The 62,315-nt window shown below is 43.0% G+C and overlaps 3 protein-coding genes across 8 annotated transcripts; 1 reads left to right on the forward strand and 2 right to left on the reverse strand.

Moving 5' to 3' along the window:
• The first annotated feature begins 9,594 nt into the window (after positions 1 to 9,594).
• Positions 9,595 to 20,393, forward strand: CCDC90B (coiled-coil domain containing 90B). The gene is made up of 9 exons (XM_048294485.1): positions 9,595 to 9,724; positions 11,586 to 11,705; positions 14,356 to 14,459; positions 15,797 to 15,898; positions 16,546 to 16,587; positions 16,667 to 16,738; positions 16,821 to 16,874; positions 17,807 to 17,921; positions 19,001 to 20,393. Exons 1-9 carry the CDS (start codon positions 9,631 to 9,633, stop codon positions 19,054 to 19,056), a joined length of 759 nt encoding a protein of 252 aa, XP_048150442.1. The 5' UTR covers positions 9,595 to 9,630; the 3' UTR covers positions 19,057 to 20,393.
• Positions 17,746 to 37,688, reverse strand: ANKRD42 (ankyrin repeat domain 42). 6 transcript variants are annotated; one of them, XM_048294479.1, is made up of 15 exons: positions 37,563 to 37,688; positions 37,021 to 37,129; positions 36,062 to 36,215; positions 35,498 to 35,661; positions 33,854 to 33,961; positions 33,427 to 33,546; positions 32,274 to 32,409; positions 28,830 to 29,030; positions 28,373 to 28,498; positions 26,574 to 26,679; positions 25,795 to 25,970; positions 25,260 to 25,386; positions 22,518 to 22,662; positions 21,209 to 21,341; positions 17,746 to 18,934 (listed from the first exon to the last, which is right to left on the reverse strand). In XM_048294479.1, the coding sequence occupies exons 3-14, from the start codon at positions 36,078 to 36,080 to the stop codon at positions 21,246 to 21,248; spliced, it is 1,524 nt and encodes a 507-aa protein (XP_048150436.1). In that variant the 5' UTR covers positions 36,081 to 36,215; positions 37,021 to 37,129; positions 37,563 to 37,688; the 3' UTR covers positions 17,746 to 18,934; positions 21,209 to 21,245. The 6 variants fall into 6 exon arrangements, with proteins under 6 accessions (XP_048150436.1, XP_048150438.1, XP_048150439.1 ...); XM_048294481.1 differs by lacking the exon at positions 37,021 to 37,129; XM_048294482.1 differs by lacking the exon at positions 33,427 to 33,546.
• A 1,302-nt stretch (positions 37,689 to 38,990) lies between these two features.
• On the reverse strand, positions 38,991 to 60,694 carry PCF11 (PCF11 cleavage and polyadenylation factor subunit). Its single transcript, XM_048294488.1, has 16 exons — positions 60,229 to 60,694; positions 55,371 to 55,496; positions 52,913 to 53,101; positions 52,337 to 52,528; positions 50,427 to 51,535; positions 49,977 to 50,166; positions 49,251 to 49,884; positions 47,692 to 49,169; positions 46,281 to 46,368; positions 45,433 to 45,552; positions 44,798 to 44,906; positions 43,466 to 43,649; positions 42,909 to 43,064; positions 41,285 to 41,377; positions 40,700 to 40,735; positions 38,991 to 40,101 (listed from the first exon to the last, which is right to left on the reverse strand). Exons 1-16 carry the CDS (start codon positions 60,415 to 60,417, stop codon positions 39,892 to 39,894), a joined length of 5,103 nt encoding a protein of 1,700 aa, XP_048150445.1. The 5' UTR covers positions 60,418 to 60,694; the 3' UTR covers positions 38,991 to 39,891.
• Positions 60,695 to 62,315: the final 1,621 nt, after the last annotated feature.

A 62,315-nucleotide genomic window follows, 5' to 3' on the forward strand; every position in this document is an offset into this window, starting at 1 on the left:
AGCTCCAAACAACAAGATCACATGGTATTTTCCTAAAGACCTGTGATGATTCAGTGCTTAAGTCTGTATCTCTGTGTTTCACAGAAGTGTGGGTTAACCCCTCCACTTGCAGAACTGTAATGAACTTGTAGATTCTTCTAAATTCCTCATCATAAAATATAGAGATAAAGGAGAAAGCAAAGGGTTTGACCCAAGTAAAAGCCCTGCCAAAATTTCTATGTTGTTTCAAGATGTGGGAGTACCAGAGCTGCCTGCTCAGAGAGATATGAACTGTTCTGCCTTAAGTTTTCAAATTCAGCCGTGAACAGATTTTCCAACTTGGAATATTTCAGCCCAGATGATTAAACTGTAGTAAAGAAAAAGATATTATACCATGAAGTGACTAGACTCTGGCATGGGACCCAGAAGGCCTCTGCGTACTCTCGCCTTTGCAGAGCAACTACAGACCTCTGAGAAGTGTTGTGCCCTTGTTTCCTCAGTTGTTCTCTCTGTGAATGGTACAAGCAGGCAGCATTTCCATTCTATTCCTGACAAAAGACCTCATCTATTTTATAGAGCCATGCCCAAAGTTCTGATTTTATGCAAGGGAGTCTGAATTTCACCTCAAGCCTGCCCCAAATCAGTTTTCTCTTAGCACCCCCTTTTATGATTTTTCTCACTTTTGATCTTGAGCATCACATTCCCTCTCATAGACTAGAACTGATGATCTACCAAACATTTATTCAGAAGTAATTCTCTTGCCACATGAAACCTGGGAGGTTTACCATTGAATCATAAAATGATCAGTAGAAAGAGACCTTTAAGGATCACCTAATCCAACTCCCCTGCCATGGGCAGGGACACCTTTCATTAGACCAGGTTGCTCAAAGCCCCATCCAGCCTCAACTCCATTATTTCCAATGATGAACACCTTCAACATCTTACGTAAGTCTTAATTAGCATTGTCTATTGGGGTAGGAGAGAGTTCAGTTTTGTGTATTACCTGTAGATACTGAGAATCATTTCACTTCTGAGAAAGGGAAAAGAGGTATCTTAAGGGAGTCTGAAACTCTGATGCAGCTCTGACCTTGAACTGGTGGCTGAGAGGCCGTTTCTTCATGGTTGGATGTGTTCCTCGTGTCCTTGGCCATACATAGGTGGTGTTGATAGGACTTTGTTGTGCACCTCTCTCAGATTAACTTCTTCATGTATCCTGTAAATTGAGACAGCAGTTACTAGGTGCTTCCTAGCTTCAAGCTCTTCCACAACTCCAAAACCTGTATTTTTTTTCATTTTAGAGAGAGTTGAGATTGCAAACCAGAAAGGGCAGATGACTGTACATTTGAATTTCTAGTACCCAAACTCCTATTTGGCCTGGAAGCTGAAAGGACTTCTATTCGGATAGGGAAGGTGAAATATCCAAAACTTGTCCAAAGACTTATAACTTGCTCCTATAAATCTCATCCTTTTTGGGACAACCCTTTTGCCCTTAGTGTGAGAAACAGCGTAACAACCTCACCAGGGAAATTAATTCCATATTCTGCATATCTGTTACCTAAAGTCAGTAAAACTACTGAGAAGGAGCATTATAGCCTTAAATTGGATTGATTACTGAGGAATCAGCATAACATTGGAGTAAGGAATTTCTGCTTCTTTAGTAGAATAAAACCTAAATCTGTAGCATTGGTTTATTCATCCCCATTTACAATCCCTGCAGCAAACCAAGCCGGAGGTCACCAATGCAGAAAGCCTTTGTTCACCTGGTTTCTGAGCTTGTGGCCAGGAACAAAAGAACTTTTATTCATGTGTGCTGGTTTGGACAAACTGGGAAATATATCCTCTGAGAGAAGGCAGGTTACAACCACCCCTCCCCCCACCAGGTTCGGGAAAAAAAGAAATTTTTCCTTGGAGAAAAGTGAAAGAGATAAAAACTATTTATTTAACAAACACACAGGAAAAGGCTAATAATGCTAAATAATAAAACCTCTTGCTGTGGAGAGAAAACCTGGGAAAAAGTTAGAGGCCTTCCGTAGGTCTCCTCTCCCCTCCTCCTCGGAGCTGGGACAGGGTGGGCCCTCCTCCGGGGTCTTGATGGAAAAAAAATCTTCCTGATGTGTTCTGATGTTGAAACAGTCCAGAAAAAGAAGAAGAGAAAAAACCAAAGTTCCAGGAAAACAAAGTTCAACTCTCCATCTCCCTCCAGAGAAAAAGGAGCTGGAAAAAACTGGCTGGGAAAAAAAAAAGGTGCTTCTCCACTCTTGCTGCTTGCTGCTGCAGAAGCAGAGGAGTCTGTATATCTCTGTGTCCTTGAAACAAAACTGCTTTGAAAAGTTTTGCTCAGTTTTTTTCTTCCCCCTCTCAAGCTCAGATTAAAGGCACAGAAAGGCACAAATTAATTTCTGGGCATAGAGCGGTGATAGGGGATACACATCATAAAGTCACCCCAAGACATTATGCATAGTACCAACAGAGGGGACAAATTTCTTGCTGGGGAAAACAATCAGAACTTGAATGACATCACCAGAGATTTGGTTTCAGCTGAATTTCAACTAGCATAAAGCACTTTGAAGGTTGCTGCCAAATGAATCTGATTTTTGCAGTAAACCCTCTCCTAATTTATAGCCACGCTAATGGGAACTGAATTTACCTAAATGTGTGCGTGTTTGTATCATGAACTCAGAAACCCCATAACTCAGCTATCGGGGCAAAAGTGGCCCCTGGGGGACTGAAGGTCAGGCGTGGGCTCTCTTACTTTGGTGGTTTACACACTTCCTGTTTAATTAAGTTTTGTGTAAGATGACAGAACTCCTCAGTGTAAACTGTGGTACCTGGAACCGGGGAGAAAAGTGACCTCATCTAACTCCATTATGCAATGGCCCATATGACTCTCTGCAGTCATTTCTGATGGTCTGTGGCATTTAGCAGTTGGCTGTGACGTGTCTAACCACTACAGAATTGCTGAGAAGACAAATGTCCTTACAGGAAAATGTAGTTAACAGCATGATGGGTTGCAGGGCAGATGGATGAAATGAACATCTAGAAATGAGCAGCTGCTACAGTGACATGTCTCCCTTGACACAACCTTGCCAAGCCAGGATGACTGTACCCTCTGCGTGTGAGGGAGCTCTAAGTGGAGATGTTGCCATGTCTCCACTTGTCTTGAAGCAAGCAGTGTACCTTTCTGAAACTCATCCGTTAAATTTTTTAAGATCCCAGCTGGATTTACATTAACTTGCAAAGAAATATATTTGCTCTGTTTGCTGGCTCATAAACACTTGACCGCTTTGCGAAAAGCCCTTAATTCTTGTATAACCTATTCAAGCAAGAAGATTTGTGAAAACAGTGGTCTGAGAGCTGTTCCCATGACACAGAGCACTGGGGTTGAGCGGGTGCTGTTCATGCCTATGTGGCAATGCATCAGTGTCTGTGCGGTCTCAAAACACAGACATTGTGTAATCTAAGGCAAAGTATTTTGGACTCCACCAGAATTTCTGAGCAACTTCAGTAGACATGAAAAACTGTCTCCCTGGGAGCTGTCAGCCATTTCCATAATAACTTGTAAGTAAGATCACAGTGACTTTTATGAACTTGTTTATGAAGTTGTGCCAGCTTCTCCAGTATATCTGTGTCCTTCAGGATCTTTGCTAGACAAGCGTACTGGGCCTGGCTGGGATGGAGTTACCTTTTCTCCTAACAGCCTGTGTGGAACTATGCTTAGAAGCTGTGGCTGAAATGGTGTTGGTAACACAACATTTTGGCTATTGGTGCACAGAGCTTACATAGCATCTGCAGTTTTCTCTCTTTCCTCCTCTGCCCACCTCACCCAGCAAGTTGGCTGGGGGTTGGCAAAAGGTTGAAAGGGGCCCCACCCAGGACAGTTGATTCTAGCTGACTATAGGGATATTCCATACCATATGACATCGTGCTTAGCAGTAAAACCTCAGAGGAAGGAAGAAGAACGGGGCATGTTAAGAAGAAATTCTTCACTGTGAGGGTGGTAAAGGCACTGGAACAGGTTGTCTCATCCCTGGAAGTGTTCAAGGACAGGCTGGATGGGGCTCTGAGCAACCTGCTCTAGTGGAAGGCGTCCCTGCCCATGGCAGGGGGTTGGAATTTAATGGTCTTTAAGGTCCCTGCCAACCCAAGCCAGCCTCTGGTTCTGTGATTCTGTGATGCTATGTTTGTGGTTATGGCATTTGTCTTCTCAACTAAAGATGAGGTCCTCCTTGCCAAGCAGTAGCAAAACATTTTCCTGCCAGTGGGAAGTACTAATAAATTCCATTTTTTTTTTCCCTGCTTTGCCTGTGCATGCAGCTTTTGCTCTCCCCATTAAACTATCACTAGCTCAAACCACAGATCTCCTCACCCTCTTTCTGTTTTCTCCCCATCCCACAAGGGAGGGGAGTGAGCAAGCAACTGGGTAGGTGTCTGTTAGTCAGGGTCAACCTGTTCCAAGTGCAGCATGGGGCCCGAGATAACGGGTTCGATTTGAGCTTCTATCAGCAGTCAGAGTTGTTAACTGGCAGGTGCCGTGCTGGTCATGCAGCTTGTGTTCTTTACTGTATATTACAGTCCGAGGCTGCTTCTGCTGTTTGCTGTGGTGCTTATTGCTTTACTTCACTGTGCCTGGACACCTTTTGATAAAGGCAATGGCCCTGTGCCAGGGCTGGCATATGGCCCTGGCATTGATGCTCTTCTTGCACGGTGTGAGCTCCCTTGTGGGAAGTGTTAGGGATTATACCTCCCTCTGCTCCTCTGGGATGGATGTGTCCAGCTCTTCTGCATGGGCTTCCAAGTTCGCCATACATCATCATGCATGCTGTTTGGTCATGTTCTCTAGCATTGATGTTGGGTGTGCAGAACCTGGCTTGGTCCTGGCACAAGAATAAACTTGTCTGTGAGGTGACAAAGAAATGTGCACCAAGGTGGCCAGTCACTGCTGGTAGGGTTTGTGGGAGGATTTGAGAAAGTGCCTAGAGCAGTTATCATCTTCGATAGCCCAAGATTTTACACTCGAACAGGCACATAAACCTGTTGAACTGGCACACCACTTGAAGGAAGCTGCCCTTCCTAACCCAGTGAGCCCCAATGAGTTCTGGCAATGTTGTTGGGCTTGGCCTGTGCCTACTGAGCCTCAGCCCACCACCATCAGAGGAGGCAGGATGAGGGAGTGACGAAGTCACTCAGGAGGGGGTGATAGCTCAGGCCATCAACCCCAAGTTTTAAAGGAGCTGCAAGATCTGTGGAAAAATTACAGCCACAAGCCAGATGAGTGGACTGCTACCTGGTGGCTCCAATGTCAGGATATTAGGGTCTGCTGCCAGGAGTTAGCTAGCAAGCCAGGCAGCTGGGATCCCTAAGTAGCGACACCGGGACTGACAAAGGCAAGCTTTGGACACGGTTCCTGGTGAAAATGAAAGCCAGTTACCCCCTCAAGGATGCCTTGGTACGATGCCTGGGCAAGTGAACCACCACTGTAAAAGGCATCCAATGCTTGAGGGAAGTAGAGGTGGGGGGGGCTGCACCCAGTCCATGTGCAGAAGGTGTACGTAACTCACCAGTGTTGTATGCCAACACTGTGGGGCTGATGCACCGGACAGACCCTGAACCACTAACTGCAGAGTGACTGTTCCAATGGCTCCCAGGGTTCAAAGAGAACTTCCCCTCCTCCCCCTGAACAAACATCTAGGTCTTGGCTGCCAGAGATGCCCCACAGAGTCATCTCTTTCCTGCCAGAGGGAAAGGGGGATCCAGGGCATGCCATGCCAGCCTGTGGTTCCTCCTGCACAATCAGGAAGATGAAGAAGTGGAACAATGTTCTCACGCCAAATCTAGAAGCCCACATACATGGACTGCAAGGAAGACCACTGCTACAAAACACCTATCCAAGAAGGCTGATTTGATGGCCTGGCATGTGATCCACAGATGTTGGGGTCCCTCCCCTGCCATGGAGCCCTGGGAAATGAGACTGACCAGGGGCAGGGAGACCCCATGTCTCCCCCCCAGGGCTCATCTCCCAGGGCTCCATGGCAGGGGAGGGACCCCAACATACAGATGTAGAAGGCTTTGTTGGACACTGCTGCACAGCGTACCCTAACATCATCAGATTACAAGGGAGCAGAATCCATCTGGATTTCTGGAGTGACCTAGACTGGGAATGGCAGGGTCAGTTATCTGTAGCTTAGTGAGCCCATGAAAGATCAGGACATCTAGGGAAAGATGCAATATGCAGGTGGGCTCATGACTGAGGCATGCACCTGACCACTGAAGCATCACACAGGTCGTAGATGACAGTTCTGTGAAGGGCAGAGAGACGGTAATTCAGAAAGATGGGCAAGAGGAGCATCGGGCACCACAGCAACGAAGTCTTTTTTCCGTAACTATTTTCCACACTAGAATTGTATTGCCTTTGTTTGCATAAAGAATCTATATACTGAGACTTCACAAGGGTGACATGCTGATGCAAGGTTTGGGCTTCTCCATATTACAAGATTAAAAAGAACAAGCAGTAGCTTCTGATGATACAAATCAGCATGGTTCAATCTACTGCAGCCTCCTCACTAACTTAGACAAGACTTAATCAAATACATCTGTGATCACTCTCCTATTATTCCTTCCCACTGGGGTCTCAGTGTTATTCAAGACACCGACAAGGATGAAAAGCAACATCATGTCAACCACAGCTTCAAAGTCTGTCTGTCCACAGCCCATACTCCATCTAAATTTAATTTGGTAAGATTTATCTGAGTTTGATGTAAGTAAATTAATCATGCAGAGCACTGACCTATCCTACCCCAGGCTCCTGTGCCCCACCCTGCATGTTTATTTGGAAGGTAATCTAATTTGCTGCAAATGTGCTTATCTAGCTGGAAAGCAAACTGTGACAGGTACCTCAGGAGGAAGAAAGCTTTCCAGAATACATGGCTCAGTGAATTCTTTTGTATGAGAAATACAGAATCTATTGTACTGTTGTTGTTGATCTGCACTGGAATTATTCACTTGCTCCCTCTCTTTGTCTCCATATATCTGTGAAGCACAGTCAAGCTCCTAAGCTTTAGTCAGTTCAAAACTGGGTAGAATGCACCAGCCCTTTTCTCTGGGTTTCCCATAAAGAGCTTAAGCAACTCTGGAGAGCTGCTGGGTTACAACCTCCTGCCTGCAAGGTACCTTTGGCAAACAAGAGTGAAATCCTGAGAGATGTTTGCTAGCATGATGCTGAAGCACAAGAGCCCACTGAGTAGCCAGCAGTGCCATAGCCCGGCTTTGTAATGCAGAAGAGTCAGAGCACAATACATTGACCTGAGTAGCAATGGTAAAAGAGACACTGTGGAGGTCTGATGTTCCTAAATATATACAATCCCAGCCAGTGCTGAAACAATTAGAGGACAAAACTATGATTAATTGCAACTATCTTCTGGACACGAGCTGTCTTCTGTCCCTCTCCAGGCTGTTGGACCTCACTACCTTTGCCTCCCAAGCTGTATCTTGCACTTTGGCTCTGTGTCACCAGTGTGGTAAGAGAGGGATCAGAGCCAGTTCTGCTTCCCAGCACTACTCCCCTCTTACCCCATGAGGTGAAGAAGAACAGAGCTGGGAGGGAGGTGCACTGGTGGATACTGGGGCAGGGATGATAGATGGATGGTCCCAACACCAGGCAGAGAATGTGTCCTGTTATTTTCCCTCTTTCCAGCCATCTCATTGGTTTCAACACTTTTCTCTTGGGGGTCCACATCCACTTGCCCTCCCTATTTTCATCTGTTTCAGAGGAGAGCCTTCTACCCTACAGCACCTTGCAGAGTATGGCACCATGAAGTAATCCCTGCTGCAGACCCTCACCCAGGCACATGGACTGACAATATAGAGATGTGTGACTTGTGTGCGTGCAAAAGCTGTGGAATAGCCAGCTGAGAGCACAGGGATAGCCGTCGCCCACTGAATGTGTACAAATGAGAACACAACAGAGCGGAAGGGTGAGATGATCAGAATAGACAGTCCCGTCGCCAGCCCATCCGGCTGTAGGCTGCTGCCCTCCTCTGGCAAACTGGGACAGCAGTCCTGGTCCCCAGAGCAGCCCTCTGTGTTGCTGAAACGTATCGAGTTCAGCTGCTGGTTCCGGCTGATGGAAATCACAGCTTCCAAACACCCAGTTTGCCATCGCGCTGTTTGTCTGAAGTAGAAAATCAGCACCCTGGGGCACGCAGCCTCTCTGCCCCGCCAGGGAAGCCTTTGTGGATGAAAAAGGCTGTGTGCTGCTCAAGGACCATTTGCCGTCCTGAGCCTGCGTGCGGCACTGTTAGCGTTGAACAAAAACATCCCTGCAGAGAGGGCGCGGATCTGCTGTTCTTCTCCCTTAGTGACAGCTCTTTGTTGCTATTGTTGGGGTTTGTTTCTAATGTCTGTATCTCGGCAACACAGGAACTGTTGACTCGTGGGCCCACGAGAACCTCATGAAGTTCAACAAGTGGAAGGGGCTGCATCTGGTGGGGGCAATCCCATATATGAGCACAGGCTGGGAGAGGAACTTACTGAGAGCAGCTGTGAGGAGAAGGACTTGGGGGCTCTCATGTATGAAAAGCTGAACGCAACCTGGCAGTGTGTGCTCACAGCCCAGAGCCCCAGCTTTGTCCTAAGCTACAGCAAAAGCAGTGTGGGCAGCAGGGCGAGGGAAGGGATTCTGCCCCTCTGCTCTGCCCTTGTGAGACTCCACCTGGAGTGCTGTGTCCAGCTGTGGGGACCTCAACAGAAGAAGGATGTGGACCTGTTGGAGCAAGTCCAGGGGAGGCCACAAAGATGCTCAAAGGGCTGGAGCACCTCTCCTACAAAGGCAGGCTGAGAGAGCTGGGCGCATTCAGCCTGGAGGAGGCTTCAAGGGAACCCCCGCTGTGGCCTTCCAGCACCTTGGGGGCTTATGAAAGAGACTTTTTGAACGAGGCAATAGTGACAGGACATGGGGCAATGGTTTTAAACTGAAAGAGGACGTGTTTAGATTAGATAGTAGGAAGAAATTCTTTACCGTGAGGGGGGTGAGACATTGGCACAGGTTGCCCAGAGAAGGTATACCTAATCTCTGTGGTATTAGATGCAATCATCGTATGCCTTTACTGTCCAGTTACATTCCTGGTGAACCAATAAATTAATTCGTCTTGAAAATCAGACTTACATATATTTCTAAAAAAAAAAAAAAAAAAAAAAAATTGCAGCTTTATATTCACACAAGCCACTGGAAGTGAGCGATTTGGATTACATATAAGGAAGAAATTCTTTACTGTGAGGGTGGTGAGGCACTGGCGCAGGTTGCCCGGAGAAGCTGTGGATGCCCCATCGCTAGACGTGTTCAAGGCCAGTTTGGATGGGGCCCTGAGCAACCTGCTCTAGTGGAAGGTGCCCCTGCCCATGTCAGGGGTTTGGAACTAGCTGATCTTTAAGGTCGTTTCCCTGCGCATCACAGAGCGGAGCAGCTTCCCCAGTGCGGCGCCGCCTGAGGGCGAACATGGCGGCCGGAGCACTGCGCTCCTCCCATCCACACGGGGACGCTGCGCCGCCGTCTCCGGCCGAGCCCTGCGCTGCGGCCGCGGACTACAGTACCCAGCATGGCCCGCGGGGCCGGCCGGAAGCGGCAGTGAGCGGGCGGAAGCGCTGGGCTGGGGCGCCATGAGGGGCGCCGGGAGCAGCGCAGCCATCCGCGCTTTGGCCGGCCCCCTCCTTCTCCCGCTCCCGGCCCGGCTGCCCCCGGCTCCTCGCAGAGGTGAGAGGCGCCGCAGCGCCGTGCTCGATCCCCAGGCCCGCTGGCAGCTCCCGCGCCCGGGCGGGCAGGCGGCCGCTCGGGGTGGGCGGCTGCCGGGGTCGGTTGACCCGGGGCGGGGTCTGTGAGCGGCGCCGGAGCTGCACAGGGCGCTGGTCGGACTCGGTGTGTGGGAGCGGCCGCCGGGGCCGTCCCTGAGGCGCCGTGTGAGGGAGCGCTGAGCGCCTTCCCCCGGGGCCGTAACAAGGGGTGAGTTCCACGGGCGGGAGCAGCCGGGTGAGCGGCGTATGGGGCTGTCAGGGGCGGTTCGGGACGGGAGGAGTGGTGGGAATTACCGTGGGGCTGCAGAAGGGCGTCTCCGAAAGGTGTCTCAGGGAGGGTTTTGTGGAGTGATTTTCTCAGCCCCGGGCTGCGAGAGGAGCATCCAGTCGAGACTGCAGGAGTGGAGCGAGGGGACAAGAGCAGCATGGCGAGACAACCAGAACTGTAATACCAGCTTTCCTGAGACAGTGTCTCTGCAGTGTAGCTTTCAAATCAAGGAAAAATTCTTAGAAGACAAGAGTTGTGCGTTTAAAAGCTGGTACAGCTTCATGAAAACGATGTTTTGAGTTGGTTTTCATTATTTGTGTGTGGTATTTGATGCATCTTCACTCTAATGCAGTCATTAATTTGGGTGCTGTGGCTAGTTTAGTTATAGCAAGATCTTTATAGTACTTGTAGCATGTAACTTGATTTATCTAGTAGTGGCACAATATAAATTCCCTGTTGTTTAAATTATACAAAGCTTTTGCGTAAACGCATAGGATAAGACACAGAACAATTTGGTTAAGGCAGAGAGCCAGCAGTGCATAAAGTTTCGAATAAGCATGGATTAAGAAGTAACAGGAGTGCTTAGATAACAAAGAATTAATCAGAACAGAATCTGTAATATGCAAAGCCACACAAACATAAGGTAAAGAGAAACATGCTTCAAATAAAAGTAGGAGAAGCAGTGAAACCTGCTTGTGGGAAGGGATGTCATAAATAGAGTGGATCTTTAACTAATACCTGAGGTTAACTAATACCTATTTAGAGATTAGATATCCCTAATCTCTGAGGTATTAGATGCAAACATCGTATCCCTTTACTGCCTAGTTACTTTCTTGGTGAACCAATAAATTAATTCAGCATGAAAATTAGACTTGCATATATTTCTAAAAAAAAAAAAAGTTGTAGCTTTATGTTCACACAAGCCCTGAAAGTGAGAGGCTTGCATTAGATATAAGGAAGAAATTCCTAATGGTGAGGCACTGGAACAGATTGTACAGAAAAGTTTTGGATGCCCCATCCCTGGAAGTGTTCAGGGCCAGTTTGGATGAGGTTCTGAGCAACCTGGTTTAGTGGGAGGTGTCCCTGCCCATGGCAGGGGGGGTTGGAACAAGATGATCTTTAAGGTCCCTTCCAACCCAAACCATTCCGTGATTCTGTGACAAAATAAAAAGCTGTTGGAATTAAGGTTCAGCAGTTTAAATAAAATAGCAGTGCATGTTTAATTGCATGAAGTCGTTTAATATTTTACAAGTAAGAAAATTATTTAAGTGATGTTTCCCAAATACTATAAGACAATTGGCTGTGGGAGTTTATTTGTGTTGTATCAGGATGCTGGTCTGTTGCACAGGTACATGAATATACTTAAGATAGATCTGTGGGTCCTAGTTGGTGTAAATTTCCTGTGGAAAAGGGATGGATGGTTTCTGGTGTGTGCTGTAACCCAGCTTTTTGTTGCAACATCCATGCAGCTTTTCTGTGATGAAAGAAATTAAAATTAGTATATTGCATAATAAGCTAATCAAGTTAAGGTTAAGGCATGTTTTGTTATTTCCAGGTTTTGCTGCCACGTTCATTAGGAAGTCATATGATGTCAGAAGGGTTGATATCACTCCCCTGGAGCAGAGGAAGGTGACTTTTGATACCCATGCTTTAGTGCAGGAGCTGGAAACCCATGGTAAGTGATATCAGATAATAAAGGAAAACTTTTAATATTAAGTAGTGTAACTTTGAGTACTATCAGTTTCCCCACAGTACCAGTCCCTGGTGGTATAAAATGTTTTGGCAGCCTCTTGAGGAGGCTGGTGAAGGAGAGGCATCTGATGCTGTGCTATACAAATAACTACTACATTAGAGTGACCTCACTGGTAGGCAGGTTTATGTATTGTCTTCCAGCTGAGAAACATAACACAGGTAACAAATGTAAAGTAAGTAACAGTTAAAGATTTTTATAGCAAAAATGAAGTTCCTAAGGAAATTCCTTCTACTAGCCTGCTAATAATAACGAAGGGGTTTTTTCCTAATTAGAAATATTTTCAGCAGCATGGTGCTGTGATACATTCTTAATGCCTGCACTTTTGTTGTGAGTGAGACTGGCTGAGGGTTCTGCCCCCTGCAGCAGCTGTGAGTCAGAGCCTGCAGAGGAGTATTATAACAGAGCAGATGTATGTCATACATCCCTTGTACTTGCCAGGTTTCCAGTTTCTGTCACCCTGGAGGTATTTTAAATCAGGTGTGAGTGGAAATCTTTTCACAAGTTTATTCTGTCCCTGAGCCACTATAAACTGATTACTATCCAAAACATCCTTTCTCATGGAACTTCAGACATCCACATCTTTTGTTTATGCAGAATCTGGTATCTGTGAGGTGAATTTGATGCCCAGTCAGCTCTTTTGTGGGAAGAAGGAGTGAACATTTAATCTCTCATGTCACTCACCATTATGCAAACTTCTGTCATTTTGCCCCATCATTGTTTTCCAAACAGAAGAATCCTAGCTTGTTGCATTTTTCCTGAAGCAGTAGATTTTCCATGTTTTTGATTATTCATTATTCCCTTCTGTTAGTATTTTCTGCTTCTGTCACATTCCAGTCCATTTCACGTTTTCAGGGAACAGTGCTGGAATTACTTGACAACTGAATGTCCTATGGATTTGAATAGTAAAGTAATGTTGTTGTCTGTTGTGTTCCCTGTTCCTTTTCCTAGTAGTTCCAAAGGGTTTGGTTTGGCTTATTGATCCCTACTAAGCATTGAGCTGATGTCTTCATTAGACTAGCAACTATCTTTTAAAATTCCAAGTGACAATAGGAACTTTGTACAGTCGGAGGTTAGGATTGTTTCCACTATTTGGGTCTCATAATATTAATATGTGTTGGTAGTTAAAAGACTTACAATAGTCTGCTAACAATGTTTATTTTTTTCATGCCTGTCAGACTTGACAGCCTGTACTTCCCTACATGTGGGAACCTAGAATGCAGAGATATATTCTCTGCATTCTAGGTTCCCACACCTACATCTCTCTAGAACTGTGTTTTAAACCTGGCATTGTTATTTTCCAGTCCATGGCTAACCACAGTAAGCTGTGAAACGTTACTTGTCCCAGGGACTGATTCAGCTATTTCTTCTCTGAGTTCCTTTAAAACTTGTGGGGTGGAGTCTGTCTGGTGCCAGTTGTTACTCAGTTTAATTTGTTCCATAACTTCTACAAATACTTCAGTACCACAGTACAGGTCTTTATAGGCAAAACCAAGAAAGTGAGAGAGCCATTTTAGTTTTTCCCAAGTTTTAGGCAGTTTTCAGGCTCCAATCTCTTGCTTATATAAATTTTCCCACAATTTCTAAATTTTCACAAAACACAGTCGTTTCTTGCTGTGGAGGAAGAGCAAAATAAGGAATTGGCAAGAGCTTAAGTAACCCTGAAAATTGAGAGAAACTGAAGCAATACTATCACACCTTGTAGTGGAAGGAAGCTGTCATAAAGCATCTGTAGCTTTTTTAGACATGTAAACCAGTGGTGCACCTGGATGGTACCAGTATACTGAAAGGGAGCAGTAGCACAGTTCTCTAAATAATGTGCCTTGAAAGCATTTTTCAATGTTAATTTAGCTCACTTCATAAAATGGGGTAGTTGAAACACAATACATCAATCAGATTGCTGGAAAGAAATTTCTAGGGCAAAAGCTCTCAGCACTTGACCAGATACAGCTAAAATGAGAGCAATTTTTTTTCCCCATTATTCACCACACATCATCTTTAATGCTTCAAAATCACACCAAGCTATGGACAAAGTGTTACTTTTTATCATCAGAAAGCAAAAATCCCAGTTTGAGTTCATTCTGCAGGCAATGGATGCAGCAGTTTAAAAATCAGTTTTGCATATGTTCCTATCTGTGCAGGACAGTTTCAATATATGCAGAATTACTTCTTATTATTCTACAGAATGCATGCTTTGTAGCTCAAGGTAAGTTTGGTTTTAAAAGAATTTGTGGAAGTTCACTATGAAGTAAAGTTTTGCTAAATTATTTTTATAATGCATGAACGGCTGGATCCTGTATGAAGGAATTTGGTCTTTCTGCCAGCTGCATGTATAGGCTTTCAGTATATTAAAAGGTACTGTGCTTCAGATTTTTGCAGCATTAAGTCTGTGTTTTTTCTAGTTGAAGTCGCAGTGACTGGCTCCTGGCTGTCAGTTTCCAGTCACGTGTGTGAATTCCCGTGTGCCACTGTGATTAGGTGTGGCACTTGAGCACCCCAGGTGACTACACATCTCTTGCTGCTCATGCGTATTTTAAATATCACCTTAACTCATCATCCTTCAATTGTCGCCCAGGCTTTGGGAAGGAGCAAGCACAGACCATCGTGTCGGCGTTGATAACCCTGTCCAATGTCAGCTTAGACACCGTCTATAAGGACATGGTTACACAGGCCCAGCAGGTAAAAACTCGTTTCTGCTATGTAGCTATAAAGGCTCATGGTGGCATCTTTAAAACGCAAGTGAGCACCTCTCTCTAGTACTATAAACACCTCACTGTGCCAGGTTTTCCTAAGTTTACGTGGGATTTTAACAGATAGTTATAGGCCCTGACCAGCTTCCACTGAAGTCTGACTACTTCATTGAACACAACGAAGTTTTTACAATTCCTGGGAAAACTTCAGTTACATTTACACTAAGGAGCTAATATGCCTCATACCATCTTAAAATATTCATTATCAGTACTGACTACACTATAAAAAACAGTGTTTCTGCCTAATACAATTCCATGCAAATTCTATTTGGGATGCTGACTTTCTTTGCATCTAATAGGATTTCCAAAGAGAAAGCTTTTCATTTCATTGAAGAAAAAAGAACCACAGAGACAGAAATTCTTGTCTTCTTCTGAGATTTAGAGGAAAAAAAAAAAAAAAGGTAGACAACTTATATTACAAGTAAATTCTAGTAAGATAAAAATCTCTTAGAAGAAAGGTTCAGCAGTTCAAATAAAATAGCAATGAATGCTTAATTACCTTAAGTAATTGAAGAAGGATGGCACATCATTTCAGCTTGCACAGCCTTCTGGAGCAATGATCAAAACCATCACTGTGCATCAGAGAATCCCACAGCAGTGTGTCATTTTCCATGCTAAATAGTAGGGTAACTTCTTTATGCTGGGTGAAGGAGTATTGCTTTCAGCATTTTAAAATACTGAGTTTCTTCCTTTATTTTCTGGTTTGGTTTGTTTCCTGTGTTTATACATAGTGGTTGAATTCTGAACTTGTTAGTTCAAACCCCAGGAAGGCTTTTTTCAGTGCTTATTAGCAGTGCTTTACTTGTGTCCATCAGACTTTGAAGCTGACAGTGTGATACTCCTGTCATTAAGTCTTTCGCTTTCAATGGGTTTGTAGGCAAGAAATGGAAGTGCTGATTAAGAGTTGCATTCAGACCCACAGTTAATGCTTCTGAGGCTGCTGAATGTTCACTGAAAGTGCAAGAGACTGCAGGACTGACCTGTAGCTACAGTCTACTTCATTTCATCGCTACTTGGATTAATACCTCTGACCTTCTGGCTTAAATTCAGAGTTGGTGTATTAAAGCAACAGAAAAAGCACAAACCTCTTGAGTCTTTCAAACAAATTGCTGTATGAAATTGTCTGTTTCTGTCACATTCTTGGTAGAGAGACTCCCCACTTCTGTGCTTTGCAGTAGCTAATTTCATAATTTCAGACCTAAACATTTTTCCTTTACTTGCCAGAAAGAGTGCACCTTAATCAATGGCATGTTTCATTTTTCAAAGGAAATAACTTTACAGCAGATAATGGCACATTTGGACTCCATTCGAAAAGATATGGTCATCCTGGAGAAAAGTGAATTTGCAAACTTGAGAGCAGAGAATGAGGTACTAATACATATTTTCATTAAGCAGTTTAATCGCAGTATTTGTTCCGTTTTACCTGTTGTACATTTTTGTGGAACAAAATATGAATGTAAAAGTAATTCTGGATACTTCTATCAGAATTGAAGAGTCTGTATGTTACAACTTTAGAGATCACATAAAAATATATTTCACATGCTAAGACCTGCTCAGATCTTCTGTAAAGGATTCTAAGATGTGTACATTTTTTTCATCTTCTGTAATTTTATTTAAGGGTAACTGCTAGTTTCTGGCCATTAACCATACAGTGCAGGGAGAGGAGTCAGCCATTCCTTTGCAACAATTTAATTGATTTGGTGATTGAGACACGTTTTGCTTTTACTTCATGGCATTTTGATATTTCTCTGCTGTCTTTAGAATCAGAATAACAAGATCATCATTGTTACAAAATAATTACTTTATTTTGAACAATATTCCCAGCAGATTATATATACCTGTACATTCAAACACATTAATTAGGATATTTAATTAAGAACAAATTGCCCCATTGGGAGGAAAAATGGGGGAAGAATAATTGCACGGATGCAGTGGTAACACTTACATGACTGATTCATTTGGTTAACAGTTTCCTGAATTTGTAAGAATCTTTTTTTTTTTTCCTCTGCCCTTAGAAAATGAAAATTGAATTAGATCAAGTTAAACAGCAGCTAATGGTAAGTAAACAGCAAGTACCTACACACTCCCATTACGGAGAATAAACAACTATTTTCAAAATCTTCATTTGTTTTAAAGACTGAAACTGGTAAAATCCGAGCTGACAGCAAGCTAGACATAAACCTGGAGAGGAGCAGGGTGACAGATATGGTAAGTTGGTCTGTGAAGATGCCCTTATTAGCTCTGTGTTGTGTTTCTGTTGCTGCAGTTGTGATTTATCTTCTATCCACAGTTTACAGATCAGGAGAGGAAACTGATGGAAGCAACTACAGAGTTTCATAAAAAAGTAAGTATTGAACACAGCCGGGTACAGTCACACATTGCATGTTCGGTAAACCCCAAACTTTGGTGAAAGCTAGTATGTTTTTGGCTATGGTAAAGCAAAAGGCCAGGCTCTATCACTTGGAGCTGTTGTAGTTGTTTCTTGCCTGTTTCTCGCTGAACTCCAGTCAGCACAGGGAGGCATGCGGGCCTTGTCCCTTGCTTCCAAGTACCTTGTCGCAGGCTGGCACATGGGGGATGTGAGCTATCATGCTGCCCTTTTCCCAGTGTTAACTGATGAGCTGTACCACAGGGATGGTTCAGGTGCCTACAGCCAAGCCATTCGAGGACTGGAAGTAAGTCCTCAAAGCTGCTAGAGGACAGCAAAGTCTAAGAGGCTGAAAAGGGACCATGTTCATCTTGACTATATCCTCCCTTTTTGGGATATGCTTTGTGACTCCTCAAACCACTGTTTCTCAGAAATGTAGGAATACTGTTCTGTGTGCTGTAGAATATCTCCTTTAGGAGGCACTGGCACATCAGAGACAAAAGTCTGTGTCATGAGGGTGGTGAGACACTGGCACAGGTTGCCCAGAGAAGCTGTGGACTCCTGGCAGTGCTCAAGGCCAGACTGGAAGGAGCTCTGAGTAACCTGGTCTAGTGGAAGGTGTCCCCCCCATGGCGGTGGGGCTAGAACTAGATTGTCTTTAAGGTCCCTTCCAACCCAAGCCAGTCTGTGATTCTATGATCATTGGAGTTTTCTCGTTTTGTGTCTCTGTCCCTTCAGTAATCTTCCCAGACTGTGTGAAGCAACATTCTCTGTCTTCTAATGTCTCTTAGCAGTGATAGGTTGGAAATTATTTCTTGTTTCTAGTAGCATGGTATTTTTGTTCAGCTTTGGAAAGTTGAAGGGGCTAGAGACCATTGTGAAATATATGCTGTCTTTCAATATTTCAGGATGCAAATACCAACAGCGTTATCTCAGAAATCAGTAATAAAATTGACACTGAAATAGCCTCCTTAAAAACGCTCATGGAATCGAATAAACTTGATACCATTCGTTATTTGGCAGGTATGTGATAGGCAAGGAGGTGAGTACTGGTACTGGATCATGGGTGTATAAAATTCTGTTCAGGAGTAAATGCTAAAAGAGGTCAGCTGTAGCAGCAGACAACTGGTATTGGGTGGAGAAGAGGTGGGAGCATGCCACAGTAGGACTAGGAGTGTGCCCAGAACTAGGATTAGGATGAATATGGACATGGTTTAAAAAAAATTGAAAGCCTAAATACCTTATCCAGCTTGACAGTACTCCTGCTTGCTGCAGCAGTTATTGATGTGATGGAGTTGCTAGAGAGGTTTTGCTGAGGTCACTTATATTACCCTGAAGGGGTAATTCAGGACTGGTGTGAGTGACCAGTTCTGCCTCCCACTGAGTCTCCACAAACACAATTTCAGTGTGGCAGGACTTGTACTTTCTCCTGCCAAGCAGAACAAATTTCAGTCTGATTTGGGATTAGTCTTCTCAATATATACATAACCACTGAAGTTTTTATTGTGTAGGAGCTGGATAGAAAGAGAGTAATGCTTTATATTTGGAAGTGAGAATAAGTTCAAAGGGAAATGTAATTAGCTTTAACACTAATTGAAACAGCAGTGTAACAAATTTAAAGCACAACTCGTCAGGCTTCAGGAATGCTGCTGTGTTTGACAGTTCATTGTAAAATTCATTGTCATTTTCATTCTGTGGGAAATCTGCAATGTCTAACGTGAGCCCTGGTGCAGCCAGCTCTCCTGTAATGCAGTTTCCAGTAGCTGGGTGACAGTAGTAAAAGCCCCCATAGCCTGTGGTGCTCTCAGGTATCCAGTGTAGCTGTTGGGATGTGTCCCTGAAAACCTGGCTCCTCAGGCTGCTGCATTGGGCCTTCCACCTCAGTGCTGCAGCTGTGCTGCTGTGCAGGGTGCAGCATCCAGGACCAGCTGTTGGATTCTGGAATTGTTCTGTCGCACCTGCAGCAATCTGTGAGGTTTAGGAAGTTCTGCCCTAGAGTTGTTACTGTTCTTCCATCTGTTTGTAGGTAATTTCCTCTATGGATAAAGCAGTACAACAGCATTCAGCTAATTCTCTCCTTTCTTTATTGTTTTTTTTAACAGCTTCAGTGTTCACTTGCCTAGCGATAGCACTGGGATTTTACAGGTTCTGGAAATAGATATACATGGAATGACTGCACTAAATACAGACAGAAAAGACCACCCAGACAACACCACTTTGATGACCATGTTTGTGCTGTAGATAACCTCGGTACCTTTTTGTTTTGGTATTCTTCCTGTATAATAAAAATGTTTTCTGAATATGTAACACTAAAGATCAAAATATTTGGGGGGAAAGTAGCCAGATAGTAATATTTCATTGCCTCCTATTCAATACTGTATTTATTTCAAAGTATTTCTTATGCTATACCAGAAAGTTTCCTAATATTTTTTAGAATTAAATTTGTTTTCTTTTTGGAAAATTCTCACTGTCATCTCTTTTCAAGATGGAAATATTAAACATTTTATATGCCCTTGAAATGGGAATACAGTTCCCAAATTAGGGGATGCTAATACCAGACTTCAACATATCTAATCTGATCCAAGTAAATTAGTCTTAAACATAGGTTCTGGATTTTGCCTTTAATCTGTTCCTCACTTCTTTGATGAATTGAAGCTTGGCCCTTTGGGGTTTTTTATCTACATACATAAAAACACACTCCAAGGCCTTTACTAAAGAACCCTTTTTTTTTTTTCCTTGAAAACTGGTTTACATTAATTTAAAATCTCATGTACAACTACCCTGTCTCCATGGATTTATTTTATTTAGTATCTCCTGCAATTTCTGTAAGCGCAGAGGTCAAAAGAATGGGAAAACTTCTCTGTCTTCACCTTTTCAGGGGAAAATGCCTCCACTCTCAGCAACTGTGTACAGCCCTGGGGCCGATGAGTGCTCTTAACTTCCCCCCCTCAAGTAGCACAAAGTATTTCCAAGAAACCAGCTCATATTTCCTGGGCACCGTACCTGGCTTTTAACATGGAAATACTCAGCATCTCAGTGGTGCCAGGGTGGTGGTGGTGGTGATCATGCTCATCCTCTCCACTCCTCCAGACTGTTCTGTAATCCTGTGGGACACACTGACCTTCCTGACCACTCTGCCTTCTGCAAGGACTTGACAACTCTTGTTGCAGAGTTGCAACACAGCTGAAGGGTGGATGCCTTCCAAAACTGAAGCAGTTCTGTCTTGTTGAGTGCAAATGTGTATGCTTGGTTTGATTCTTTTAGTAAAATGATAATTCTTAAAAAGTCTTTCTGGATTAACTTTGAAGTAAGAATAGGCCTTTTATGGGCTAAGGACTACGTAGTACTGACTAGTGGCAATTTTTTTATTGCTGTTTTATTCTGTTTACAGTTGAACTTGCTGGTATTCTGCCAATTCTTATATTCACAGCATTAAATTATTTATCATCTTCATTCAAAAACATAAAATAATTTCTTATATTTGCTGTCTGGCTATCTGAGAGTTTCTACATGAAAGTTTAGCACCAATGGTGATGCAGGAAATAGTTCATCTGCTGCAGCTTCTCACTACCATCATTTCACACACCCTGAACTGGGCTCTCGGTACAAGGCTTATGCTGTTAGTCAGCGTGCCTCTCCTTCACTGTGCACACAAAACCATGGATTTTTATTTTTCAGGACCTTTGAAATTCTCAGAGATTAAGTTTTCTATGGTACTAAGGAGAGGACAGTTCAGGACTTACGCACTAAAATAATTAAGTCTCAAAATAAGGGTTCCAGAGGGAAAATAATTTCACAATAGCACACAGCTGACAGAAAAACTTGTATATGTGTAGTCATTAAATTATTTTTAGGTGCGGAGGAGAGGTCAGGGTTGCAGTTTCTAACCACAAGCTGCCCCATAACTTAGTAAACCCTTCAGCCCTGAGTTAGAGACCCAACTGCTGCAAGTCATCTGGCACCTCCCAAAGGAGTTGCTTCCTGCCTTCTTTAGGAATGACTAAAGAGAAAAATCAAGGGGCCTGGCACCTGTGTGCAGCTGAGAAGTAATTCTCCCATCCACTATTCATCTTCCACACTGAATATTCTAGGAGGTAAGGTGCACTTTTGCCATCCTAGGGTAGTAGTACGAAATAGACCAATGGATGGAGATACTTTTCCCAGAGCCATGAGGGCCTGTGACATTCCTGATGTTAGGCCAGAGAACTAGAGAACTAAAATGTAGTTCAGTGAAAGGCAGAGACCCACACCTCATCTGTGGAGCTGGGCTGTGCAAACACTTTGCATTATCTGGAATATTGCTTTTATACCTCCACAATCTGCTGCCCCTCCTTTGAGACTCGTTCCTCAGTGTGGTCTCACAAACCCTCCTCCTGGGCTGCAGGCAGGCTGCTTCTTTATTTTCTTTTTGTCTTTGCAAGACTCGGCCATTGTCTCAGCTTCCTGAAACAAAGAATACTGCAGCCATTAAACAGCAACCAGTGAAAGGATTTAAAATTCTACATCTGGGAGTAACAACAGAATACTGTGTTCAGACTGAAGCTGAGGGCACAGCACAGTCCCAGGGCATGGGATGGCAACACAGCAGTGTGAGACTTGAAGGTCCCTTGGCTGTAGCAGTCACTCAGCCAGAAAGGCAGCTTGGTTAGAAGGGGAAAATTACCAAAAAAATGGCCTAATGGAAAATAGTGACAAAGAAAATGTTTGCCAGCCTGGGAATCACAAGGCTGAGAAGCAGAAACATCCTTGAAAAGTGCAGCTGGCTTCTCTGAAGTATAGCTGTGGCACCTAGCATTCAGAGCCTGAGATTCCACTGAGAAACACAAAAACAAGGGACCGCAGAGGCAATTGGCTGAAAAGGTGGAAAATAGTCTAGGAATTAAAAAATGGTCTGAAAGAAGTGAAGCATCCATCTATTGCCTGTATAGGTAAAAAGTAAAAAATTAGAAACATCATCATCTTGCAGTGGTGGTGTCCTCTACCCTCTTATGTCTCTATCACATAAAAAGAGCTTAATTTTTAATTCAAAATAGAACCTCTGAGAACATACAGTGCTGCATGTTTCCTTTCCCAAACAGATTGAATTCTCTGCATGAACTTTCTATGAGATCTTGGACTCTCATTCAGTATGCCTGACTGACTCCAGATGCTGTGATATGGATCAAGACCCTGTTATTTGATTTGTCCCCTTCTGGGGACCCATGGTTGCAATCTCTACACCCCTGCAGGCTGGGTAACCCTTTAGGTGGGGACAACACCTCTCCCGAAGCACTATTCCAGTCTCAGTCACCAGGTACCAGCCAAGGAGAACTGCCAGTCACTGGATATGCAGTGTGGAAGTACTCAGGGATTGGCCCACTCCTTTTGTTAATGTGAAATAGTCCTTCTCTGACAAGAGTACAGAAAGAAACTGATACTCTTTCACAGCAGAGACTCTGTCAAGGATAGACAAAAGCTCCTGCTCACTTCAGTGTCCCAAGCTGAAAGGTGCAGCACATTTTCTCCAGTATTTCCGAGCACTGTGCCTAGGAATCTTAGAGGAAAGAAACACGCACAAGCAACAGGCAGTAGCCTCTGTAGCCTCTGTGCCATGCCCAGAGGAGCTGGTGTGGCACTCACCGCAGAGGAAGCAGAGGGCGTGCGGGTTTTGCCCCGACTCTCTCGGAGCTGGCTTATCTCAGCCCGGTACTCATCCAGCTGGCTCTCCAGCTTCTCCCGCCTGACCCGCTCGTATTCCAGCTGGGCCTCCAGCTCCCTCACAGCCCTGCCAAAAGCAAACGAGACAAGCAGAGCATGAAGTACACCCAAACCTGCCCCGGCTACTCCACGTGGTGCTGGGCCTTTGCCAGGGAACAGCACAGGCACGCAGAAAGCAGCGCAGCGCAGCACGCCTCACGCCAGCTGTGCTCAGGCTCCGGACCCTTGGTGACAGCGCTGAACAGCAACCTTCCCTCTCGGAGGAGCGGCGCTCAGCGCAATGGGACCGCGAGATGGAGCCGTCTGCCCACACACCGAGCCCGGGCTCCGGTGCCTGCGACCAGGCCAGGCTCAGCTGCGGGGGAGGGAGAAGTGCCCAAGCAGCAACTAAGTTATTACGAAATAGAGAAAAAGCACAAGGCCGGCGGCATTCTGGAAAGGTCAGGGGAGCTTTCTCATTCAGATCTGGTGCTTCTACATCCTTCCTATTGATCGACTGGCTTATACACAGTTGCACAAGATCTCACTAGTCACACCCTCAATGGCTCCTAAATTACTTGAGATTCCTGAACTGTTTAGCTGACACATAATTCACACATAAAATGAGTCTCGAGTTCAGCTGGCTCTCTCCTATATCAGCATGAATATCACAGCTACAAAGATGGAAGATCAGTAAAAGGAAATAGAAGATATCTGCCCTGTGCATCCCAACAGCACAGCAGGAAAGCTCTCAGCAAGACTCACCATGTTTCCCTGTTTCCCAGAGTGAAGAATTCCTGACTCAGGCCGTTTGAGCTACCAATCAGCCTTACCGACCCTGCAAGAATGGCCTGTGCTCAGTGTTCAGGAGACAGCTGACTTCTTCCATGCTTCCAATTAAAGAGGCACAGCTCCCAAACTGTGTGGCACACTCACGGTGGCAATTTCCTGCAATGAACCCTGGTGAAAGCACGGTGAAGTGGTTCACACCAGGCCTCTTACAGCCAAAAAACCTGGACTAAAGCAGAAATCTTCAAAATCTGCTACAGTGGCCTTCCCAAGTGGCAACTCCTGCTTTTCATCTAGCAAAATGGTGTTGCCATTAAGTATTTTATCAACAATGAGGTTTTCTGGCCTATGATACAAGCATCTTGGGGTCTATCCACAGATAGGTACCCTGAGAAGGGTAGGTAGGTATGCTGAGAAGCCCTATTTCCTTTTCAAAAGAATAGTTTAGGGCTAAGGATGCTTTCTAGCCTTCACAGGTGAGAGAGACCCTTCAGAGAGCCTCACAATTTTTCTAGTTTAGCCACACATGCCATAGAAGGCAATACCCCTTGAAGAGCCCCACCAGAGCCTTCCAATAGACAATGCTAGCTCTGGAGCAGCTGCTCTATCCATAATGAATTTTCATGTCTGTCATTAGTCAACAGTGACTTTTCCATCATTAAAAACAGACTGCTCTGACCTTTCAGTGAGGGCATCAACACCTGAGCTGGTCACCCTCTTCCTTTAAAACCAGGAGAGACACTCCTAGAAGTGATGAATCTCATCCTGAAGTACATGTCTAATTATGCCCTAGAAGTGCCTACACCACTCCAAGAAGTTTAAAAAGGAGCTTCAAGGTAACTAACTCAGATGCAGGTACCTGTTACCTATAATAGACATATCAAGTTAAGGAAGATGGACTTCCAGCATAACCTGAGTCAAAGAGTGACCTGGAACCAAAAGAAATCCTGACCTCGGTTTCCTGGCTCAGATATGGCTGTAAAACAAAGTACTTAATTGCAATCTGTGACACCTACTACCTGCTCCAGATCCACACAGACTGGTAAGTCTGCTGTCTTCTTGACAGCATACATCTTGATGGCTCAGGACAGTCTCCTCTCAGTGACCAAATAAAGGCAGTGGTTTGGGTTGGCCCAAACACATTATGGAGGTGGTTATCTACAGAGACTGAGAACAGAGGGTAGCCAAATCTTTGACAGGCAGAGGTGGAGACAGGCCTGTCTTTGGAGGCTGCATTACTGTTAAATCTCTAAATCTTTGACAGAGTTTTCTTTGAAATGTAGACAGTCTGTCCATCAAATCACCTGGCCAATCTAACAGAACCATTTGATTTAACAGACACACTGAGAATTAGACAGATACTATGAACAGTACTTCAAATGTATCAGCAGGTTTGTTGATAGGTTTTTTTCTGTGGTCTGGACACAAGCTAATGTTTTCCTGAGCACAGAAATACATTGCCAATGAACAGAAATGTTGGCAGGTCACTGAATAATCTCTGCTCTATATGCACTTCCATCCAAGCCATGGTAAGACTATTGCCTATTTTCAGATTTACTGAAGGGCATACATATATGTCTTTGGCATCCTCAGTGGAAACAAAACAGCCAGAATTTATCAGACCTACTGGACAAATCTGCAGGAAAACCTGAAGGCCAAACAGATGATCTTGCACAAGAATCATGGACCTATCAAGCACTTGTGTTGTGGGGCTGATCCTGATGGTAGAAATTTAGAAATGGCCAGACAAATTGCTGCATTTCTTTTTGGCCTGGTTGAAGTTGGTAAGTGGAAAAGACAAAATGGCCAAAGCAAATTTGAGTGTAAGCCAGCTTTAAAGGAGAATTTAAAATGGGCCCCACAGAGGTGAACATTAGCAGGGCAAAATAACCTTACTTCTCAACTTTCTTTTCTTCTTTTTTCATCTTCCTCTCCTCTTCAGTTATTCCTCCCAGCTGTCTGTAGTTGCTGTAGGCAATTTCTAGAAGTCGCTGAAGTTCTTTAATCTTGTGATAGGCCCTTACTGTAAGACAGAGTTCTCCAGGTAGGTAAATTCAGGGAGAAGACAGTAATGCTGGAATCCAATAGTCTGGAAAATAGTCTCACACACGCAAGAGCAGAAATCACACTGCTCAGCAAACACTGAGCTACTCCTGACACCCACACTGCAAGCAGATCAAAAACAAATAGCAATCCAACACTGTTGCACCAACATGGACTAAAATGGTGTAACAACTACGATCTGATTGCCCTCTGCTTGCTTTCTAATTTTCCACTATTTGTTTCAATGCTCAGTATTACAGATATCCCATCAAATATCTCATCTTACAACAAAAAGATCAGAGCAGTTGGCAGGAATTGTCCTACTTAGGACGATAATGCCTTGATACCAACTTTTTCAAACAAGGAATGATGGAAATACAGTGCTTACTGCGTGCATTCCTTTTCTCTGCTTTATCCAGGGTTAAATCTTCTTTGCTATCTGTACTCCCTTCCACACCATGTGTTTCAAAAAACTTTATGTTGTTTGCATCAAGTTCCTCATCACTAGAGTTACTGTCTCCAGTTCTTGGTGTCAAAAGTTCCACAGCTGCCAAATGGCCAAATCTGCACAGAGAACAGTTAAAATCTGGAAAAACATGTGTGGTAGAAACTCTCTGGAACTGTCTATGTTCCCATTTATCAGAGGAGTTTTGGGACTAAAGGAAGCACTGGTACACACACTACAACTATCTATCTACTTTTTGTAGTATTCTTATGGCATGAGCTCTGCCTCGATGGAACCTTATGGCAATGGCTCCTGCATCAGAGGCATCTTTTTCCTTTGCAGGATTTCTTACTTGAATCTCATCAGAATCTGCATTATTTTTGTTAATGCAAAAATCAGCTGGCTTCTGCTATTTCTCACTTACTTTGTACAGCGAACTGTGAGCATACTGGCTCACAACTGTCCTTTTGCAAATGAGCTAGTTTTCCTCTTTTGTGTCTGACCTCACTAAAAAGAAAATTAAATTAAGTGGAAATTAAAACATTTTATAGCTACAATATTATAGCTACAATACAGCCTTGCTTATCACTCAGAGCTGAATTCATGGGCCTGATCTGTTCTTTCTTCATCACTGAAAATCAGGATTAATTCCGACACGCTGACAGGATATTGATATACAAGTAACAAGTAAAGTGTCAGAGCTACCGGATATGTACTGCTACCTCTTGGCTACATCCTTTGGAGTCTCTCCAGCATCATTTGTAATGTCACAGCCAGCTCCCATTTCAACCAACCACTGTAAGCAATGGATATGCCCCTGTTCAGCAGCTAAGGGAAGGAAGGTGCACACAAGTCAGTTACATACAACTGAAGTGTTTCAAACCTAAAATGTCCTCCTCTTGCCATTATTTGACATGCAAAGATTGGGCTCACTAAGACGCCACAAGGGAAATACTATTTCAAGAGAAGCCTGTGCATCAAGATGCTCACATCACTTGGCTACACAGAGTTTTGAGGAAGAGCATGCAGTGTGGTTTGGTGGCTCTTTCTAGTTTTAGAAACGTACTGGCACCTCTTCCTGGACATGAGTTAAACTAAACTTGCCCAGTCTCATGTACGAAACACAAGACACACAAGTAACTGCTGCCCTAGTAAGAAAGGCCTGTATGTCACAGTTTGGCAGCAATGTGCTGTCACCTCTCCCTGGCTTTGGGTTCTCAGGGGACAGACACAGATGCTTGTCCCAGTCTGTGGTGTGTGCTGCTGTCTCAGAAGGGAGAAGCAGGGCTTTGTGCTGGAGCTAAATGTACAGCATTTCTTGGGGCAGACACTCGAGGCAGCACCTCGAGGCAGCACCCTGACACAACCCTACTCATGTGATCTGGCATGGCCACTGCTCCCACCACGTGGTGCCAGGAACAATGTCTCACTTATGGAAGATGGTATTTGGCAAGTCTAGATGACACTGTACACTGATTTTCTCAAGGAAGAATAAGTCCATTTCTTGACAGCACTCCCTTTTAGAGTGTTATATAACAAATTTGTTATATTTGTTTTCCTACTGAGATAAGGAAATGAAATTACAACATCAGCATGTAAACACTGGGGATGAAACAACTGTAGGTCAGCATCATTCCAAGAAAAGAAAGTGGGATTTTAAAATCACTACATATCAGTTATTTTAATGAGAACTTTAATTATGTTTTTAAAAATTCTACCACATAACTAGTCAAAAACAAATGTAGGAAATGTGTTAAAAGCATATTACAAAAATGCTTCCCTCTTTCTTTCCTCTTCTGCTTCTTATTTCAGACAATACTGTGAAACCCCCAAACACAAAAGGACCATTTCTTCTGTAATGCAAGCGGTCCACTACATGTCAGAGTGTCAGCCAGAAGTTTACCTTTCTTCACAGCATCCTACCAAATGATTTTGTTGTGGTTTTTACAACATATCTCCACAGTACTGATGTGTTCAGTAAAGAAAGGCCCAGGCCACAATACAGATCATTCTTATACCTAGCCAGCCAAATGTTTCTAAAAGCCACATCTTGCCTAATAAAAAACAAAACCCCAAAACTATTTAGTTACATTAAATTAAGTGAAAATTAAAACCTTTTATAGTTACAATAAAGCTCTGGTTATCACTCCAAGCTGGAATTCATGTGCTTGATCTGTTCTTTCTCCATCACTGAAAATCAGGATTAATTCCAACAAAGCTGACATGATATTGATACACAAATAGTAAGTAAATACATGTCAGAGCTACTTAGTTTTCAGTTTAGATGCTGATTTCTCTTTATTGTAAGCTCTTTTTTCTTGACTTGAGCTTGGTTATATTGTTTTTAAAGTGACCCACGAACACATACATTACAAAATATGCGGTTTGGGGTTGCCTTGCCAAGCCCTCAAGAAATGAGATGCTGCTTTTCATGAAGTTTATATAAGCAGCCACTTGAAAAACAAAGTAAACAAACCAGCAACAAACAGTAACAGCTGAAACACAGATCATATTTACCAACCTTTGTGCAGGAGAGTGGATCCCTTATCATCCCGCTCGTTAATATTGATTACTCCACTTCTCACTAGTCTTCTAAGCACTAACAAGTCTCCTTTGAAAGCAGCACCATGAGCTGGGAAAGCTAAAACTGAAAATGAAATGCACATGTTTGCAAGCAGATGCCAGTAATTCTACTGAGTGTGCTGGTATTTGTATCTCATGGCTCACCTCTCTCATAGCAACTTATGTATAAGCACTTCAGAGGTAGCAAGGATAATGCACCTTAATCAGCTAAAATGCAGCTGTGTAACCAGCAGTGCTCACCACACACTTGACTAAACATGTCTTGGTTATGGCTACAGGCATCTCATGCAGTTAAGACATTAATTTCACAAACCCGAAATAACAAGTACACCTTTGTGTACTTCTACAGAATTATACATAATGCCTTTTTTAACTGTATCTTGACCCATACTCACCTTCCTGTGTCTCTGGATGCTCTCCCTCTTTTTCCACAGCATCAATATATTGCAGAATATTATCTTTGTAGAACCGTTCAGCCAAGTCCCTTGGAGTCTCTCCATGGTCATTCCTGGCTTTCAGTGTGTGCGTAACACCAGCCGTTTTCCCGACCAAGAACTTAAAGCAATGCAAGTGTCCTTCCACTGCTGCCAGATGTGCTACAGCACAAGGTGAAACAAAGGGTGTTAGACCAGAACCCTGCTACCCACTGGGAGAGCAATGCTCTCACCACTGCTTAGAGCTGGCTCATCTACCACCATGTGAGCCATCCGACACTGCACATGGGGAACAGCGGCCTCAGCTGAACTGGGGATGTTCAGCTCCCACCCAGGACAGAGTTCAGCTCTGGGCAAAGGAGGTAAAGCTACCAGGGATAGGATCTGCAAAGGTGATTGCCTGGCAGAGCTGACTGCAGGAGACAATCCAGACTCCCAACAGAGCACTGAGCCCTAGCTCGGAGCGTGCACTGCTGGGGTCTCACCTCCCCCAGGAACACAGATCTCTGCCTTCAGCAGCTGCCTGACCCTGCTGTCCCAGGGATACTCCTTATAGGGGGACAGCAAGCAGTGTCCTTGATCAGGAGCTAAGGCCATTTCTGCTTTAGGCTCTACTGTGCCACCACAAACAAGTTGTGTCACACCCTCAGTTACCCCACCTATAAAATGAGGACAGTGACAGGCACTTTACTGGAAAAACTATCTGAAGGTACATTCCTCACCTGACCTTTAGGCTATGCAGAGGTTTACTTATTTAATACTACTACAGTGCTGGGCCTATAACAAAGTAAGAGGTACCAAACACGTGCTGATTGGTCTGACATGAGTAATATCCTCTAATCCCATTAATGAGAAGAACTTGCCAAATAAACACTTATTATGTGCTATCGCTCCATGAAAATGCTCTGTAACAGCTGGCTGATGTTCTAGAGGCAAAAGGATTAGTTCGTCTCCAGGTAAGAACCTCACTATCTTCATAATCAACAAACAATGTACCCAGGACCCAAAAAACCCATCTCACTCCATTTTTGGCACATACAAGTTCTCTATAGCAAACCAAACCATCCACAGCTTTCCAGAGCATAGTTGCTCTAAAAGGTTATGGATACTGGTTTTACAGCAAGATGTCAACACCTCAGTAGAGATGACTGCTCAAAATCTGAGCTCCACTGAAATAAGGGCGGTTTTTCCCATTATCTGAATGTTAGTCAGTGAGGTAGTTACTCAGGGAGAAGGGGAAAGAAGGGTACCATGCTAAAGGTAAGTCAGCTAGTGAAACACTGACTCAACCCTTATGAATCCATTTTCAGATACCTAAAATCTTCAGGAGAAAACTTCATCCAAAGGGGATGCAACTATTTTATCAGTCTGGCCTGTGCAGAAAGCAACCAGAAAAGCTCCTCATTTTGTCCAAAGACAGCAAAGGAAAATAAAGAGTTGTGCTCTGTTCAAATCTTTTTGCAGTTTCAGTGGGATGCTGTGGAAGACACATAAAGGAGCTTTTCGTAGGTGGCTTTTAACCTGTGTGTGTCTCCATAGCCAGGGCCCAACACGTAACTGTGCCATGCCATCCCTTGGGCACACTGAGCACCTGCAGATGGGACTAAAGTCAGAGGGTACTGTGATGTTAACACAGTAACATCAAAATATGCAGCTGAGTGCCAAGAACTGAAAAACCCTGTCTCAAGCATCATAAATAGGGGGTGGGTAGTTGGTGCTGGTATCCCAACTTCTCTGTGTTTCATCTTGTCTTTTATAAAATCAGACTAACAATATTTACTCTTCTCAAAGCCACAAGTCAAAAAATTGTTTCTGTGAAAAATATTTATAATAGGTTTGACTGGTGAGGAATAAAAGAAGCATGGATGTGGTCGAAAAATGAATACAGAGAGAAAGCAAATTGAAACGTTCACTTAATAAGCACAGCCAGCCCATTCTGTACATTGAATGAGCCACAACACTTTTTTCTTCCAAAATACTAGCATGCAAATTACCAAAGGTAGTTCGACCCTTTACTGTAATACACATATGCAAAAGATGCAGCCAGTTTTTAAGTGCCTGGCACAGCAACCTCAAAAAATTTTTTCCAGTATTTTCTTAGGAAAAATTATAGCACTGTTCAGCTAATGTTGAAGCTGAAGTATGTAAAGATAATTTCAGTTCACTTCTGTTACGCAAGCAGACAAGCTGGTTTGCACAGTACTTCTACTAATCTTTCTCTTTCCTTTGGAAGATAATATGATCAAATGAAACAGAACACAAAGGCTGGAAAATCAAGCTTCTGTAGATGTCAAAATACAACAAAACCAGTTTTCTACTAACCATTTTGTACACAGCATTTAAGTAGAACTGTGCTAGCATCTGCTTTCTCTCCACAGAAGTCTGTTATCAGGGAAGTGTTCCTAAATGCAAATAAAGCTGCCTTCCATGCTGCCCTCAGGGTGCCTAACATCATCCTTATTGCTAATGCACCTCCTGCTGGGATGCAGGAGCCTCACATCCTTTAACAAGACCCAGGTTTGCAAAACATTGCATAGCTATTCGTTTCCTAGGTAAGCAGTCCTTAATAGAGGGTAAAAGATTTCAAGAAGGGATTTTAAAAAGATAACTCTATACAAGTTATAGAGAAAAAAAATATGCTTTTTGGAACAAATAATGTGACAAACCATAAGAAGGCAAATGCTAAAAGGGAAAGGATGCAAGGAGAACCTACAACACAAACAACAGCACTGAGTTTACAGAGGATATTGGGCAGTGGCATGGTAGGGAGAGGGATGCTGGAGAAAATACGGAAAGCAAGGAACAATCACTACCAAATTTTTGTGCTAAAGTGAATACACTGATAATTATGAAAAGAGAACAGATTACAGGTAATCCAGAAAAAACAGTATTCCAGAAATCAAGACGAAGAAATCACAGGAAAATGAGAACAAGTGTTCTACAAAATCAGTTGAGAAACACTGGGATACAAAAACTTGCTTGCAACCACACCAGAACCTCATCACGCTGGCACCAATTCAGAAAGTAGCACATAGCAGCTGAAATTGCCTCCTGCTCCACCTACCCTTCTTCTGTGACCTCCACTGACACACAAGCTCCAACACACACACAGGAGATGCTGCTCACCTGCTCCCAGCCAGGCTCAGCCTGCTCCCCATCCCAGCATTTGTGAGCTCTCATCCTTGCTAGCAGCAGCAGGAGGCAAGTGGGATAGTGTCACCAACAGAGCAACACTTTGGATTTTATAAATCCTCTCATCGTTAGAAAAATGGACAATCTATGTGGATCGCATGGAATCAAATAGCAAATGCTGCTGCTGTGCATTACTCATAATTTGCTCAATTATCACATTTCACAACAACTGTAAACCAAAGATTTAAAAATATATGATTTATCCTGATATACCTGGAAGGTTTCCATTGTTATCCACATCATCTACACATGCTCCCCATCGAACAAGAAGCTGCAAACACCCCAAGCGACCATGAAAAGCAGCATAATGAACAGGTTTCCAGTCATTCCTGTCTGAAACATTTACATCCTAAAATGAAAGCAGCAGGTTAATTCATTCACTTCTGAATCTTAGACACAAGACAAATTTTATATATGGGAATCAGCTGTTCATTGTGTTAAATTATTTAAATCAAACCAAATAACATTTTTCAAAGTTCATGCATTATATGCAGTTCTGGTTTCAAAACAGGTACTTTTCACAGGTTCTTGCTTTTACTTAATACACTTATAAAAGGTGCATTTTTAGACATGTTTTTATCATCATAATGACCTAGATTGGTCATTATTCCTTAAATATGCATCTGGGTTAATTTTTTTTTAAGTTTATATCTCCTTTACTATAGAAGATTTTTAGAACTGCAAGAATTACCACCACCCCAGTACCTGATGTTCATTTAATGACATCCTCAGTAGAAGGTGATTTATTCACATTATTGATTCTCTCTCTCTAGATTTTTCAGATCATTTCCCTAAATGCATATTACAATCTAAAAAAAATTCAAATTTACCCAAGAAATAAATTCCCCCACAGTAATTAATCTGATGCCTTAGGTTTTAACTTTTGTATTTTTCAAATTCTGTACTGCTTGGTGTGTGACTCTGAAGTTTCTTGTAGCCTGTTAATTTCTGCTCTCTCGTGCTAGGTAGACATAACAAAGCCTCTCTGGCCCTGCCTTCCAAGGACACCAAGGCTGTCCTAGCTCAAAAGTATAAACCAAAGGGCCTCTAAAGGGAGGGTAAGCTGTGGGGAAAACTGAAGCTTTAATTAGAGAATTAACCCTGTTATGCAAATGAACCAAACCTATAAAAGTGTGAAGAACTCGTGACCTGTCATCCACCTTGGGGTCCATTTTGAGAATAGCTTCAGGCTCCCCAGGGGATACCTCTGAAGGCCTTTCAAATAAATACCTCTTTTAATCCTTACTCCTGCCTAGTCCGTTTCTAGGAGGCCTCTCAAGGCATCAAACCTACAGCCCTAAATCTCAGTTTACGCTAGGGAGAGTTTTGCTCGGGCCCAGCTGCCGGGCTCGGGCAGGGCTCTCACCGCGCCGGCGCGCAGCAGGGCCCGCAGGCTGCAGGAGTGCCCGTGGGCTGCAGCCAGGTGCGAGGCCGTGCACCCGCGCTCGTCCTGAGCCGCTGCGTCCGCTCCGTTCAGTAACAAAGCCTGGAAGAAATGCAAAGCACAAGGTCATCTCACAAGCTGAGAAAGCAAACATTTCCTACCAGGACGGTTTCTGATGACCAACAGGATAACTCCGGGCTGACCTCAAGGGCCTGGTATTGCACAAAATGGATCTGTTTGCACAGACAGTACAATGAGTGCTCTGGTTTGAATATGACTGACTTAATTTGACATCTCAAGACATCAAGATGAGCTACTCATAGCTCCCTCAGCTGATCTTCATAACGAATTTGTCCACAATTAAGGTCTGCCCTACTAACTTTTGCTCGAGAGTGAGTATTTACAGTACCTGCATGCAGGCATCCTGCCCTCGGATGGCCGCCAGGTGAGCCGCTGTCCAGCCTCCGACTGTCACGCGTGTGGTGTCAGCCCCGTGCCAGAGCAACCAGTGAAGGCACTGCTCAACAAAACCAAAGTGCTTCTCATTTAACTGTTCGCATCGTGTGTCTGAGGCACATTTCAACTAGAATTTATCCCCCAAAGTTACATTTCAAAACAGCGCTGGAATACTTCCTTATGGAAATACGAGACCCCAGAGCATGCCTTAAACAGGTATTTGTACATTAGGAAGTTATGGGTAAGTTATACTTTCCAGGTTTCACCCAAGACTACAAAATGTGCAAATAACCTACTAATTCAGACCCTAGCATTGATGTTACAACATGACTTTTTCCATTTTACTTTTCCAGATTTAAAATGTAATCTGTGAGAGTATTCACATGGCATGAGGTAAAAACATTGGAAAAAACAATGCAAACATGCTCACATGAATTCCAGCTAAAATTACTGGCAGGAAAAATATAATGTACTAAATTTAAAGCCTCATTTAATTTATTAGGCTTCTTAGGTGTATGTAATCCCATCTCTCTTCTCATCCTTCCATGGCCTAGTTCTGTTTTATTCACCTATTTCCAGCACATATCATTGCTTGCAATGGAAAGCTTTATGGACTACCCAAAGACAGCTAGAGGAACAGTTAGAACTTCTTATTACATATTATTATGATTTATTATCTTCTTTCAGGCCATCTTACACCTCTGGTTCTTCCACTATTTCTACCAAGGAGCTTAGTGACAAAGAGATGACAGATAATTCAATAAAGTCTAACACACTGATTGCAAAGTAAGAGAGTCAAATGAAAAATGGCAGAACTTATAGAGGCAGAAAGGATGGGTAAGCAATCTGTTTTTGGGGCTGACATGATGATTAGCATTTTCTTGACAGTGTCTCTGCATTTCAGAAGCAGCACTGCTCTTAGCAATTCTTGAGTTTAGCACGACATTCACGTTTTTTCTTTTGGGATATGAATGGCCTCGCTGCTTCGAGGTTGGATTGCCATGAACAATGAACAAGGAGGCTGAAAGAAGAAGGTGAATGTTGTGCTGAATACAGCAGTTCAGTCCTTCTGAAAGTTCAAAACATTGATGCAAGCACCTGCTGATTTCTCTACAATTATTCAACCTTTTCATTTATTAAAATAAAATGTATTAGGACTACTTCTATGGAGAATGAGGCATGGGACATTGGTAAGCAGAACGAACATATTTTCATATCACCTGTTTCAGTCACCTTCAGAATATTTTACATATCCTATGGGATTTTCTAGGTGTCTTAAGAGAAAACACAATAGAGACAAAAGATCATGAGTCTGAAAGGGAGGCCATAAGGTACATTTTGCTCAGAGTAAGAAAATCAATGATTTTGTAAAATATGGCAAAGTTCATTAGGTAAATTGCCTGGGGCTTCAGAGAGAAAAAATTAAAATCTAAAATCCTCTACTCCTGCTCTTGGTGAATGTATTTAATGAGAAAAACAGGCAGAGATTACTGATTCAGTCTGATCAAAACAATGTTGTGTTCAGCCTCTCACAAAGAAGGAAATATGGACTTACAAAAGCCCAGCTATGTACCTATACACTAAGGTAATGTTTTACCTCCAGACTTCCAGAGTGGGCAGCACACTGCAAGGGTGTGAACTGGTGGACTACATCCACATCATTAATACTGGCTCCATGTTTTATCATAGATGCAAGCTGTTCTACGTCCCCAGCTTTCACTGCTTCATGCACACTAGTATAATTCTGCTTCTTCTTGACAACTAGTGAGGAGCAATAAAAGGGTGTTAGTCCATTGCTTAAATCAGCGACATTTAAGAGATAGAAAATGTGTGATGAATCAAAGAAATATCAGAGTTGACATTCGTGGCACAGAATCAAACTCTAAATGTAGAAGCAGTGGGTTAAAAGAAAAAAAAACCAAAAAAACTCTTCTATCACCAGACCATGGGATCAAATAACCTGCATCTTCCCTTCAGGCCTTCCCACTGATTACCTACATGACTGGAAACAATGAGAATTACATATCCAAACCCCTTGCAACATCTCATTACCTTGATAAAACTTGTAAACAGAGACATGAGCTGTAAGTAGATCTAATGGCTGAGGGGGCTAACTTCAGATAGCCAAGCATGAAAGGAACCTAAACCAATTAGTACTCACCTTCTACAGTAGTCATCATTCTGGTACCAAGACACACTAACACTCTGATTACATTTCACACCGCTGAAAGTCCTGTAGAGTTGGGCTACTGTTTAGCTAGTCAAGAAAGCATAAAGCTGAAGGTCTCAAGGTATTAGTGCCTCAGCTCCTCGGCCTGTGGAGAAGAAATGGTAGTAAGTAGCAGTTAACACTGTTACACAGTTTGAGGTAAAAAAATACTGAGGTATATAAAAGAGGTATTGTATGAACATGTTTGTGATACTTGTAAAAAAGCACTAGATATAATTAAAAACAGCCTCTGCATTTTACCAGTGCCTATTTTCATGTAATCCATAGTGTGGTAGTAGAGCTCAGGCAGATTTAGGGTTGCCACAGAGAAGAGCAGCTGTCTCAGTCCTCCAGGCTGACAGTAACACACCCTGTGTGTGCTGTAACATGCCTGTACCTGTGTCTCGCCCCATCTCCACCTCCCCAGCTCGGCAGGCTGCATCACTGCCCTGCACAGAGCCTAGAAAACTGAAAAACCGGGAGTCCATCCTGCGAAACACTGTACAAACAAACAGCAGCGGCACAGAAACACAGAATAATTCCGGGTGGAAGGCACCTCAAGAGGTTATATTGTTCATTTTACAAACAATATTTCCAAAATATCTAAGTATGAGGTCTCAGTTTTTTTGGTTATTTTAAAGAACAGTTTCACCAGGACATAATTTTCCCCCAAGGAAGTAATTGCTCATTATTGCAAGTGAGGGTTACAGACTTCAGCCCAGTTACACAACATCACAGGCAGGCCTGGCTGATTACACTTCTTGGCAAAGTACAGTGTTTCGGTACAGCAAATTCAAGGTAACCCTTTCTGGTTGGTTGGTTGTTTTTTTTTCTTTAACCCAGAGGAAAAGCAAACAGCAAGGCCCACCAGCAGGAAGAATTTTGTCTCCCCTCTCTCTCCGGATACCTACTGCTGCACAGAGATGAATGCCAAGGGTGGGTGGCTGCATTGGCTTCTTGGCACAAGACAATGGCAGCAGCCTGGGACTGAAGCTCAGAAAAAAGCTGTTAACATCAATTCTGAAAAAAAATGCACTGATGTTCAAAGCGAAGGGCAGGCTCCATTAATTCTAGTGCAATTATTTTTACCAAAAACTGTTATCAAAGGGAAAGACACAATTCAGATGTTGTGATGTTCCCGTCACGCACAAGCCCAACCCCGCGCAGCTCGGCTTTGGCAGCAGCCCCAGGACCGCGGCAGCCGCCGGCCCGGCCCCGTCCATCCCAGCCCATCGCGCCCGGGGCGGAAGCGGAGCTGCCAGGCCCGGGGCAGGGGGAGGGCCGGCCAGCGCCAAACACCGCGTTTCCACGCGTGTCTGGCGGAGATGGAGCTTCCTCGGTCCTATGTGTGCATCCCGGCGGAGCGCCGTGCCACAGCCCCAGGGAACGCCCGGGGAGAGCCCGGGGACGGGGCAGGGAGCAGGCGGAGGAGGGGCGGGCGGAGCAGTCTCACCGGCGGGAGCGGGGCACAGCCGCCCCTCGCAGCACAGGCGGCCGCTGTCGCCGCGAGCAGCTCCCTCCCGCTCCTGCTGCCCGCCCCGGCGTTGCCATGGGCCCCGGGCTCGCCCTTCCCGCGGGAGGAAAATGGCGGGCGGGGCGGGAGGGGCGTGGGCGCCGGGCCGGGCCGGGCCTGCCGCGGGGAGGGAGCGGGAGGGGTCCGGCCGCACGGGCTGCGCTGCAGCTGCCCGGGGCTTTCCGCACCTTTCGGCAGCCCTGGGCTACAGCCTTCGTGGCGTTCCCCAGGAAAAAATGTAACAAATACCAGTTCTCATCTCTGAACCCTCAGTGATGCACTGACCAAGAGGTATTGAACCAGCTCGCGCTCTGGACGATCGGACTCCTCACGTTGTGGGAATCTTTAACCCTCTTCTTTCCTGCAGTGACGTGTGATCCTGCTCCTCAGTTCCCTTAGTCAAAACCAGCTGGTGCCCCGGGGGTAAGCCGGCTTCTTTTGATGAGGGGAAAAAAGGACCCTGCATTTCCAGAATCCTGCTTCCAGGCAGGATGAACCCTTCCCAGTCAGATTTACAGGTGTGCAGTGATAATCACATGGACCAAGTGAGCTTAATGGACCATTTAGAGCTTAATTATCATTGTCATTAGAGCTGTCATAAAGCCTGTTTCTGCAACTTAGAGGTCTCTTTTTGTCCTATCTCCAGCAGACAGTTATTTGTTCCCTTTTCTTAACAGCGTTCTACACATTTAAAGACATCACGTCTCTGCTCACTCTCCTCTGAAGTTCAGTTGGTGTGATTTAGAAGTTTACAGTATTCCAGGACACAAAGCATCATATTTGGACCAAGGGACCAGGCTACATCCCTGCTCCAGGAAGAGGTTGCAATAACTACCACAGGAGCATCTCTCCTCAGCACAGCCAGCAGCCACACACACCAACCCTATGGACTGACACCTACCACCCTGATCCATTTTGTATTTTGGTTCCTCTGGACTGTCTCTAATTAAACAGCATTTTTAAGGCTGATATCTAGAACAGGGCAAGCTCACAACTACAGTTCCAACCTTAATAAAAGAATCAAAAGTATTATTCACATCTGAAAAAGTGCATGAAGCCTGAGTGTTAACATGGGAAGAAGTGTTTGCAGCCAACAGCTCCTGCACTGCTAATTATTTCTACTTACACTAAGGGTGAATTCTGACTCCCAAGTATCCCCACTGCAAGAATAACATGCTAGGATTGTGACATTGCTTTCTGACTATTAGAGCTTCTGTCTTGCTCCCAGCAAGTTAAAAATACACACAATAACTAGTAGAGTTAGAATAAAACATCAAATGCATACTGAAACACACAACTTTATTTCCAATCCCACAAACGTACCAGCCACACAGACCCATTACTGAAAGGAAGAGACTCACACTCAAATATATGCTTAGTTTTATTTATAACATTTAAGAAATATTAACATCTCAGGATATCTGGTTTACCATCTAAGTCCAGTCATAAGCAACAAAAAAGAAAATGTTAACCACGTTTCAAATGAGCATTCTTACATTCACTCCCCCCTGTAATGTAAAGAAAATGCAGCTTTATTAAATTTGTGTTTGACTAATGGAAAAAAAAGTCATTAAAAATGTCTTAACTACCAGGCATCCTGGTTTGTTAATTTTTTTTTGTTGGCACTTGTGTTCACCACAATCAAGCACTCCGGTTGGTTTGTTAAATGTTCCCCTTCTACCCAGAACTGTCTTTTTGTGAGTTTTTTTGAGGATTTTTTATTATTTTGTTGTTGTAATTGGTTTTTTTAACATCTGGATATGTAAGTCTGTTCAAACAACTTTAAAAAGACAAGGAATCTAGGCCTGTCTGAGAAGCTCCTTCCCTTGATAACCCACCTATGGGATAACTGAAGGAAGAGACTTGCTTTCATTTTTCTGAATCTTATTAAGCAAAAATTCATTTTAATTAATTTTAAACTGAAAAAGGTACAGAAACACTGTCTTTATTTGATGGTGTGCATAAACATTACACTCCATATATAGCAAAAATATCTTTTATTTATAATTTACATTTCAACAAGTCAAAATTTTACATTTTTACATATACCATTAAATTTTCACGCATCTACAGAACTTTCACACAATGACACCTGAAACTGTGCAGGCAGTAAGAAATTTCAAATACAAAAATGTATTTATTAACCAAACAGCAGTTGAGGCCCTGCCTCAGTTGGACATTTTTATTCATATAAAAAGTATTTGCCTTCCAGAATTAGCACAGCAGCTCTTCTGTAAAAAAAAAAAAAAAAAATCATACCGCAGTTTATTTAAACAGACTCCTCAGGTTCTGTTTTGATTTCTGTAGATGCAGGTGTGCTCTCTTCTGCACAGGCTGGAGGCGTGTCCTCAGGTTCTTCTTTGATTTTAGGTGAGTCACAGGACTCTTCTGTTTCTTGTTTAACAATGTCCAACATTATATTTAGTGGATTTTCTGAAGGAGTCTTGCTGGGAGACGGTGTGCAATCGAATGATGATGTCTGCAAAGTCGAAGTCAAGGTAGCATTAGCACACTAAAATAACCATTTTTAGCTTCTTATTCCTTTTGCCCTTTTTCAAAATGCAAACATGTTGATGGTCAGGCACTCAAAATCCAAACTTTCTACTTTGTCAAACTTCTAAGAAAACGAATTTAATTTTTTAAATAGCATTACTTTTTTCCCATTTCCTTTGAAAAGGTATCACCAAGCAGTGATGAAATGCTTAACACATTACCATGAACTGTTCCCTGCTCTCTGCCCTCGGAGCAGTTGTAACTCCCAAAGCATTAAAAATGTCACACACACCAACACCCATCTACTCTATTGTTACAAATTCCTAAGATTACACATTACTCCACAATAAATCCATCAAACCATGGCTTTGCTTTATGGCACACAAGCTGTCACGGTACATCATAACCAGAACTGCATCTCAGCTAATTCTGTATTATAAACTTGCCATGCCCAAGGCCTCCAAGTCTTAGGCAAGAGAAAAATGGGCAGCACATTCTGAACGCATCTGCTCCCTGCAAAGTCAAGAGACCAAGCAAACAAACTGAAAGCAAAATACTTCAAAAAATATGAAGGATCCACTTACATTTTGGTAATCTTCATAACAAGATGGATGGTAAATCTGAAAAAAAGTTGTTATACATTTAAGTATGTAAAAATAAACTACAGCAGGATCACTGATAATGAACTGAACAGTGTCAATTACACAAGATCACACAATTCATCTAGAAAAACTATGACCTGAGCAGGATAAGTATGGTGTCAAATACACCTGAGACAAGATGTTGTGATGTTTATTTAGGAAACATGATCATACAGAGGGCTGGTAAGTGCTGTGAGTTAGAGAAGCCTGGTGAGTGCTGGGAATTACCTGTGCACAGCTGCATACAGAAATAATTCAACTGATACCTACACCCATACACAGAGTGATCCATTTTTCTTTGAACACTGCAGTGTAAGGGAGAGCTAGTGAGCCCATAACAATGAGACCAGGATTTCAGGCACTTCCAAAGGCAGAGATATTTATATATTTGGAAGCCAGGAAAACTGCAACAGAAATCCTTCAGGAGAAAAAGAGCACTTGCCAGCTCCCCCTGGTGGTTTTTTTTTTCTGTAATTCTTCAGGAGTTTTACTACGAATCAGTATCACACATAAAGAAGATCAGATTACCTTTTCATCTACCCTGATAGCATTCTTCAGGTGCCACTCTTCCTCTTCCTCATCCCAATACTGTTCAAATTGTTCTTGGCAAATTTCGCAGCTCTGAAATGTTATTGTAGTAACAGAGATAAATGTTGTTATTGCAACTTACTGAACACATGAAACTCAAGAACCTAGTAAGAGTCAAATAAGGCTCTTTTAAATTAAGTATGTTAAGCCTAGAACATGATCTTTTCTCCACACTTTAAAAATCACTTTAATAATTAGTAAACCTTAATTAAAAATTGAGTATGGTTTGCAGACAGAGAAAGGATCACCCTCTAGCCCTGAATACTCTTTGTCACTTGAGAAAGGTAAGCTTTGTCCTTTTAGGTAGTTAAGTCTGCAAAGCACCTTGTAACAACGTAATGCTGTCTTACTCTCATGTAAGACAATCCATTACAGCGATTTAACTGATTTTATTTATGGAATTACCTTCATTCTTCCCCCTTAACCTGCAATTTCCAGTCAAAAAAGGCAGAACTTTCAGATGGAGTACTAAAGTTTTTAGTAATTCTGTGAAAAGTTATCAACTCAGAGACCAAAGCACAAAAGGTACTTTTTAAAATGTAAAAAAGGCCTTTGTGGTTTCATAGCTAGTTTCTTAGAGACTTAGCACGTAAACTAAAGTGTAATTCTAACAACATTTGTTGTACACCAATTCATCTACCAAAATACAGTTCTACTGGTTACTTTCAGATTGTACTATTTCTTTCTTCTAATGCCTATCTGCTACCAAAAAAGAAATTTTTGTGTTTGAAAGTACCAAAAACCCAGTAAACCCTGTAGTTGTTTGAATGACAAATAACCATCAAAGGACAGATCGCTTACTCTACTTACTCTATGTAAACATTCAGCAAATTAAGACACTTTGCCTATTTCAGTTTTGCTAAAACCACAGAATGCCAATGGGCGTAGACTTTTAACTACAGGTGGTTTGTACTATTCTCTGCCCCGAGAAGCAACCACTACATACACAAATCACCTATGGAGGGGCTGCACAAAGGCCCAAGTACAAGATTCCAGTCTACATATAATAACAAGAATACAGTACTGATGCCATGATGATTTTTTGCCTTTTCTTTTATACCCCTGTTATACCTTTTTATAACTTCTGTATTCTTAGTGCTTTTCGCCTACATTCTTGGACTTGTTTGTCAAGCTGAGAGACTAAACATTTTAGAAGCTTCGTAGTTAGGGATCAGTGTGCCCAGACTTCAAGGTCCTCTCCAGAACACATTCTGTAAGCTAAGATAGAACCATCCAGGGGAAGGCTCCTTGGAGAGGGGGGGCTCATTTGAGCCTCTCATTGGGGAATCTTTGATAGATATGCTAATTAGTAAGACCTATAATGTTATACCAGATCTTTTGGGGGTGTGCACCGTGGTGTGCTTGGAGGTGCATTTGACCTGGACGTAGTGCACCTAAGGTGCACTAATATATACCAAATAAATACCAAAGTAAAATCCCTTTTCCCCTTCTAACCATGTTTGACTCTTGATTTTAAGACCAAGAAAAGGCCTTTGAGTGACTAGATTCTTGCTATCTGGGCTGATTAAACTAGATTCTTGTTATCTGGCAAGCTGAAACTTACCTCAACCGCTCCAGCTGGTCCAGCTGGGACACTCTGAAACTCCTTCTCTTTCGCAGCTTCCTGTGTCTTCAACACAACCTCTTCGTGAGCTTTTTCAAAGAACTGGCTTTTAGCACGCTCCTCTAGATCTGCTATTTCTTCAAATTCAATCCAGTCCTGAGGAAGAAGTTTTCATTCTCACTCAGACATCCCCAAGTATCGTATTTAATAAATCTTACTTTGTTAAAACTGAAATACTCCTCACATGCAGCATTACACAACAGTGTACTCTCACTTCAGAAACTCTTTTTCCAAAAAGATTGCTATCCTTCAAATTCCATTTTCAGTGGAATGAAAACAGTGCAATAAGCAGCTTTAAACTGTTTATTGTTCATCATACAACTGCCTTTTGTATCCTGACACACATTTCCAGACTACTTGAAGTATCTAAGACGTCATTGTTTATCACAACCAACTCCTGTGATGATGCAAATTTCAGCTGCAATCCTACAGCACATGCAAGAGTAAAACACAGAATCCAGCCTGTAATTTATCAACACAAATACTGCATTACTTACTGTTAAACTGTAGTACCATCTCCTGTGTGTAATTTTTCTGCTAACATCTTTTTCTGTCCGGTTCTGGCGGTAATGCCAATCTAAATGATCTGCATAGACATCTGTCTGTGAAGTAGTGAACCTCATTCCACAGGAGTAACACTGAATTCCAGTGTACAGTCGATTTATAACACTATCATAACGCCTACAAAAAGAGATAAAAAAATATCTTAACACTTCTTTAAAAAGCAACAGTAAGAAGTTTCTCAGCAAGTTGCTCCATTTGCCTACAATAGCAGGGGAAAAGCATGCATCTGCTCCAAGTTAAAAGTACACTATATGACTACATTCATCCTGATTTTCATAGCACAATCAACTTAAACATTCAAAAATCAATGGGCTCTTATTAATGATTCATGAGAAATATGTTAGTGTTGTGTCTCATTCCTATTAACTTTTCTCACCTAATAATGCACAAATTGCAATGCCTTCATTTGGCCCAGCTTCACAAGCTACCACCGAAGTCATAAAATTAAATCATAGAACGGTTTGGGTTGCAATGGACTGTAAAGACCATCTAGTTCCAACTCCCCTGCCATGGTTGCTCAGGGCCCCATCCAGTCTGGCACTGAACACTTCCAGGGATGGGGCATCCATAGCTTCTCTGGGCAACCTGTGCTGGTGCCTCATCAACCTCTCAGTAAATTTCTTCCTACGATCTACAATAAATTTGTTCTTTAGCGTAAGGTCATTTGCCTTTATCCCTGTCCTATCACTACATGGCCTTGTGAAAAGTCCCTCTCCAGCCTCTCTTGTAGGCCTCTGGGTACTGGAAGGCTACACTAAAGCCTCCCTGGAGCCCTCCCCTCTCCAGGCTGAACCACCCCAACTCTCTCAGGCTGTCTCCACAGCAGAGGTGCTCCAGCCCTCTCATCATCTTTGTGGCCCCCTCTGGACTCACTCCCAACAGGTTCATGTCCTTCTTCTGTTGGGGCCCCAGAGCAGCACTACAGGGGGGGGTCTCACCAGAGCAGAGGGGGATAATCACCTTCCTTGACCTCCTTGTCACTTGGCTTTTGATGCAGCCCAGGCCTGGGCTTCACTCCCTGTCACAACCCCAGTGCTTAAGTAACAACGCGCACCTTTGCATAAAGCTAAGTTTTCCCATGTTAATTTTCTTTTTCCTTTCTCAAGTTCAACAAGGCTGACATCAAACAATGCACTCACTGGTTTAACCTCCTCTGAATCACAAAGTGACAGGTAATCTTTCAAAAGCTTCTAACTGTCTTGGATGAACTATCTAGCTACTGCCTTGTTGTTATTCCTACTGTAAACCCATTCTACTATACATACTGTCTAAGTTCTTCAACTATGAAGTTAGTGAGGTCTGGAACATTCTGATCTTCATTCTGATCATCATCTTCTTCTTCAGCAGTCGGCTGGGATGATGTTTCATTTGCTTCTAGAAACCATAAAGATATTATTTTACCAAAATTTCAGTACATCATCAGAAAGAAATTATGTGCTCCTGAAAGTTATTTTTTTCAAATATCAGTAATACAATCTAACTACGGTAAAACACAAGTGCACAACAGCTAAGTCAGTCATCCTCTAACACCATTAAAAAGAAGCATAAAAGAAACTAAGCCAGAATTTCAATTGAGGAAAACAGTATTTCACCTCAGTGTTTGGCATCAAAATTCAGCCTTCATAGACACAGAAATATTTCAGAAGATGAAAAGACCCTGATTATAATTAAGAACAAGTTATGAAAGCACAGCACCAAAGACAAAGACTTCTCTGGATAGCTGAACTGTAAATTAAACAAGATACTAAGAATTTACTCAACCATATGCATTAAATTCCTTCCCAAAAATGAAGTTCTGTTTAAAAAAAAAACATACAGGAGTTCACAAAAATTTGTACACTCAGATTTACACTTGAGCTGTGGATAAATTGGATAGTTAGAACATAATGAATCTACATACGTGCTGAAGTGGAATCAGTTTTAGACAATTTGAGGATCCCTGTTTTCAGCAGTTTAGCAAACAATTCATTCACATCAACCTGTCCAAGGTGGTTATCAGGATAAGAATGGGGAAGGGCTCCTGGGGAAGAACACAGACATTCAAGGTGACAAAAGGTTAGCATTAGATATCTACTTCACTTTTATCAGTATATTTCACAACACAGTTTTCCTGTTGCCTCCCATTTCTTTCATTTTTTGTTTCTAATTATTTACCAACTCTCTGCTTTATCTATTGTTTGGCTAATTTTTTCCCTTGCAACAGGGAATCTTCGTAACAAGACTTTCCCTTCCTTCATAATATATTCTGATGTGCTATCTAAGCTGGCTGCCCACACACAGCTCTCTGCTGGATGGTGGTTACTGAAAAGCAGTATTGTCCTGGATTCACACTTACATATTTCACCACAATCAATCTACTTCATCACCTAGTTTAACCTTTTATGTTTTTGAAGTTTTTCATTATTAACCACTCATACACTGGAAATGTTTGCACACCCCAGCAAAGCAAACTAGACCTACAGACTGGCGCCTTCCAGAAAAACAGATCAAAATTATCTTTTGGCTTTTTAGCACAACTTTATACCAAAACTCGTGGTTAATGAAAACTAACAAAAGCCTTCAATGTTTGGGAGAAGCTCCTAAAGAGATGAAGGTGCTACAGAAACCACATCTACAGCCACCTCACTGAGGAAGCTTCCTGTAATCCACACAGACCTAGTAAATCAGGACATTAAAAAAAGATCATTTTTGTGGCCACCACCAAACGAACAATCCAAAAGAAATAAAAGGAATTCTATTGTTACAAACCTGCAGGGTTCTGGACAAAACTTCCAGGATTTGGCAAATACTGCTGACCTTGGCCATAAGGTCCTGGTTGAGCAGACATGAGAGAAACCTGTGAAAGTAAACATGTAAGTATTCTTTGTATAACAACATGATTATAAACTTACTTTTCACATTTTATTATTAACTTCTAGTTGTTTATCAGTAATTTCACATATATTAAACTCCTTCCAGGAGTGAACCATGTCAGTTTGATATTGAGAAGGATCACAAATTACTATACGATCTTCCCCCCATTTTCATTTTCCACTAGGAAAATTCAGAATACATCCTTATTTTGCCTAATATTAAAAAACAAACAAACCAACCCCACCACACCACCTTCAACACCTTTCCTTCTACTTAGCAATCACGTTTTCCAAACACAGTACTTCCTTTTAAATTGCTCCTGTTCACCAAAAGAGAGCTCCTCAAGAAATTCAAGGAACCCATAAATGTCTACTAACAAATGCCACAATTAACTCTTATCTAAGAACTGAACCAGCATTCACTATAGACACACATCTTGAAAGCAAGACTTTTCAGCACATCAGCTACAATAAGCTGTAGGTAGAAAAACAGTCATTTTAACACACTTGTAATAAAAATGTTTGGGTTTTTTTTCTAACTGGCTGCTTTCTGGATTTAGACACTGTTTAAAGCTTTATCCCATTAGAGGTCTGCAAGACACATTACCTGCTTTTGTACAATCTATTAACTCTTCACATTCAATTTTTATCCCCCAAATGAAAAATACATTTTAAAATCACTAATCATTTTCCCCCCCATTTCAACAGAGCATTTCCAAGAGGCAACAGCAAAGACAACTGAACTGACAAAGCAAGATGGTGCTGAGAGAATTTTAAAAGACAACACCACCTTTGAGCAAGAAAGTTCAACAATAGTCCCATCTTTCTCAATTCTCCCAGGTTATGGGTATCTCTTTAAAATTGGCTTGTCACCACTACTAACAGCTGCAAAAAGATAACAATTATTTTGGTCAAGTCTCACTTCACACCTCTTAGAAAAATTAATCATGTATACTTCACTTATTTACATTATCTTTCACACTTTATATAGAATTCACTTTTGTTGAAATTTAATGAAAATACCAAAGGCTTCCGATTACCTGGTTTTGTGCTCATGTTAAAAATAATGATTTCACAGATGTATTCTGAACTATGAAATGATTGCTAAGATCCACCATTTTGTCTAATTCTTAACAAAAAATAGCACTGCATGTTCTTAAATTATCTACTGACTTTTTTAGCTTGAAACCAACTCTCAGCCTGCCAACTCTTCAGAAAAACATTCCATTTTTACAGGAAGAAAAACTGCTAATTCTCTGTACAAAAACACTACTGAAAGCAAACTATTCGATGCAATCATCTCTTACCTGATTACTTCCCATTGGCATATTACTGAAATTTCCATACTGAGGACCCTGAAGACCTTTTTCTTCAAAGTAATGTCCAGCTGCTCTCAGTGGGAAGTTCTGTCCTCCTGGGCCAGCTGGCCCATTGAAATTTGGTCCAGGTGAACCATCAAATATATCAGGTCTCTGGAACTGCATTCCATGAGCTGGTCCATTGTAGCCCTGGCCAGGATGTTCAACAAAAGGACCACCTTGTCCATATGGTGACATTTCTAGTCTTGAGGCAGGATGGTTAGCTACATTTTCAAAACGTGCACCCTGAAGGCCAAGGGGCAAGTCAAACCTAGAAGCTGGCTGGTGAGGTCCATCAAATCTTTGAGGTATGGCTGTTTCAAATCTTGCTTGTGCCTGTTGGCCAGGTGCCAACCTTGGACCAGGCTGTCCATGAATTCCATCAAATCTTTGCAGGAGAGACAGCTGTCCAGGCTGACCATCAAATCCAGCTCCATGACAGCCATCAAATCTCGGACCAGCCCGACCAAGAGGACCATCAAATCTAAGTCCACCAGCTCCCTGGTGTACTGGTCCATCAATCAGCCTAGGACCTAGACCTGGCTGACCACGTGGTCCTTCCAATCTCAGCCCACCACCTGATGGTCCGTGTGGCCCCTCAAACCTGAGCCCACCACTTGACGGTCCATGTGGCCCCATGGGCTGACCATGTGGCCCCTCAAATCTGAGGCCACCTCCAGGTTGTCCATGGGGCCCCAATGGCTGTAAATGTGGCCCCTCAAACCTGAGGCCACCCCCTGGTTGACCATGAGGCCCCAAGGGCTGACCATGGGGTCCCTCAAACCTGAGACCACCCCCTGGTTGACCCCGAGGCCCCATAGGTTGACCATGAGGTCCCTCAAACCTGAGACCACCTGAAGGCTGACCATGAGGACCCTCAAACCTGAGACCAACTCCAGGTCCTTCAAATCTAGGACCACCTACAGGCTGCCCTGCAGGCCCCTCAAACCGCAAAGGCCCAAGAGGTCCCTCAAACCGTAGTGGACCTCCTCCACCAACCTGGCCTGGAGGTCCTTCAAACCTCAGGGCCCCTGCCAGCTGCCCTGGTGGCCCATCAAATCTTAGGGCTCCAGCTCCCCCTGCTCCTGCCATTGGTCCATCAAACTGAGATGCACCTGCCCCCACCAAAGGCCCCTCAAATCTCATAGCAGCCTGTCCAGCTGGCCCATCAATTCTGGAACTTGAACCAGCAGCAGGACCATCAACAAAAGGACTTCCTTGTCCATCTACTCCAACCCTTGCAGCAGTCGGTCTAGGTGAGCCATCAAACAGAGGTCTGTCTTCCATCAGTGCGCTTATCCTCTGCTTTGCTTCAATACCTCCAAATCTTGATCCTGGACTTTCTGGAAATGGTGCTTTCTCTGGATCTTCATACCTAGCTCTTTTGAAACGTTCACTGAATGGTGACCTTGGTTCCTCTCGAACACCTAAAAAAACCAGAACAAATCACATAACCACTCACTAATACACTGTCGATTGCTTAAGAGATATAAAGTAAAATCACATACCAGCTTGCCCAAGAAGCTGTCTTTCTTCACGATTATCAAACCTACAGAGTGCATCTCCATCTATTTTCTGGAACTCTGCTGTACTTTTCCCCTGTTGTCTGAGAGCATCTCTAAATTCATCCGATTCTCCCCAGCTGTCGTAAGGATCAGAACCTCTTGCTCCTTTAGTAGCACGCTGGTCTTCAAGTCTTCGTCGACTCTCAAGAGGTGACAGGTTTTCGGCAAAAGGTCTTGTAGTGCCACTTACAGGAGAATGTCTCCTTGATCTTTCTGCAAATGCTTCTTTTCTGTCAAACTGTACCCCACGCTTGGCTTTTGCCTGCTCACATTCTATTCCAGAAAGCAATGCATCAGGTATATGATAATCCAAAATATCCTCGGGATCCAACAGATCAAGCCTTGACAATGAATGCTGAACTTGTGTCCTTTTTAGTTTAGCTTTATGTTCATAATATGTTAATTCTGCATCCGACAGAAGAGGTTTCTTTTTTAAACCACATTTTTCCTCTGTAGGGCTATCCCAGACATTACATCTGTGCTTTCCTTCCTGATACTGGAACAGCTGTCGGATCTGATGAGCTACCATGAGGAACTCATCCTGTGTTATTTCACCAGATGTTAAGCGGTCATTAGCCTGTAACATAAAGTTAAAGTTAGACTTCCAAAAAGAGAAGAAAAAACCCCATACCTGGGACATTTCTACGAAGGCAGATTTATTAGTATTACCTTCTTAAGTAATTCTCTTTTACTTGCAGATGTCAATTCTTTGGGAATCTGTAAATTGGCATCCACACTTAACCGGTGCTGCTGCTTTGGTGCTCGGGGTGATAAAATTCCTTTACTAGCAGGCCAGTTTTCCCGGTGTCTTTGGTGAGGGGATTTAACAAGTGCTTGGTGTTCATCATTCTGCTGTGAGCTGAAAACAAGAATATATGTGCAACACAGATTATTTCGTTACTCAGGACATAATGGTTCCTACTAGAACTGATCATGGCAAAACATCACTATCACCTTAGAATCTAAGTATGCATCATCTCTGTATTTCACTGGTAGAAACAAGTTAAACCTATCAATTTTAACAATCTGAACACTGCCTCCCTAAGTGAACTACACTGAAGCCAAGAGGAGAATTTCCACTGACTTGACACAGAAGTTGTTTAAAAGATAGTAACTTACTTTTTACTTTCTTCCCAACCAGATTTCCACCTCTTGCCTGATTTGGATCCTTGCCAGTTTTCTGCGTTCTCCTTTGGATCTGGAGAAGCTTTTGCAGAATGCTGGGTGGCTGTCTCTTGGGGTCTTTCTTCTTGGGCTTTTTTCAATCTCCTTGGATCACGCACCTCTTGTTTAACATTTCTCTTATTAGAATTTCTTTCATCTCTAGCTGCTTGCGTGCCTTCTTCAACATGAGACTGCTTAGGGCCTATCTGACGTATCTTTCCAATTTTAGGAGTTGATGAAGTAGGAGATAAACTCCGAAGTCTTCTTTTAGGTGATCTCCTCTCTCGTCTTTTTGGAGAATGTGTAGATGGTGATCTTGCCTTAGGAGAGCGTGATCGTGACCGTTTTCTACTACTTGATCTTCCTTGTTTTCCACCCTGTTTTTCTGACTCCTCTGTAGTCGTGTCTTGTTTCTGAACAGCACCGTTAATCACTTTATTTCTGCTCCCCACTGGTCTATGTTCACATGTCTTATGCTCCTCCTTTTCCTTCTTCTCTGTACTTCTCCTCTTTTCTTTGACCTCCTCTTCCTTCCCCTCTGACTTATCTTGAAGATGTCTTTTCAGTCTTGGATCCCGCTTACTGATGTCAGAAACCTTAGTGCTTTCACATTCCTGACTTTTACTATCTTTAGTATCAGGCAGCTTATTTTTCAAAGGGGATGGCGATTTAGATTTTGCTTTGGACTGTTCAACTTCTTTCTTCTGGGTTTTTTCACTTGCTTTTGATTTTTCTGACCTTGTTGAGTTCTGTTTTTCAACCTGTGCTGTTTTGTTCGCCTTGGTCTCAGACTGACTGGTTACACTTGCTGAAAATTCTTTCCTATGAGATTGATCCTTAGCATGAGAAGAATGTTGGCCCATCCTATTAAGCCGAGGATCCCTGTTTACTATTTTGATATCATGAAGTGGAGGACTTGGGGATGGTTTGTTTTTTTCAGATTGCACAGCAGTCTGATGAGGTGGCTTTACTGTCATATGAGGTGTGGGAGAAATGTGTTGCTTGGAAGGTGCTGGAACTGAAGCTATACTAGATGATCCGTGCTGAACACTAAGAGATACAGCCTGAAATTGGAAAAAACACAGCATTAATCTGTATGCCACAACTCCTGCCGAGAGGTGCTAATATTCTGTCTCAAAAACAAAATTGTAATAGCCATGTCTTGAAAGTTACGAGCTTCAGCCATTTAAGTGAAATTGACCCATTCATTGCAAATTACAAGCACTAAAATAATGCAGTACCATTACAAAAGATCAAATTCAAATACTATGCAAGATCAGTACATGAAGTCAATATTGTAAAATATGTAACTTTGGCACACATTCCAATTACAGGGCTAGCTTTCCTATGTATTCCACATGGTCTAGGCAACTCAGCTGCCAAGTATCCTATTTTCACAGTTCAAAGATGCTTTATTTTGTATTGTCAACTGCCAACACAGCAAGACTTCCAACTACTGCCGTAAAGCCCAACAGCAGCATCCAAACAAGAAACCGAATTTGTTTACAATCAATCAGGCTCCCTTGCTCCTTAGGAACAAACATATTTGAAATAGCCCAGCTCGCTGTCAGCTGCAAGAGGTGAAAGATGAAGATCACAGTCAGGTATCGTTCTGAAGGGAAATTAAAACCAAACCACAAGATGTTTGTTTGGTTTTTTTACCTTTAAGTGTAATATTTAGGGTTTTATGGTAACAAAAACTGTTCAGGAACCCCAGATCACCCTGCATTATTGCTCTAGTAGTCCTAAAATAGCTACACTTGCCTAACATGAGGAAAAACCAATGTACTGTACTTACCAGTACAGCCAAGTACTCTCCAAAAGAGACACCCAACTATGAAAGTTTTATCAACTATCCTACTCACCAACTGTGCTTTAGTCTGTTCCAGCTCCAGCTCTAGTTTTTTTTGCTGAAGTTCTAACAACTGCTTTTGCTTTGCAAGCAATTGCTGCCTTATCAGTTGCTCCTGTGTCAAATTCTTTTGTATTTCAGGAACAGCTGGAGGAGTAGAGGCACCAGAAGTAACAGCAGAGGTAGGTGCATTAGATTCCTCTGGCTAAAAACAAAATAGAGAAAAGTTACACTTAAAAACCTAATGAAATCAATTAAATCCATCTCCTTTCAATGTTATCATGATCCAGTATTGGGACTTAGTTTGTACAGGAGTTATAAACTGCAATTTTTTTGCCCCACTACGTGTTGCCTGCTTTGACAGGTGTAGGTCATTTAATATAAATTCCTCAATGTTCCAAAACCTAGAATGCAATTTTTAAATAAAAAATCCAAACTCTCAAAATATTCTGAATTTATAAATTTCTCTTACCTGTTTACAAACGTCAGATACTTCATTCTTAATATTCTAAATTGTCAAAAAGCAGCATACAAACAATGAAAACTACACGTATTACCATCTGTTCTTACAGAAGGCAGAAAAACTTACCGATTTATTTAAAAACTTAGGATTCACATGGATGCTAGAAGTATTCACATTTGGGGGCAGAGGTTTAATTGGCCAGGCAGGATCTAATGAGTTGACTCTGACATCAAGTGCATATAGTTTCTTCAAAGGAAAAATATCATCCCATGTGGAGCGTAATTTAAATAAACTTTTCCTAGTATTTTCATCCACCTAAAACAATAAAACAATTCTATGGCTTGTTAAGTTAATATAGAACAATTTCTTAAACTTTTCTGTAGAACTTAAGATTTCATTTATTTCCTATTTCTATCTTGCCATTTTAACATACTGAACTTGCTACGCAAAATTTATAAGCAGTGCAGACCACACATCTCTCGCAACAGGATCAGTAACAGAAATTCAAATGTGGAATTGTTGTTTCAAGGCCATTTGAAGATTTTATTGTGTATTACCATGCTCTGAGAATTTTCTTTCAACTTTTCCATTAGCAAAATTCTCATTTTACTGGCCCAACTTCTGTGGAAAAAAATACAGTAACAAAAGTATTGAAAGGCAACAGCCTCTGAGACAATACTTTATTCAAGTGTTTGTGCTGGAGTGTAACAATGACAAACAAATCAAGAAAAAACAAACTCTGAACAGAAAAAAACGTGTTTTGCTCAGCTATTTAGTCACTGAAGGATTTTTTCCCAACAGATGCAATAAAAGGAGTATTAGCTAAAATGAAGTCAATTATTATTTCAGTTCAGCTGCAGAATGAGACCCATCTATGTATGAGTCACAGATCAAGCGTACTTGCAAGACCAGAGGCCCATTTTACCCCTTTACAAACAATTGGTTTGGATTATCTCATGGCAGCTAAATTAGAAATTTACAATAAAGTAAAATTTAGTTCATCTCGTAAGATGAGTGGCTCAATTAAACAATAAAAAAAAAAACCAGTAGAGTACAAAATACATGCAGCTGTCCTAATGACAAAATCCCAATTCAATCATTAAATATTGCCCACATAGATGATTTCTGCTGCCATTTTAAAATGTTACAGCTAGACACAGAATATTCCGGAAGGTTTGGAGGTTCTGTTTTTTTAAGAGCAGGAGCTTCAATACAAGTAATTCATACTTAGTAATTAAGGGATGCCTCTATACAATTTTCTATGAGAGGGTTCACTGAAGTTCACTGCAAAAATGTACAGAAATGACTGAGCAAACAGTTCTGACTTCAAGTGTCTAAAGACACCTTAGTGACCATTTACTGATAAAACCAAATTTGTAACAATGCCTGTGCTGGAATTCTACTCACATCTTTTAACATGACCAACTAAGCTATTAGAAATGACTGCCACTTTACACATTTAGTTAGTACATTAATAGTTCTAGTTAGCTTTGTAGCAAGTTAACATATAAAACTCTGAAGATTAGTTATTACCCAGAGCTTCATTCAGCTGCAACCTTAAATGCAACTCAGTAGAAGAGCACTCACAATTTAACACCAAAAAAACAAGTAAATCTATCTCTATCTGCTCTATACACAAGAGTTAAGTCTTCTACAGTCATGAGAACAATCTATTCCTTATTTCATCATGCACATCTGAAAACCATATACAAAGTGTACTGGGATTTCAGATCCTCACTGATATGTAATGATAAATATGCAAAAGCTTTATTCATCTCATTCTTATGAAATGCCACTTTCTTATACAGAAAACAACAGAAGTTAACCCTTCTTTTCTGATCCAACTTAAACCCATTTAAGTCCACCCTTTCAAAACCTGGACTTTGATAAGCTTTTCTCACTGAGGAATATGCCCAATTACTTCACTGGGCTTCAAGATTAAAAGCCAGAATTAAAAGATACAGCAGCAGCTTTCAATGCTGAAGAAAATTAAAACACCTATTTCTAATATAGTCACTCATTTTAGAGTCCTTCCCCCACATAGTCACAGCATTTTTTTCAGCTGACACACCACCAAGAGAGAACCAGGTGCCAGTGCTACTCACTCTTGGAGTTTAAGCACTCATTCTGCACAATGTGAATTATGTAAATCAAACAAATCTGACTACAGGAGAGAGAGGCTTTGAGAAATCCACAAGAAACCAACTCTCAGTCTACTCGTGGCATAAGGACTATTAACTATCTTAAAAACAAACCAAGGATTCATAATTAATTGGTCTATACATTACAAGAAGTCCATCCAGCTAAGCCATCAATAATCAAAATACTGTTAGTAAAATCTTGCCTGGACAGGAAAGCTACTGACATTTACACACCAAATTAAGTAATACTTTGCATCTTTCAGCTCACTCACATGCTTGATAGCAGAAGGAATAATCTTCCATAGTATGGATACCAAGATTTATAAAAACCAATCAATTTGTGTAGTTCACCACCCAAGAAAACCCAAACCTGAAAGCACGTACTTATTTTACCAGGAACAAATTTTGCTTAGAATACAGTACTTTTCCGAAAGTGTATATACCTTTTCAAATACACAAATAAATGTTGCAACTAGGTTTTTAGTAAATGCAGTGAGATACTCTCTTCCCACATTCTTGACAATGGAATCCATTAGGTACATAACGGGTAGCTTCTCTGATGCAGGAGCCTGGAGTAATAAGAAGAAACTGAGAAGTTTAGTACAACAAAAACATACTTTAACCTTTTCAAATAAAGGGATTACCAATCCCAGAAATACAGACCTCTCTTTCTGGTTGCCACTATAAATACCGAGGGATTTGGCTTGGGATTTTGTTTATACAAAAACTTAATCTGAAAAATGGACACTCAGTTCAAAGTATAATGCAGTGGGTCTATCACAAAAAAAAAAAAAAAAAAAAAAAAAAAAAAAAAAAAAAAGGAACACCTTAGGTTAATTTGTTTGTGTATCAAAGCTTTGGAAAAAGGGGGGGAAAAAAAGAGGAAAAAAGAAGCCCACGAGACAGTATTGCCACTAGTGTACCGAGTGTAACCTTTCCCTTGAGAAAGTAATTTAGCAGGAAACCATCGTCAGCACTTCAAGGAACTTCTAAAAATCGTTTGTAATTCAAACTTCCTGGATGCATTTTTCTGGATTTCACAGAACACAAATTAGACTTCTGGCAAATAGCCCAAGTCAGTGAACTTCTGTAGCTGTAAATTATATGTTGATTATCACAGTCTTTTGTAAATTACACAGAGATTAGGTTGCAATTATTTCACTGTAATCCAAATGGATAGAGCAAGGAGTCCCACTCTCTTGGCACTTGTAGATGGCGATGGTTCTGATTTCCAGAGTGCATGCAAAAACGCAGTCAGAACAGAGTTCAAAATCCAATCAAAACTCAATCATCTGGTAGACTGGGTAAATGCACAGACAAGCTCAGGAACTGCAACCGCCATTTTCATAGAAGGTTGTCTTCAAACTCTGGATACAGCTTTGCTACAGGAGGCTTGTTTTTTGTTGTTTGGTTTTGGTTGGGGTTTTTTTAAATCCTTTTTTCAAAACTCATAGCAAGTTTGTGCTATAAAAGTGTAGTGACCCTGGACTGCTACAACAACTTCCAATTTAGAAAAAAGCAGTACTGGACCAATAAAAGTAATTTTAATGCCTGCCAGTGGCTTTCACAAAGCAGAAGGCACAGCAAAGTTCCAAAAAACATCAGCAAGTACACAGACTTGTTGAAGAGGACATGAAAGACAACACAAGCACTGTGTGTTGACCATGATCCCCTTGGAAGAGCATCCACTTGTAATACTTTAAGCTCCATTCACCATCTGGTAAACTGGGGATAAAAGCAGAATAACTTCACTCACTGCTCATTTTAAAGAGAATAGGCTACTAGGTTAATTAATGACACCTTACTTTGCAGGCCCATTATCCAGACAAGTGTGTGAAGTGCTATTGCTTCACCATTTTAAATTAAATTCCTTCCCCTTTATGGTGGTTCACAGAAGGGCACCCACTCAACAGTATTTTTACATGGGCAATCAGAATGTTTCCTCACCCTTAAATGTGTATTAATTTACCGTGACCTGAAACTTATTATTGAAGAGGGCAGAACTCCTTGTTAGTTGGGGGCAGAAAGGTAGAGGGAGGGATGTCACTGCCTTCAAAGATACGGGTAAAAAGGTAGAAACAGGCAGGTGATGCATTTTGTACATAAAAAGACAAAAAAACCAGCTAAGTTAGCTAAAACTAATTGCAGCACATTAGAAGCCAATCTTACACCGTGACAGAATACTGAACTGTAAACAACCCAATGTGCAAGTGTTAGAAAAAAGCATCGTTTAAGTCCCAAGACATAAAAGACTGTGGACCTGCAGCTATTTAAAATGTCTGTGGAATACTGGCTTCTTCTTTGAAGCAGCCTGCACAATGGCACATTAAAAACACTCCAGTTCTGGGTGCCTTCCTTTATAGAAAAATGACAGCGCACCATTTCTGACTTTTAGTCAGCTGTTAGGGACACAAAGAGCTGTCCCAGAAGTACCTATGCCCAAGAGCTATTCCCCAAGTTATATTCTTCCATTTCACCAATGTAGGAAAGTAGCTCACTATACTCAGCTAAGCCGGAAGTTTGAGATGCAGGGGAACCATTAGTAGCAGAAGCACTGTAAAAAAGTTTAACTTCATTTTCATCATGCATCAGACTGTTACAGCAATCATACATGGAAACACCATAACCTAGGTAAGGAAGCCTACTTCCAACTATGGAGCACAATTAGCAGCTGAGCAGCATACCCTGCTTCAAATATAAGCTATTCAGGTGTTGCATTTTAAGAAACGTGACTTAAATATGGTTGGAATATTTAAGTCTTCTGTTCTGAAAGTGTTTATTATGTCAAGGTATCTAGCACGTATTTCAATAACCACAAAAGGGAATCCCAGACCGGAATGCATTTTGTTTTCAGGAGGTCTCTGCAATATCCCCAAGCAAGAAAGATGCCCGCACGACACTAATCAAAAGGCAGGGAGGCGCCGCATAATCACCAGAACGCAGAACACTAACTCTGAGCTCATCAGCATAATATTAAAGACTTCTTTACAAAACTCCCACTGTTCCTTCAAATAACGTAGGAAAGCTATTGTTGGAAATGTGTGGCTCTTTTTTATTAGTTTCCTAGAAGATTCAAGTTTAAAATGGTATCTGGCAATTGAACCCCAAGTCACAAACTTGTGAAAAAAATTGTTTAAAAAAAAAAAAAAAGCAACTTTGTATACAAAATGGGTCTTGGAAACAAATTCTGCACTATACAATGGTAAATAAAAAGACAAATACATATTTCACACTTTTTATTTACAAATTTTATAATACCAGTCACACATTTCAGAACCATTTATTAAATTGTAAAGCAGACCACTCAAGTTTTACACTAAACAAACTGTCTCCAGGCAACACTTTTTAAAAGTGGCTTAGTAAAGGAGATCACTTTCCCAGAAACAACTAAAAACTTGCCTTGAATAAACTACAGTCATAAACAGTAACTAGGCAAAACTAACCATTGATACAGGTTTTAAGACATCTTTTGAAAAAAACCCCACACTTCAGGGCAGGTTCTAAATCACCCAGAAATGAAAAAAAAAAAAAAAAAAATTGACAGCATTGTTATTCATCACAAATCATTTTTTATACATCCACTGCCCTTTAGGAGATATAATGGTGAGAGCTATTAGATTATGAGGTCACCTCCCCAAGGAATGGCAAAACTCAGCCACTGGCAGCATTTAAAACTAGACTGGAAGAGGTCTGTGGCACACTAAAAAGACATCCCTGCATTGATAGAAAGATAGATTAAGCATCTTAAAAGATCGTTCCCACCCCCATCATTAGATAGTACAATTCTCACCATTATAAACCACGATTAAAGCCAAAGGAAAAAAGCCTTTTAACACCTGAGATCAGAGGGAGCAAGGGAAACAACGGGGGAGGGGTGGCTGGCACGAATACGGGGCGGGATGGGGGACTGAAAGAAGAACCCTTTTCTTCTAAAATGCTCGCTAAAAAGGTGCTGCAAACCCCCATGCATGTGCAGTGGCTGACTGATGTCAGCAACTGCCTGGGCTGGGCTCAGAGGGAGCCTCCTCTTTCCCTTTTTATATCATGTGCCTTTCAGACGCCATGTTAGATCCTACAGGCTGCTGCAGTTTCTACAGTCAGGGACAATTTCTTCTTCCACATCCTCAACCAATAAACTTCTCTAGCCAAAATAAATACGCACACAACGCTAGTGCTACTCGGGGCACAGATCTCCTGAAATCCAAACAGATTATCCCAAACCCATAGAATTTTCTCTAATGAGGCAGAGCAAAACAACCCCCATCACCACCACACACACTTCTCTAACCGAAGGAGATGATCACCTTTCACCCACAAACTTTTTTACGATATAAGGGAGCCCCCACCCCTCAGTTAATCTCTCACAGGGTCCGCACTGGGGAAATAGCTTTAACTAATACTTAAAAGTCACTATAATTAGCCTTTCAGAGGCGGACAATTTGCGTTCTAGAAACTTAACCTTATTTTCCTTTTAGACTATCCCCCCAAGAAAACCCCAACTCTCCACGAGATCTCCCCACTCAGGTCCTCTCTAATGACTGCACTGCCCACCTACTGTCGAAATCGCCTAAATCCAAGGGTTTACACACCAGATTCGGACACCGAATCCTGGCTCCGTGTCGGGGGAAAACCCCGTTCCAAGGGCGAGGAAGTGCAGCTGCCCAGTCACTGCCGGGCCGCCATGTTGTGCCTGCTATTTACGCGGGGCTCACAGCGCGAGCCACGCTGCCCTCCTCCCTCAGCTCCTCCTGGGGCGAGTCCCAAACCCTTCCCTACTCCCAACAGGGTGGTCTGGGGGTTGCTCCCCTCCCTCGAGTCCCCTGCTCCCTATGTGGTGGGAGGGTAGAAGTAGCAGCAGCAGCCTGAAGCTTCGCGATGCAAGTAGGAGCCCCCGCCCGCCGCCTCGCCCCGTTGCTCCCTGATCCCAGCTGAGACACGTTTCCCTCCTCCGCCTGTTTCCCCCACGGCGACCCCCAGCCTCCTAGACCCCCGTCCTCCCCAAACTCCGTCCAAATCCTGCTCTTTCTTTTCGCCCCTCGCTACCAACATCCCCCCGCCGGCACTACCTCCTAAACCCCCTCGCCGCCCCACCCCACCCGCGCCTCTCTCTCTCTCTCTCTCGCCCATTTCCCGGGCCTCAGGCCCTCTCGTCCCCCGGCTCCGCTGTGTCCCCCTGACCCGCCTCCACCGCTCGGCTCCCCCCGCGCCTCTCCTGCGGGCCCCCAGGCCGCCCTACCCCGCTGCCCCGGCCGGTCCCCCCAGCAGTATAGGTAGGAGTAGTAGTCGGTGGAATATAAAAACCTTGGCGATTTGCGCCTCGATCAGGGAGACGATGTCCTTGGCGAAGGGCACGTTCTCCTCGGCCAGGATGGTCAGCATGTTGATGTGCGGCTTGCTGTTGAACGTCAGGTCCTCCAGCGAAGACTGGTAGTCGCGGCACGCGTCCTCCCGGGCCTCGCTGCTGCCAGCGCTGCTCTCCGGGGCCGACATGCTGCTCCGACCAGGACCCGACCCACCGACCGACAGCCCCCTCCCCGCGATCCCCCGCCGCCGCCGCCGAGCAATGCCGATGCCGCCCCCCCGCCGCTGCCGCTGGGCTCGTCTACCGCATCCTCCACGCTGCGGCTCCCGCTGGCTGCGCTGCCGGTGCCGCCGCTCCTCGGGCCGCCGCCGGCTCAGTCTCCGCGCTCACAAAATGGCGGCGGCGGGCACGGCTCGCGAACCGCTTCCCGCAGCCGTTGCGTCATGTGAAATTGTGCTCGGGAGAGGGGCCGGCGCTTTGGAGAGCCCCTTTTGTCCGCCGGGCGCGCCCTGATTGGCTGGCTCCCCGCCTGCGCGGCTCGCCATTGGCTCGCCCGTCACCACAGCGGCCTGCGATTGGCTGGCACCGCCCTTCCTCCTCGCTGACGGGCTCCTGCGCCCAAGACCCGCTCTCGCACGCGCGTCCCGACTCGCCATTGGCCACATCTCCCGTCCCGCCCGCCGCTCCCTCCCGCCTTCCCGCGCTGCCCCGCGCGCTGATTGGTGCCGGCGCAGCCCCGCCTCGCTCCGGGCCCGCCCCGGCCGCCATTGGCTCGGCCCACACGGCCCCCGCACAGCGGCGGCGGGAGCGGCTGCTCGCCGGGGCCCTGCGTGCTCTGTGCTGAGAGGGAAGCGATTGGGCGGGGAGCAGTGGCTAGAAACAAAACCACAAGAAGTTCCACCTCAACATGAGGAAGAACTTCTACGTTGAGGGTGCCAGGCTGTTCTGGGACGTTTGTGGATTCTCCCTCTCTGGAGACATTCCAAACCCACCTGGAGGTGTTCCTGTGTTACCTGCTCCAGGCGACCCTGACTTGGTGCGGGGGTTGGAATAGATGGCCTCCAGAGGTCCCTTCCAACCCTAACAATGCCGTGATTCTGTGACTCGTTCGCCTCAGCAAGCACCCCTGCCGTCCCTGTTTCTCTGATGCCATCCTTTTAGCCAGTCACCCCTCACACCAGTGTTTCCAGGTCTACACAGAGCCAGGAGTAAGGGAGAGCGAGAGAGAAAAGTAACAAAACCTGCCCTTCCTTGGTCATGAGATTTGCCCAAAGGTACCTCTTGGAAGTGAATTTGCTTGCAAAGCATTTTCAGGTGTAGCCATTCCTTTCTTCCCCCCGCACTTCATATCCCTTGGTAACTGGAGAACTGTCAGCGTTTGAAACCAGGCAAGGGGTGAATGCTTCGTTAAAATACACTGCAAAAAAACACGTGGGATCGTGTTTAAAGTGCAAATTATATATATATATATATATATATATATACACACATATACATATATTCTGCAAATATAGCAGAAAGATAAATAAGAACGTAAACCTGGCACACTTCTGACAAGAACTGCTGCTTATTGTTTTATCTGGCTAAAAATTTATTTTAGTTTCTGTGTTCATGTTTGTATCCCCTTTATGAAAAACAGGGAAGGAGGGAACAGGAAATACAACAGCATCTTCTATTTGCCTGTTGAATTGCATGTTCATGTTTGTTCCTGTAAGCCTCAAAAGGCTGTACTTTGAACACACCACTTCGCCTTTACAGTGTGTCACCACAAGATAAGAAAATAAAACTGAAGTTTCTGTCTCTGGCTGACCAAAGCTGGGATCACAAGGCCTTTTCTCAGAGTAACTATCAGCCAGCTGTTTGAAGACACACTGTCTATGAAGAATATTAATTATGTACCAGGAATCAAGCCATAATGTATACCCAGTTTATTTGGCAAAAACAGAACACTCTGTTCTGCTGCTAGGGGAAAAATGTGGGGGTGGGGAAATCTAACTCCTCCTCCAACGTCCGTGTCTGTAAGTTAGAATGCTCGTTCCTATTAATTACAGGAGTAAAACCAACAATAGAAGCAAAACAGCCGTGA

The sequence above is a fragment of the Corvus hawaiiensis genome, chromosome 2, assembly GCF_020740725.1.
Source record: "Corvus hawaiiensis isolate bCorHaw1 chromosome 2, bCorHaw1.pri.cur, whole genome shotgun sequence".
NCBI lineage: Eukaryota > Metazoa > Chordata > Aves > Passeriformes > Corvidae > Corvus > Corvus hawaiiensis.

Bases quoted from the DNA above. Each gene is read 5' to 3' on its own strand.
- ANKRD42 (XM_048294481.1), bottom strand. The intron at 29,031-32,273 runs GTATATCAGGAT...CTTGTGCTGTAG, and splicing joins TAACAATGGAAACCTTCCAG to CACATCTGGCAGCAGTGGAA. The intron at 25,971-26,573 runs GTAGCAGTACAT...TTCTCTGTGCAG, and splicing joins CCAAAGGATGTAGCCAAGAG to ATTTGGCCATTTGGCAGCTG.
- CCDC90B (XM_048294485.1), top strand. From the start codon at position 9,631: ATGAGGGGCGCCGGGAGCAGCGCAGCCATCCGCGCTTTGGCCGGCCCC. The intron at 15,899-16,545 runs GTACTAATACAT...CTCTGCCCTTAG, and splicing joins ACTTGAGAGCAGAGAATGAG to AAAATGAAAATTGAATTAGA. The intron at 17,922-19,000 runs GTATGTGATAGG...TTTTTTTAACAG, and splicing joins TACCATTCGTTATTTGGCAG to CTTCAGTGTTCACTTGCCTA.
- PCF11 (XM_048294488.1), bottom strand. From the start codon at position 60,417: ATGTCGGCCCCGGAGAGCAGCGCTGGCAGCAGCGAGGCCCGGGAGGAC. The intron at 46,369-47,691 runs GTAAGAGATGAT...TTACTTTCACAG, and splicing joins TGCCAATGGGAAGTAATCAG to GTTTCTCTCATGTCTGCTCA. The intron at 40,102-40,699 runs GTAAGTGGATCC...TCGACTTTGCAG, and splicing joins GTTATGAAGATTACCAAAAT to ACATCATCATTCGATTGCAC.